Genomic DNA, 72,089 nt, shown 5'->3' with positions numbered 1-72,089 from the left:
ACTGGGAAGCGATTCCCGCCATTTCCAAAGGTTTCCCGCCTTGGAAGAGCGGACGCCATTATGGGCGTGCCAGAGGGTGGCGAGAGGCCACCTCCCATCGTGGGCCAGGACCGAAAATGGCGCCAAAAGTGGAAACCGCCCCCACCAACAGAGACTGTGATGCTAGAGGTGTCTGTCAGCGTGAAAGAACAGCCCCTGGAGCTGACAGTCACCAAGTGGCCCCGGGACCGCCCTCGAGGTGGGAGGAGACGAAAGGAGAGAAAAAAGATGGGTGTCGCCTGGAGCAGTCTAGAGCGAGCGCACCCGGAGGCAAGAAGCCTGGAGAAGAATATCGGAGGAGCTTACCCGGAGATGGCGAGAAAGCAGAGCAGCACCGGCCCGTTGGCCAGGAGCCTGCTAGAAACAGAGGAGGGAGAGCAGAGCAGCACCGGCCCGTTGGCCAGGAGCCTGCTGGAGACAACAGTAGGAGAGCAGAGCAGCACCGACCCGTTGGTCAGGAGCCTGCTGGAAACAACGACCCCACTAGGACTAGTGGAGGTCCTAGCACAGCTCCCCCGAGACCGGGAGTGTGCACAGACCGCTCTGGAGGGCCTCGCAAGGAGGATGGCCCGGGTGCAGCGAGAGACGTTGGCGGAGTGGAGCCGTGAGATGGCCCAGCAGACCGAGACCTGTCAGCGGAGCACGCCACCCGAGACGAGGAGACAGACCGCCTCTGAGGATGGCGCAGGAGGACTGAAGGCCGGAGACGGCGCCGAGAAGGGAGCCGAACGAGTGGAGGCAGGTAAAGGGGACGTCTATACCCCAAACCGGGAAACCGCGTACCTGCCCCAGCTCCCCGTCGCAGAGCCCGAAGTCTATCCTGCCGTGCCCGTCGCTGCAACGTCACCGCCGCAGACTAGGCCTCAAACGGGAGCCGCGACCCCTGTGACGTCACACGCCTCGACCCCGAGCGTGACCAAGCAGGAAGTACCACCAGCCTGGTCGCAAGGCCTAGTACCCCCGGGCGCCGCAATACCAACAGCGCCCCCTACCTCCGCGGAGCCCCCGGCCTGGTCGCAGGGCCAAGTAGCCCAGGGCGCCGCCGTCCTTACGGTGCCCTTCACTTTCCAGGTGCCCCAGGCCTGGCCGCAAGGCCTGGGCAACCCGGGCGCCGCTACCACCACGGCGCCCATAACACCTAAAGTACCGCACCTGGGTGAGGACCTGTTCGCCCAGCATACGTGCCCGGGCGGGTCTGAAACTGAAACTGTCCACAAAGAAAGAGCAGGAGGACGCCGTCATTAAGTACAGCGGAGCCGAAGCTGTATATAGTTGCCCGTCGGGGCACAGTGAACTGTTACAGTTGCTAATGTAGTCCCCGTTGGGACCAGAGAATTGAACTGTTTACCCGTTTAACCCCTAAATCCCACTGACCGAGGACTGAGAGCGGTCATTCCTCCCTAATACCTGGCCGAGGACTGAGAGCGGCCATATCCTTGTAAATAGTTGCGCGTCCTAAAGCGCCCCTACTGGTTTTATAGGAAAGCCACGAGTTCCAAAGAAAGTGACTACGAGAAAGTTTTATATGAAAAGTTTTATTAATATATATATATATATGATGTTTTATATGTTTATGCAAAAATTTGTATGTTTTTGGTGTTTTGTTCTTACAGCCCGAGGACGTGCTGTGATTTACCAGGGGGGAATGTAGCACCCTGAGGATTCGGCTGCTACAGGGGTATTGCACCTCAACCCAGAGGTGTGATATTCCACTCCCAGGTAAGGATGGAGTGTGGAACTGAGCTCGGTAGGCTGCATGCACTACACACATCCCATTTCCGGGGAACAGACCGACGGTACTCCCACTTAGAAATGTGCAGGTACGACCGAGTCTGTTCCTGGCTGGAGTGGGAGGGGGGTGGTACATCCCAAGTAGTGTAGGGGCAGATAGGGGGAGCAGCCTGGGTAAAGATAGGAGCTCATTGGGTGCTGGTCACCTGAGCTCACACATAGAGGGTGTATATAAGGTGGGCACCATCAAAGAACAGGGTCAGTCAGCCACAGTCAGTCAGTCAGCCACAGTCAGTCAGTCTGTGAGTCTTTGCAGAGAAGTCGGAGGAAGAGGAGCAGAGAAGACCCAGAGAGAGAGAGAGGAGAAAGCCAGAAAGACCCAGAGGGGGAAACAGAAAAGGAACTCTGAGAACCCAAAGTCCATCAGCGGGTGAAGAGTTGGCAAAAGGGTACCGGATCCCAAGCTGGTGGGGGCAAAAGCACACCCTAGCCAGAGACCGGAGGCCGTGGGCAGTGTCTGCCACGGCCACCCACCACATCCACCCCGAAGGCATACCACGTGGAGGGTCAGGGAACCCAAGGCCAAGGGTCTCCCAACAGAAGGCCCGAGGGAGCTGGACCTGGGTGGATCACTAGTGGGGACGGCCAGAGGAAAGGACAGAAGGAGAGCTCAGGGTCACGCTCCGGACTTGTTTGGGGGTTTGCTGAATCCAGGACCTGGTGGACGCAGCACGGCTCGGGTGGTCACTTGAAGCTGGAGTGACCGGAACATCAGCAGTGAGTAAATACCCTAAACTGCACAACCCGACTCTGTCTTCATTTAACATCCATGCTGCACCACCACAACCCCCATCCTCTGCACCTGACCCCCTGAGGCTATACCCCACCCGTTGGGGGTTATACTATCAAAAGCTGCACCAACACCATCAGCCTCAGCGGACCCTGCTGCAGCGGCGGCCGTAGTGACCGCAATACAACGGGTGGCGTAGTCGACATTAAGAACTTAATAACATCTGTAGGACTGCCACATACAACTGAGTTTGACACCCTGGGCACGGACCGGGTCACAGCCACTCGGAAGACTACAACTCCCATCTGATCCGGCTCCGGGTATTCCCCTAAAGAATATGGCCCAGGGGGCGCGTCAACATCATTCAGACTGACACACCCTCTTGGCAAAGTCTATAAAAATTAGCTCTAAATAAAAAGTCTCATATCTCTAGAACTGTATGGTGGGCTTAAAAAAGACTTGAATACTATAGAGAGCAGTGGGAATAAAATAAGTGCAAAAACTGTCCACTTTGGACCTGGTGACAGGTCCTCTTTTCGTTCGTTGTTCATTTCTGTTGTAGTCAATCTGTAAATTATAAGCCAAAGCAAACACTCCCTGGTTAATTTGTAGTTACTAGATCTGTTTCATTCTCAACAAGTTAGTTTAATTCCTCTTGGTACCTAAGTTTGGTAATGGGGCATACCCAACAAGGAAAAAAAATGAAACTTGGCAAAGCCAGTGTAATTTCTTGGCCTTTAGGCTAAGATCAAGTGTATTATCATTCGAAAAGGCGGAAAATGAGTTTCATGTGCATGATGTAGTTCAATACATCATGCACACTGGGTACGGTGCGATGGTTAGTACGCCGGGTGGCTTATATAGTCATCCGGTGGAAACCTTGACCATCAATGATCAAGGTCATTAGGTCGAGCAAGTTTGAGAGCCCGAGGTGCGAAGTGCCCTAGGAGTGGTGACTCATTTACTGGACGTGGGAAACACACTTGAGCTTGTGGCACCTTTGCACTGCACTTCACTTTTCAGACTTTTTCAGCAGACACCCTTTTAAGGGCATTTTGGCTAGGATGAGGAGTTTTTTAATTCCCGGTTGAAGGTCTGGCTAGTATTACACTAGGAACACCATCATTATTTAATTGTCTTTCACATGTTTGTCTACTTTTGCATGTGGGCTGTCACTAGGACTTTTCAGGGTACGGTTACTTTACAGGTTCCCTCCTGATCGGTCTGAGGGCAGGGGGGAAGGAGTGGGTGGCCATCATGTTCTGCTCCTCCTGGAGGGGAGCCGACCATCGATGACTCCTAGTTCTTACTTGGGTGGCAGCCCGGACAGATGCTGGGAGCAAGATTGGGTCTCCCATGGCTTCAGCTTGGGGAACTACTAGTCCCTGACCCTAGCTGTGACCTTCTGGCTCGGAAGGACAGGGAACAGTTATTGGGGCCCTTTCTCCTGTTGGAGAGGGCTACAATTGACCGCATCCTAGCTTACTTTTTTGTGACACCATTTAGTCACTTTTTTAGTGCAATTGGATATAGAGCACAATTTTGGGCTCTCAAAAAAATTTCCATTAATGCACAGAGGCCCCAATTCATTAAAACTGGTGCTTTGTGTGCAGTCTTAAAAATGGGCGTGCAGGAATAAGATGCGCCAAATTTAATAGCAGGTGCACATCACTTCATGAAATCGGAGAATTTTATCAGTGTCGTACACTTCTGTGCACTTTTTCAGAAATATTACTTCAGTCACAGACTGGAGTAACATTTCTGACATAGGAAATGCCACCACTATTGCTAAATTTGATGGGCGCGCGTTGCGAGGGTGCCAGCCTGGTTCCTTTGCAGCTCAGCCCATTTTGGTGAGCTGCCTGTAACTGCAGTGTAAATGCCAAAAGTGGCAATATTTTTGCTTAACTCCATGATTTCTCCTTAGCCGCATCCACAATCTGCTCAATTTGTGGGTGTATTTCGATAACATATTTTAAACAGCAGTTTGACTGATATTTCAGATATTTGGCAGGCGTTAAACACAGGGGACAGACAAGCGTATGTGTGGCACCCCAGGGGTCTGGTTTCCACAGTAATAGCAATATTACGTCTGTGAGCAGGTGGGAGGTCTCCTGGGCAGGAATCCTAAGCATGCCACACCTCCTGCCCAGTCCTGGGAGGGGAAGAACTTCCCCTACATAAACTGGGGCTGAGGCAGGGTTAGGAGAGAGGAGTTCTAGACAGAGACGGAGTCTGGTCTGGACACGCAGAAACAGGGACAGATAGACATCAGGAGCTCTGTAGGAGCCAAGGAGAAGCGCCAGGGGCTGGAGCTGTGCAGAGCTCGCCCTGGGAGAAAGTACTAAAACCGGACAAAGGAGTCCGAGGCTGTGGGGACTAAGATATACCCAGCAGCAGAATCCATCCGGCAGGGGATTCCAGGTCCTCTGGCCATAAAAGCCCGGAGGCTCAGTCACAACGAAGGGACCAGCACCGCCATCCTGGAGCGGAGGCTAACAGGAGGCCCCAGGTCACCAGCCATACGGGTGAGCACCACACGGTATACCCAGGGACGTGGGCTACTTGTAACCGCCGAAAGCAGGGTAGCCAGGAAGGGTACAGACTAACGGGAAGGCCTACAACTCCACCTGGCCAGGGGGACTCCGGCTTACTCGCAGACTAACCAGGCCCCAACTACTAGCCAGTACTCCCGGGGGAATTTGCCTTGTACCATCAGTAAAGACCCTGAACTGTACCCTCGCGTCTCCGTGCTTCCTTGTCGCACCATTAGTGCTGGGACCTCCACACCATCACTCCCAACATCAACCTCATCCTCTGCCCTGAGGCCATACCCCTCCCGTTGGGGGGTTATACCATCCACGCTGCACATCCGTACCACCGGCCTCAGCGGACTGCCCTGCAGCGGTGGCTTAATAGCCGCATTCAACGGGTGGCGTAGTCGGACACTAAATACCATCATACTAATAACTGCCACTTAGTTTGACCACCCTGGGCACGGACCGGGTCACCGCCACACGAAGACTACTACCTCCATCGGATCCGGCTCCGGGTATCCCCCGCGCGCACGCGTGCCGCACTACAGCACTGGCCCAGGGGGCGCGTCAACTTTGGCGTAGTCGGCAGGATTTCGTGCCCGCAACCACCGGGTACTGCGTGCCTGAAAAAGAGACTTTTATACTTACCTGTGGTGAAGTTTCCCGCAGTCCGGAGTCGTTTCCCGCCATCCGGAGCCGATTCCCGCCATCAGACGCCATCTTGGACCGTTTCCCGCCGTCTTCTGCCTTCTTCCCGCCATCCGCAGCTGCTTCCCGCCTTCGGACGCCATCTTCGGGACGCCGCACGGGAAGAAGAGGGGCGTGGACTCCGAAAGCCCGCGAGAACTGAAGCCCCGCCTCACGTCCGGACGTTGCGTAAGGTTCTGGAAGGAGCCCAGCAGACGCCGACGTCACAGGAGCGCGACGAAAGGTCCTCAACCCTGACGATCCACTGCGGAGCCGCGGCCTACGGAAGAGGATCATCGCAAGGTAGGCCACGGTCCACTAGGGGGGAGGAGGATGTCGGATACGGAGGAGAGCTTCACCGCCACAGCCGCCGCCAGCGCCACCGCTGCTGCGGTCATGCCTTTCACCATGCCCTATATCCCGGGGGCAGCCTGGCTACCCCAGTACTCAGGGGAGTCACATACCCTAAATGACTTCAGAGAAAGGCTGGATAGCCTCTTCCAGGTGTATCCCCTCACGGAGGCGCAAAAAGTGAGCATCCTGGTGGCCCAATTAATCGGGGCAGCCCAAAGGGAGGTAAAGTCCTGGCCACCTGGGAGGAAGAGGACTGTCAGAGACATACTAACCCGGCTGAAAGACACATTTGACACCCGCACCTCAGCCGAAATAAAACTAAGATTTTATGGGTGCAAACAACGGGCACATGAGAGTATAAGAGACTATGCTCTAAACCTACAAGAGGCCCTGAGAGCCATTAAGCAGGCAGACCCTGACAGCGTGGGAAATGAAGATAAGCTGTTAACTGAACAATTCATTGAGGGTCTACTGTGCAATGCCCACCGAACCCAGTTGCGGGCAATGGCCTTACAGGACCCTGACCTGGACTTTGCACAGTTCAAGGACAGAGCCATCCGGGTGCTCCGAGAACCGGCACCAGGTGGCGCTGTGACCCACAGGCGCCCTGCTATCACTTATCACCAGGAGACGGCGCCCTTGTCTGCAGGGCCTGTGGGAGCTGATGCGCAGGCTTTAAACAATGACCCAGCTACAGACCTGCACCATCAGGTCCAAGAGCTAACTAAAAGCGTTGCCGCGCTAACCCGAACTGTGCAGTCTTTACAGGTCTCTTCTCCAGGAAAGATCCAGCTGGCATCCAGACCGGAGGACGTCCCGTGGCCCGACTGAGGAGGACCCTACCGGCCAGAGGAAGACCCAGCGACAGATACAACGAGGACGGACGACCCATCTGCCGCCGCTGCAATCAACCCGGACATGTGGCAAGGTACTGTCATTTAAACGGGCACAACCTGGGGTAGAGGGCCAACCCCCAGGCACAAGACCATCAGGCCCATCAAACTGGCGTGATAAATACGTAGGGGGACGTCCAATCTTGCCTGTGGTACTGGATGGCATTCCTATGAGTGCCCTACTAGACACTGGGTCACAGGTGACCACCATCCCGTACGTGCTCTTCAAACAGTACTGGAATGACTCGGGCATAACCCGCTACCCAGATGACGACCTGAGTATCGTCGCCAGCAATGGTCAGCCCGTGCCGCAGGTGGGATTCAAGGAGGTGACCATTAAAATCGGTAAAGTCGAACTGGCAGCACAAGGACTGATTATAGTGGACATAGACCGTCATGAGAGTCACCCTAGAATCACCCTGGGAACCAATGTAATTGAAAATTGTCTTGCAGAAGTGATTCTCATTTTACAGCAGGTTGCCAAGAACGCCAGTTCCGGCCAGCAGCGTGTGCTCCAAAAAGAGATCCGGGCACTGATGAAGCGGCAACAGGTGGAACTATCTGGTGGTGAGATAGGTAGCGTGAGAATGTGTGACCCGTTCCCTATTGCCATGCCCCCAAAAAGTGAGATGATGATTTGGTGCCGGGCAGCTATTGGTCTAAGAGGTAGAGACTACCAAGCAATGGTAGAACCCGTCTACTCAGACAGTAGGCCCACCATTTTGACAGCACGGGGGGTGGTCGATGTACGCCATGGGAGGGTGCCCGTTCGCATCATAAATATCGGTGAGAGAGAAGTACACCTGCCCCGGTATGCCACGCTAGCTAAATTGTTCACCATAAACCAGAATTCTGTACAGGCCATGGAACCCTTGCCTCCATCTCAACCAGAGGAAGGTAACGGCTCTAAGAAACCAGTGGGGGACTGGTGTCAGCAACTACATCTGGGTACCGACTCCACTCCCTCACACCAGAAACAAGGAGTCTGTCGGGTGGTTCAAGAGTACGAGAGAGTGTTTAGTAAACACCCGTTAGACTTCGGGCGAGTAAAGGGGGTAGAACACCACATCCCCACGGGAGACCATCCTCCCATAAAGGAGAGATACCGACCCGTACCCCCTGCACACTACCAACACGCCAAGGGGATGCTTAGAGACATGAAGGAGGCTGGGGTAATCAGAGACAGCTGTAGCCCCTGGGCAGCTCCACTAGTCTTAGTGAAAAAGAAGGACAACACTATGAGAATATGTGTAGACTACAGGAAGGTCAACCGTATCACACACAAAGATGCGTACCCGTTACCAAGGATAGAAGAGTCCTTAGCTGCATTAAAATCTGCTAACTTCTTCTCTACTTTGGATCTCACTAGCGGGTACTGGCAGGTTCCTGTAGCAGAGGCAGACCGGGAGAAGACCGCATTCACCACCCCGATGGGTCTCAGCGAATTTAACTGCATGCCGTTCGGGCTCTGCAACGCACCAGGAACCTTCCAACGGTTGATGGAATGCTGTCTGGGACACCGGAACTTCGAGACGGTCCTGTTATACCTGGACGATGTCATCGTCTATTCCAAGACCTACGAGGACCACCTGAAACACCTGGCAGAAGTGTTCGAAGCTCTGGCAAACTACGGCCTAAAGGTGAAACCCTCCAAGTGTCACCTCCTGAAACCAAAGGTGCAATACCTGGGACACGTGGTGAGTGCTGACGGAGTGGCTCCTGACCCTGATAAGATCACCGTGATTAAGGACTGGCCAAGACCCTCCAGCATAAAGGAAGTGCGGCAGTTCCTCGGGTTGGTAGGCTACTACCGAAGATTCATTCCCAGTTTCACCAAAATGGCAGCCCCTATGCAGGACCTCCTGATAGGTCAATCTCGAAAAGCCAAAAACCAGAAGCCGCCCTTCAGGTGGGAAAAGCTGGAAGAGGAGTCCTTTTGCCAGCTGAAGATGGCCCTCATGGGGGATGAAATCCTGGCATATCCAGACTACAGCCAGCCCTTTATCCTCCACACGGATGCAAGCAACATCGGGCTAGGAGCCGTGCTGTCCCAGATCCAGCAAGGAAAAGAACGGGTAATCGCTTACGCTAGCCGAAAGCTACGACCCACCGAGAGGAACCCTGAGAATTATAGCTCATTCAAGCTGGAGTTCCTGGCAGTAGTGTGGGCAGTGACCGAACGTTTCAAGCATTACCTTGCCTCCTCCAAATTCATCGTGTACACGGATAACAACCCGTTGACACACCTGGACACTGCAAGGCTCGGTGCTCTGGAACAGAGATGGATGGCTTGCCTGTCCAACTTTGAATTCACCATCAAATACCGGGCAGGACGCTCCAATGCCAACGCGGATGCCCTGTCTAGAATGCCGAACTTACCGGACGTAGGGGAAGATCCAGAAGATCTGGAAGAAGTTGAGCTCCCTGCGTTCCACCGTCATGGGATTACCCTGTATTCCCACCGTGTGAAGGGCAGGCGCTCCGCGACGTTCAATCCCTTGCCCCACTACAACTGGGCGGAGACGCAAGACAGTGATCCCGCAGTCCGTCTGGTGAAGGAAATGCTGACCCAAGCCGATGCCAGTCTGGACCCAGACACCCCAGAGGAGACTAAGCAACTGTGGAAGGAGAAAAGTAGGCTGTTCCTCTACAGGGAGAAGTTGTGCCGGAGAATGGTTAACTCTCGAACACATGAGTTGACCTGGCAGGTAGTGGTCCCCAGACGAGACGCGGCTATGATTCTGGAGGCGTACCACAACGGAGCAGGACATTTCGGGTGGAAGAAGCTGGAGTTCTTGTTGCGTGAACGGTTCTACTGGGTAGGCATGAGAGCAGCCATCGAGAGGTGGTGCAGAGACTGTGGACCGTGCCACCTAAGAAGGAAGGACCGTGCCAGCCAGAAGACTCCCTTGCAGCCCATCATCACCCGACAGCCACTGGAACTGGTAGCCCTGGACCATGTGAAACTGGCTCCAAGCAGATCTGGGTATGTCTACGCCCTCACAATCGTAGATCATTACTCCCGGTTCCTGGTGGTGGTCCCGGTCAAGGACTTAACGGCTCAAACAGCAGCTAGAGCCTTCCAGCAGCACTTCTGCCGTCCACACGGGTACCCGGACCAAGTGCTGACAGACCAAGGGCCAGCCTTCGAAGCGGAAGTCTTCCAGGAGTTCTGCAACCTGTATGGCTGCACGAAGATAAGAACAACGCCCTATCACCCTCAAACCAATGGACTCTGCGAGAAGATGAACCAGGTGGTGATAGACCTCCTGAAAACATTGCCCCTGGAAGAACGCAGTATGTGGCCTGAGAAGCTGCCTGATCTGGTGGACCTATACAACCACATCCCTGTAGGTTCTACCAACTGTACCCCGGCTTACCTAATGAGAGCGAGACCTGGTAAGCTGCCTATCGACCTGGATATGGGAGTCCTGACGCCCGAGGACACCTCGCCAGAGGCAGACTGGGATACAGAACGGCAGCAGCGGTATCGGAAAGTACAGGAGAGCGTCGAGCGAAGTCTGTCTCAAGCTAGAGAAAGGCAAGAGAGGGCTTATAATCAGTATGCTCCCGCTGTTCCCCAGGTACCTGGAGAGCAGGTCTTGAAGAGGAAAAGACGGCTCCACAAGTTGGACGACCAGTGGGAGAAGGACCCGTACACCGTACTGCCATCAAGCCATGAGAACCCAAAGATTTGCGTGATCAGTAAGGATGGAGGAGAAACCACAGCCGTTGTCTCCAGAGACCACCTGAAGAAGTGTCCCGAGCAGCTGCAAAACCCTGAAGAAGAAGATCAAGAAAACCCTCGACCCGCAGAGGAAAGGGAAGAAATGATCAGGACTGTACTCGGAGACTTCCCCCGGTCTTGGACACAAGTAAACGGTGCTGTCGTGGTACCCGTCCTCACCTTTCTCCAGCCAGCCCCGCAAGTGCCTACAGAAGAACCAGTAGAGCTGGAAGAGCAGCCGGCCCAAGAGGCAGAAGAGTCCACACCAGCAGTACAGGAGGATCAACCCTCTGCTAGTAGTGAGCCTGCCGTGCCCCTAGTGAGCCAAAGAGTGCGCAGAAAGCTGCCCAGCTTGCCCATAACACCTCCTACACCCTGTAGTGCAGGACCAGTGAGTGAGCTCCGTAGGTCCACTAGGGTTACCAGAGGCCAGATGCCCATACGTTGGAGAATCTAAGTTGGCTAGTTGCTTTAACTATTTTATGTTTACCTGTTTTGTTGTAGCCGTTGCTAATTATGTTTTTCAGTTACAGGTTTCTTTATATGGACTGACAGGTTATGGACAGTGAGTAACCGGAACTCTGTTGTAAATATGTTTGGAGCGTAACCCAGGAATGGACTAAAGACTGTTAAAGACTCGGGGCAGGACAGACCCCTACCTGGTTACGGCTCCCTGTTCTTTGGTGAAATGGACACCCTTATTGCTTCCCGGTTACGGACACGCCGTGACCATCTCATGTATTTAATTGTGATTGTTTATACCCTGTTATGTTTTCAAAAATATGTTTAGTCCGGGAGTACTAAATTTCACTAGGGGGGAATGTGGCACCCCAGGGGTCTGGTTTCCACAGTAATAGCAATATTACGTCTGTGAGCAGGTGGGAGGTCTCCTGGGCAGGAATCCTAAGCATGCCACACCTCCTGCCCAGTCCTGGGAGGGGAAGAACTTCCCCTACATAAACTGGGGCTGAGGCAGGGTTAGGAGAGAGGAGTTCCAGACAGAGACGGAGTCTGGTCTGGACACGCAGAAACAGGGACAGATAGACATCAGGAGCTCTGTAGGAGCCAAGGAGAAGCGCCAGGGGCTGGAGCTGTGCAGAGCTCGCCATGGGAGAAAGTACTAAAACCGGACACAGGAGTCCGAGGCTGTGGGGACTAAGATATACCCAGCAGCAGAATCCATCCGGCAGGGGATTCCAGGTCCTCTGGCCATAAAAGCCCGGAGGCTCAGTCACAACGAAGGGACCAGCACCGCCATCCCGGAGCGGAGGCTAACAGGAGGCCCCAGGTCACCAGCCATACGGGTGAGCACCACACGGTATACCCAGGGACGTGGGCTACTTGTAACCGCCGAAAGCAGGGTAGCCAGGAAGGGTACAGACTAACGGGAAGGCCTACAACTCCACCTGGCCAGGGGGACTCCGGCTTACTCGCAGACTAACCAGGCCCCAACTACTAGCCAGTACTCCCGGGGGAATTTGCCTTGTACCATCAGTAAAGACCCTGAACTGTACCCTCGCGTCTCCGTGCTTCCTTGTCGCACCATTAGTGCTGGGACCTCCACACCATCACTCCCAACATCAACCTCATCCTCTGCCCTGAGGCCATACCCCTCCCGTTGGGGGGTTATACAATCCACGCTGCACATCCGTACCACCGGCCTCAGCGGACTGCCCTGCAGCGGTGGCTTAATAGCCGCATTCAACGGGTGGCGTAGTCGGACACTAAATACCATCATACTAATAACTGCCACTTAGTTTGACCACCCTGGGCACGGACCGGGTCACCGCCACACGAAGACTACTACCCCCATCGGATCCGGCTCCGGGTATCCCCCGCGCGCACGCGCGCTGCACTACAGCACTGGCCCAGGGGGCGCGTCATATGTACTGTAAAATCATCTGAGTTTCATCCTGTAACTTTGGACAATTAAATCCGATTTTAATTCAATTCTCATCCTATTTTCATCCATGTGACATCCATGAAGCTTCGTTTTCATATAATCCACATTCTAAAATGTGCATGATCAAATACAGTTCCCTAGGTTGATAATAGAAATCTCAAAAAGCAAAGCCACAATAAGAAGAATTAAAATTCCCCCAAGATTCAAGAAAAAAACACAGGAAAAAAAGCAGTAGTATTTACCTGCTCAGTTCTTCAGACCTAATGCACTACCAGGATGCAGCAAACCCATATAACAAAGATGGCGGCTATACAGGCGCAATATACTGATGAGACAATCACTCACAACCTACCATTTCATGGAGGGGGTGATTGCTTAGTATTAGAATTGCGCACAAAGTGGCTTGTATAGGGCGCTGTTCACACTTGGGTAGTACACGGTATCCAGCTTACAACCTATTAGTTAGGCCCATACTATTAGATAAGGCGGGCTGTCCGGTACTATCTAAGTGCACCCCATGTGAACAGACACCCTAGTTTACAATGCCCGCACTGATGGGCTTAACTGCACCCTGGAATAAAAAAGTGCAAAAGTGCATATATAATACACGGTGTTCCAAATTATTATGCAAATAATATTTTCTCAGATTTTCCCAAATTACCTATATGAATTGCAGTCATTGTAATTTTCCAGTCAAATAACTATTAGAGCACAATTGAAAGGTTTTTGTACAAACTGCCTATGATAACAGTATATTTTTTAAAAAATAAAACACTCAAACTGCACTCAAAATGCATGTTCCAAATTATTATGCACAGCAGAGTTTTCAACCTTTTCATTTTAATAAAGAACAAAAAAATGGTCATTTTTGAAATTATAAGCATTAGCAGGTTATTACAAACTGAAATCAAACAGTTTTCAACTCAAAACTTTATTCTAGGTGATGTTACATTTGCACATAGGACCCCTTGTTCGAAAGGAGCTTCTGAACTCTCTCGTCCATTGAATTTGTCAGGTTTTGGATGGTTTCTGCTTTAATTGTTTTGCATGAGGACAGAATACCCTCCCAGAGCTGTTGCTTAGATGTGAACTGCCTCCCGCCATCATAGACACTCCTTTTGATGATGCTCCAGAGGTTCTCAATGGGGTAGAGGTCAGGGGAGCATGGGTGCCACACCATAAGTTTGTCCCCTTTTATGCCCATATCAGCCAGAGATGCAGATGTGTTATGTGCAGCATGAGACGGTGCATTATCATTCTCTCTGAGTCTCTCTTGGTCATAAATAAATTCTCTATACACTACTGAATAGGCTAGCTACGTGTTACCGCTGTGTCGCACGTTTTTATAGTTGTATTTTTACAGTTTGTATTATTGTCCTCAGCATCATGTTCCTTCACTGTGGACTGCTTGTGTATATATATGAAATTTGCATGGGGGGACGGGTAAAGCAGAAGCTTGAACCAATGATGAGAGCGCGTGCATCTCAGATCACTTCAGACCCCTTTTAGACACAAAGCTGAGCTCACAAATCTAAGCGCTGTCCTAATGGTGCAGAAAACAGCTGCAAGAGCTGAGGAAGATAGGAACAGATCACGTAGACATCCCCTATAGGGAATGACTTGCATATAATTTTTCAGCTCCTGAATAGACACACACTTTAAGGACCCGATGAGCTCGGTAATATGGGATAAATCATAAAGCCATTACGGTTTTCATCACTAGGAATAAAGCACTGGGAACTCTATTAAGCCTGATGAAAAATAATAATAATAATTGAACACTTGCAGATCTGTTAAAACAGGAAGGTTTGCTCATATACAAGAAGTGGAATTTTAGGGAAATCCCACAGCTCAACAATAAGGGGTGGTATTAGCGTTACATCCTACACCAGCCATTTCACGTATCTTTGGGATTTTCCACTATTTTCCATAATGCTTCCACTGGCATCAATGACTGATCCTAACCATGCAAATAATTGGAGCGGGGAGGAAGTTAAAAGGAAGCTATCATCAGCAAATTACCTATTTAATTAAATCAGATTTTTGTGTTACCTTTTATTTATGTTTGGCATTTTCTCTTCATATCATAATCTTTATTAAATAACAAAATTAGTAATCTTGCAATATTCACAGTGGCTTTTTTGTTTTCTTTTAGACATATACTTTCTGTCCTTTTAATGAAAAGTTTTCAGCAGGCTCCTTATCATCAGAGGCAGGATTAAGGGTGACAGGTGACACCTCTATACACAGATGATATCACAAGACCCACTAATCACAACAGGCGATGTCACAGCCGACCTGCTCCCCCTCCCTTTACAATCACGTCTGCAAAGGCTCATTAGATACTTTAATATAAAAGATAGGACTGGGGTCTGTTCATTGCGGCTATGTACACATGTTGTTTCCTGAAACAACAGAAAGTTAATTCCTAAAAAAGTCCCAGTGGCCAGTGTAAGAAATACAAAATTTAGATTTTTAATATACATTGTGATATGAAAAAAAAATACATTGCCAATAGAAAAAAAAAACATTTAACACAAAATCCTGATTTAAACAATGGGTTATTTTTTTGCTGATGGCTTCTCTTTAACAGAAGGCACATAGTAAGTCTTGTTACCTATAATTAGAGAGGATATCCTTTAGTATTTCTTGGTATTTTAGAAAAAAAAAATACCCACAAGAGATATTCACAGGGTCTACATGTTATGACTGACTCTCTACATTTCTACCTAATGTTGACTAGATCACAAGAAGTAACATTTCTTTCTTTCTACTGTCAGGAGTTAACAAGGATTACTATTTAGAACTCCTGCACACAACAGTATTATTATAGAACAGGAATACATATTTATGGTATGGACCGCACCTCCAAAAAATCATACGTTGATCTAATGCCTCTCGGCAAAAATATATAAAACTGAACATGAAGTTCTTCGTTTAACATTCTGATCAGATTGTATGAAGCCCCCCCTGCCACGTCACAGTGAACCTCTTAGTGGGTCCTAACATTTCCTGCCGAAAAGGAGTGGCGCCGTGCGCCAACCACCGCAATGACGGCAATGCACCAGCAGAGTTTTTTGTAAATCAGTTAGTACGCGGTCGCTATAATACTGCAGGACTGGGTGGCTGCATTATACTATGGGGGTCCTGGATTATACTATATGGGGAGCCTGGATTATACTCTGGGGGGGCTACATTATACTATGGGGGGCCTGGATTATACTATATGGGGAGCCTGGATTATACTCTGGGGGGGCTACATTATACTATGGGGGGGCTGGATTATACTATATGGGGCGCCTGCATTATACTACGGAGGGGCTGCATTACACTATGCATGATCTGGGCTTTTTTTTTTTTGGATGTGCACTCCTCCCATTTGGCACAGGCGATTTTAATTAGCAGGAGACTGCAAAGAGGGTCTAGCCTATTTTTGCTCTCACTTGAGAGCTTGAGGAAGGCTAGTTACAATGCTCCTTTCATGTGGTGTTGGTGCAGTGTGTCGGCCATTGTGGCTATGGTTTTGTGCTTGTGGGGCGGCGCGGTCTGGAGTCATGGGGACTCGGTCTTGCAGCATGGGCCGCCCACTCTGCTGGTGCATTGACGCTGCGGCGGTGGTTGGCACACGGCTCCGCTCCTTTTCGGCAGGAAACGTTAGGATCCACTATGAGGTTTGCCGTGACGTGGCAGTGGGCTTCATACAGTCTGATCAGAATGTTAAACTAAGAACCTCATGTTCAGCTTTATATATTTTTGCCGAGAGGCATTAGATCATTGTATGTTTTTGGAGGTGTGGTCTATTCTCTTTTTCAGCGTATACAAGTTTATGGTGCCTTACTCAACTTTCCCTATTATTCAAAATTTGATACAGAGATTTATTTTCTGTTTTATAAATTTGCAAACCTGAACAGAAAAAGAATCACAGCATGCTCCATTTAATTTGATGTGTACGGATGCATTCTAGAGAGCAGACCTGGGCACATTGCGGCCCACAGACCACAACCAGCCATTTAGATGTTCTTGTCTAGCCCATGGACCGGAACAGCCAAAGGGCTGAAAACAGTGATGAGTTTGGAGATCCCAGTGAGTTTGGAGAGCCCAGTGCTAAATGGCACCATGATCCCCCCCATCCAGCCTTTCAATTTTAACAATTGTAGATTAGGGAACCATCAGCCTGTTCCTCTGAGACCCAGTGCAGCAGGTACGACCACATCTCTAGATTACGCCTGCTGCAAGGAGGCTTAGTCCATGCGCTGGCGGAGCCTCAGTCCACATGCTGCACAAATTGGAGCAGCCCATCTGTGGAAAGGTACCAGGTGAGTAGTATTTGTGGGTTTAATGTCTGTGGGGGGCTGTGAGGTTATCAAACTGTTTGTGGTAGGGCTGTGGGGGACATCATACTGTGTGTGTGGAGGCATCATACTGTGTGTGTGGGGGCTGTGGGATACCATAATGTGGAGGCCACCATACTGGGTGAGGAAGCTTTGGGGCATCATACTGTGTGTGAAGTGGCCTGTAGAGACATCATATTGTGTGGAAAGGACTGTGGGGGGGGGGCATCGTATTATATGTGGGGATTATGGGGATATCATAAGTGTGGTGAGAAATGTTGATCAAAGTACAAGGGCTGAATAACAGGAGCATAGGATATATATACACTTTACATAGAAGCTGTGGATGATATGGCTTTGATCAGCCATTACAGGTAAGAATACAAATTACAATAAGCCCTATTGTAACATGTATTAGCAGTAAGAGAGAATCAACAGACTAAATTCTGCTCAATATTAAGCAAAAAAAAAAATATTAAGACAAAATAATAAGCATCTAATAATAATATTGAACAGAATTAATTTCAGCCTATTTGTTTACCCTACACAACAGTCACAATCTCTCATGGAGACCCTCGAGAAAATTATTTACCCACCCCTGCTCCAGAGGATTTACGGCTTGTGAATAATTTCCATATGGATGACACCAGTTGCATTGTAGCTCACTACTCCACCTGGGGAGAAGGGAAAAAACTATGAGGTGGAGGTAGAAAAACATGAAAAGGAGAACTAGCATTTGTGGACATTTATATGAATCTTCTGCCCTTTCTTAACATTTTGTATTGTGTTATAATTAAACCAGATAAATCAAGCATTGTGCCTGATGTCAAAGGTAAAAAGATACCATGGCATGGTGTCAAAATTTTACATGGAGAGAAGGCGGCATTAGTGGGATTTCAGGCACTAGTCAAGCCCGGCTGTGCTTACCCGTCTAGGTGATATAACACTTATGGAGGAAATCTTAGCATGCAGGCTCTAAATGGAAAGCAAATAAGATTTTGAAGGATTTGCTACTTCCATTAATCTCATTCAGACAGAAGAGGGCGTTCTACTGCCCTTACTTATTTCAACCCATGTATTAAAAAGGGTGGTCCGAAATATATATTTATTTTAATCCAGAATGTCTGTCTATTTAATGTCATTTCTAGTATGCTTTAATTAAAAATTCCTTATCGATCCCTCGCTACTCAAACTGCTTTATTTTTTTTTCTACCTTCTTCCTGTTTGTTGACACTTTGTTTGAGGACCCCCAAACAAGAACTCAAATGAGCAGTCATCAGGGGTCATAGACTGCAGTCACTGCTGTCCGGGCCAGCAATAAGGGCAGGACGACTGGGCATCTGCCTAGGGCCCCCACTCCTCCAGGGGCCCCCAACCAGTGGCACTCTGCTCGTGAGTTAGGGGGGACGCCAGCGCCACCCCCTATCCTCCTTCCGCATCATGCATTCAACTGTATCGGCATCTATGATGCCATTACAGTTGAAAGCAATGATGGAGCAGAGTGCGTTATGTGACACTCCCTCTCCCAGCATTCCCCCTCTGCCTGCAGCGGGCGCGATGACGTCATTTCATTGCGAGCCACGCTGTGCCGGCAGTGGAGCTGCTGAGACACGTTGCGGACACCGGGGCAGCGGGGGATCGAGGAGAGGTGAGTATGTATTTAGTTTTTTGTAAATCAGTGAGTACGCGCTCGCCATAATACTGCAGGGCTGGGTGGCTACATTATACTATGAAGGGGCTGCATTACACTATGGGGGGACTACATTATACTATGGAGGGCTTGTAATATACTCTATGGGGTGGTTGCATTATACTCTGGGGTGGTTGGCTGCATTATACTCTGGGGGGGGTGGCTGCATTATACTCTGGGGGGGTGGCTGCATTATACTCTGGGGGGGGTGGCTGCATTATACTGTGGGGGGGGTGGCTGCATTATACTCTATCAAGGACTATGAGGTGCATTATACTATGTGCCGCACTATGGCGAGTGTATTATACAATATTGAGGACTATGGGGTGTGCATCATGCCATATGGAGGACTATGGGGTGTGCATTATAAATACAACTGAAATGTTTCTGTGCGAGATGGTGCAATATGTGAGCATTTGGTGTCCCACTTTAAACTTTTGCCTAGGGCCCCATGTTTCTAAAATCGGCCCTGACTGCCGTAGCCACTGCCCCACCCTGAAATAAAGTGTCATCAATGATGTCTGTTTCAGGGGCTGGGCTAGTCCCTGCTCTACTGAACATGCGGAGGTTGTGAATTCCAATGTATGCTCAGTACAAGCTGTCACTGTACAATACTCACAGTGACAGTGCACTTGCTGGCTCTGATGAGAAGTGATGAGCTGGCAAGAGAGCGCACTGTCAGTGCGCACTGTAAAGAGAAAACCCAGCATGCAGGAAAAGCAAAGACCAGCGCCACCCCTGCAAGTGACATTAGAATTTGCAGTCTACGCTCAGTAGAGCAGTGACTAGCCCATTCGCTGAAACTGATGTCACTGGTGACACCTCATTTCAGGGTGGGGACGGAGACTGCGGCAGCATCTCAATTCTTTCAGCGTTTTTCTGCCCATCAAGATCAATGAGGCTGAGGAGCAGAAAGGACAAAAACAAAAAACCCATAGAAAATACATTGCAACGCTGATTTTAATGGGGAATTGCTGCCAGTTTATCCTTGTGGTTCTTCAACCACCCTTCCTGACTGACACCTGCAGCTTGTGTTGTGCAGTGAGATCTCAGCAGGGAGGAGGAACACTGAGGGAATGTTAATCAGGCAAGGTGGTCAGAGATTAAGATAATCTTTCTTAAAGGATTAAACAGCCATTCCGGTTTACAAGAGCCAATTAATATTATGGGTAGTTTGTATAATAAGATCTGGTGATAGATCTGCTTTAAGATCTACAGTAAACCTTTATTTTTTTTTTGCAAAAATTTGCAAGCAGTATGCCACATGTGAACATGGACCAATGCATTCAATAGCAAGCTACATTTCTCAGCTATAACATAGAATATGGTGCAGATTTTGTTTCTCTGCCGTTGGTTATTCAGTTATATAGGTGTCCTACTTGCATACACTTGTCTGTACATGAGAGAAATATTCTTTGGTAATACCCAAATTATACACCCATGTAAAAAGAGAATTGAGAAACCTTGTGGTGGTTAAAGAAAAATACCCACCTTTACGTAGTAAAATGCTTCAAAATGTAGGCCATAGTTTCATTTCTCTCATTACAGGATGAAGGGTTCTCTTTTACTACCAAAATACAGCCAGAAAACTCCTTACCACTAATTATGTACAATTTAGAATATAATTTTACACAACAACAATTTTCTAATATTCTATAGACCAACAATGTGGAAGTCAAAGGAATGCGGTGTCAAAGTTAACGTGGTGCAAAGTCTCAGAAGGGGTTGTTTAATTCTTTTATATTCAACGTGATGTACCGCTCCGCAACTCATCACATCCAGCCACCGCCAGTGCCAAGAACAGCCGATCGGCAAGGGTGATGGGTGTCACTCATTATATATAATTATATATTCTCTCCGGGCTCGTAGGGGATGAGACGTGACCATAACCCTTGGTCAGAAGTCTTCTATTGTTCCTTGTATACTTATGATTTTATACGAAGCATTTTGCGGTGCCAAATTCCATAGAAATGTAGCAGAAAGGAAGAAAAGATTACATTGGACTTGGAATGTAAGAAGAAAGTACAAAGGTGTCCAATACAAGGCGCACGGAGGTGGACTATGTACAGGGCTGTTTAACGTACATTAACCCTTACTAAATAAGAGCCAAGCTGTTAGGAAACATGTCCGATTCCCATAGATCACATCATCAAGTTAGACATGATCACATAATCCCATCATCAAGAGACATAATCTAAAGTTCTTGGGCCCCTATGCAAAATTTTAATTTGGGCAAAGCCTTATTCAGATGTCAATAGAACATGTACCTATTATAGTCCAGAAAAAGAAAAAAATGGAGACATGTCAGATTTTGAGCAGAGTCACGGATTAAAATTGCACATTCAAGTTTATGGTTCTGTCAAAAACTCGGACAGCACATGGACATCATCCTACTGCCATCATTTTTCTTTTCATTCAAGAAAAACTAATAAAAACATTGATGATAAAAAGTGACAGACTGACCAACCCCTAAGGCCTCATTCACACATCATGTACGAGAAAAACAGACCAATTATTTTGATAAGACTTTGATCAGAGTGTGGTCCAAGTGTCATCACGTGCGTGGAGAAAAAAATAAATTCTCCAACTTCTTTTTTTTTGACAGTCTGAAAATCAGACCGCATGCAAATGGCATCAGAGTGTGGTCCGATTTTTTTCAGGGACCCATAGACTTGCATTGAAGATTTTGATCCAACCCTAGTATCAAAATCGAACATGTCTCTGTTTTTTTTTTTCTAAAAACACTCCACTCTGGCCAAAGGGAAAAAAAAATGAGACATGTGAATGGCCCCATAGACTATGGTAGGTAAAAGTGCTATCTGTGAAAAACATGGATTACACTCACATGAGAAAAACTGAAGCCTGAATTACCCCTAAAGAAAATCTGTCCATATTTTTTTACGTAAGAGAAAAAAACACAAAAAAAGTTAACTTTATTCCTCCCGGCAGCCTTGGGCTTTCAATCATAGGGGTGGGCCGGCACGGTTTCAGTCACCGCTCACTATCACGCTCACTGAGCATTGACTGAAACAGTGCTGGCCCACCCCTATGACTTGCTCTGGCAAGGGGACGTCAGACTCTGGGAACTCACCGGAGGACCCAGTGAGCTCGGGCTTATCCAGCGTCCGTTAGGAATATTTCTAATATTGGATTAGAAGGGAATCACCCATGACTCAGGACTTTACTGGTCTATATTGGGGCGTGTAGACAACTGCACGGTGCCTATATCTGCCATTGAGGGTAATAAAATTGATCGCTCACTCATGGACACAGTGACCCAGCAGAATAATTTAGAGATAATCAATGTGTGTGTCCTGACATGTTACTGCCAATTTAACTAATTTTTAGAGTTTAATAAATTAGTGACAATAAGTTTAAACAAAACAAAACCTCGAGTTCTCACTGTTTCTCTGGCTTCTGTAGGATGTGCTGCCAACAGAAGTAGAAACTGGTTTATTCCCATTCCTTTCTGGAGGACCCAGATCAGACATGCACTGGTGAAGACCCAGATGAACACTCATCAGCGTCTTTCGTTGGTTATAACCGCTAATGGGACTTCCCACAATCCCTGGGAGACCTATAAAATAAATATTACACCCCCTTTAAATATAGCGGTCACTTCCTGGGGCAGGATTGTTCCTGCCTAATATAGGATTGTATCACTGAATCTTGTACATTTGCTTAGGGTTGGGAAATGAGCAAATGCAAGGACGGATGTACAACACCTTTAAAGAGTAACCATCATTTTAGTTTTTATTTAATAAATTAATAGTCCACATGAAAATAAGAAACTTTGTAATATATGTTATCAGAGAAATCTGCTTCTTCCTCCTCCTGGATTGATCTACATTATTAATTGGTACCATTTTAGGATACATCATGCATAGGTCTTCTAAACTTTTTTTAGTTGTAGCTCAACGGGTATATGCACTCAGAGTAAGGAAGGAAACGCTTGTTCTTTGAGTTTTTCTTTTCCTGAAGTAATTTTAAAGAGTTTTTTAGGGTATGTGCACACTGAAATTTTTGAGGAGTTTTTGGAGCAGAAACAGAGCAGGACTGTCCTCAGACCAAACAGTCAGAAGAGGGCTTCAGAAGTGAAAACAACTTTACCACAATCCCAGCAAACTCCACCATCTTTTTGTGCAGATGGGGCATGGCCAATAGTACCTGACAAATTGCTGTACATTGCAGGTGGTGAAAGATGCTCTAAATTCATTAAAAAGAGGTGCACTCCTCGTAAAGAATTCTGTGCATCTTACTCCAGCGTTCCCTTTAATAAGGCTGGTGGTGTACAAAACACCCGTATTAATAAATTGGGCTCAAATTGGAAACAAAAGAAAGAAGGCGATTTAGCAAAATAGAGAGAAGAATTAGAAATTTACCAAGCAACTAAATTAAGACAGACTTTCTATGTAGCACTTGGAGTGCGAAGGCTAACCTATCATCTAAGTCCGCTGTCAGAAGTATAGATCTGACCAAAGGCTTCAGCTTATGGATGTGTCAACCCCAGGGGCTTTACCAGATAATACGCGGATCGTGGTATACAGCGTGTACAGAGTGCATAAGTATCACACTATCTGTGCTCTCTACTGGTTTCTCTGCTGGAAATGGTGATGAAATGACTTTACCCTGACCTATATATCAAGTCTATTAAAAGACTAGTCGTGGGAGGTCAAGATACTGAGCTTTCCATGGGCCCTTCTGCTGCAGGATCAGCTCTGGTGGTAGATGTAGGGTAACTGTCTGGCCATTAAACCTCTGGCCCAGACATTTATTACACTTGGAGGCCAGAAAAAGTCAAAGATTTTTACTAGTAATAAAAACTGTCAGTAGGTTTTGCATTATGAAGCAGTGCGTGCACAGTAAAGTTATTCGACTTGTATTTGTATACTACTGCTTGGGGTATGACTGCAAAGAGCCAGAGATAGTAGCACACCGCCTGAATACGCCGCCCTGTGAATCAAAAACAGACGCGTGTACTCACTTAAAGACCTTTCACCAAATTTTTCACGTTGAACTGGACACACAATGTAACAGGTTCTGCAGACTCCACCTGAAAAAGACATACCCAAAGGTTGCACACCACGTTTTTTTTTCAGGGGGATCTGCTCTAAAACCTGCCTGAAAAAGCATTTAAAAAATATTGAAAATAATTTATTATTATTATTAGTGATGAGTGAGCATGCTCGCTACTGCTCGGTGCTCGCCCAAGCATCTCACTGCTCGAGATGCTCGGTGCTCGCGAGTATTTCCGGGGTTGCTCGGCGGGAGCTCGGGTCCCCTCCCTGCACGTTTGCTGCTCTTTAGAGAGCCAATGAACATGCTGGGATTGTCTGCCACACACTGTAATGCCGCAGCCATGTTGGTTGTGGCATTACAGTGATTGGCTGGCCGCACAGCGTCATCAGGTCTATATCAGACCTGGCGCCGCCGTGCTCGTCACAGTCACTCTGGAATCAGGCAGTGTAGGGAGAGCTGCTGCTGAGCGAGGGAGAGATTTGCTTGTTTCTTAGTTAGTGTAGGTAGAACAGAAGTATATTACACATATCCATCTCAACTAACAGTCCTTCTGAGGACTAATCCAGCTGCAGAGGTATCAGTGCTAGGCAGGCAGGCAGGGTATAAAGCAGACTACAGTGCACATAGCAAGAGGCTCCATTCCAGTTCTGTCTGCTGGTGCTTTTATAGATATTTGTAGAAATAGCCCCAGGTATAAGGGGCCAGGAATATTTTTTTTTTATCTTAATCCTGATTATTTGCTTAAAAAGCTATCCAGAGAACACCATTTTTCTGCACCATTTGCTTGTTGGCACTGCAGAATACAGCCAGGTCCTTTCCATATTACAGCGCTAAATATCCAGCTATTTAAAACTGTGGTTTGTCTGTCACACGGATCACATATAAGTGCGCTGAAAATTCTGCCAATTCTGGCCTCCATTGAAATTTTGTTGCAGTGTGTCAGTGAAGTTATTGACACGAGGTCGCTGTTAAAAATAGTTACCTACAGGCCAGCTATTTAAAACTGTGGTTTTCCGTCACACATATCACATATGACTGCGGTTCAAATCCAGCCATTTGTAGTGAATGTGGAAAATATTGTCCTCCATTTAAAATGGGCTAGGCGCAAGGCAAGGGACAGGGAAGTGGACGTGATGGTGATGATGGTGCATGCAGAGGACAAGGCCGAGGCCTTGGGGTAGCTGAAATTGTGCCACAACAAACACCCACATCTTCTCACTTGACCTTCCTGTCCCAATTAATAGGGGACCGCAGAACACCACTATTGAACACAGAGCAGTGTGAAAAGGTTATTGATTGGATAGCAGATAATGCTTCCAGTCACTTAGCCACTGCCACCACCACCCTGTCTTCAACACGGTCAAGTCTCAGTAGCCAGGAGTCTGGACTGCATATTCCTCACCCTGATCCTCCTTCCTCCCACCATGCCGAGTGCCCAGAGACAACTGATCCCACACTTGGACACTCTGAAGAGCTGTTCACTTTTCCATTTATAGATTCGAGCCTCTCACCCAGTCCACTTGAAGCGGGGCTAGAGGAGATCGCATGTAGCGATGCCCAAATATTTGAGCAGCCACGGTCACACGAAGGTGACGGTGGGAAACTGTCACAAGAGGTGGACGATGATGAGACACAATTGCCAGAAAGTCAGGAGGAGGACCAGGGTGCGGAAGTGGAAGACGAGGTGGTGGATGATATAGTAACTGACCCAACCTGGCAGGAGGACATGCAGAGCGAGGACAGCAGCACTCAGGGGGAGGGAGGCAAAGCACCCCAACAGGCAGTAAGCAGCAGTGTGGTGGCCGCAGACAGAAGGCGGCAACCATTCCCTGTATCAACACGACGGAAGTTGCCAGTGCAACTGTTAGGTCTTCCCGAGTCTGGTTGTTTTTTAAAGACTCTGCCGATAACCCCAAAAAGGCCGTTTGCACCACCTGCAAGGCCAGCATCAGCAGGGGTAGCAAAACTACCAGCCTGACCACCACCAGCATGATCAGGCACATGGCAGCTATGCACCTGACTAAGTAGGCCGAATCCCAGGGTCCAAGAACAGTGTCTACGGGTGGCACCAATGCTTCTTCCGCTGTTGTGCGTGCAAGCCAATCCTCTGTCCATGGCGCATGCAAAGATGCCTCCTGCCCTGCACCTGTCGTTGCACACGCTCAACTAGCACGATCAGCAAGCACATCCACTTCCTTGTCCCAGTGCAGTGTTCAGTTGTCCCTACCCCAGTCCTTGGAATGCAAGCGCAAATACGCAGCCAATGCCCCACAGGCCACACTACTAAATTCACATAATTTGCGACAGCTTGCGCTCGAAATGTTGCCTTTTAAGCTCGTGGAGACGAAAGCTTTCCGCAACCTGATGGCGGCGGCCATCCTTCGGTCCCCAGCCGCCACTATTTCTCCCTGTGTGCCATCCCCGCATTACGCGAGCACGTGTCCCACAACATTAACCGTGCCCTCAACAACGCAGTTAGTGGGAAAGTCAACCTAAACACGGACAAGTGCTTGTAGGCAGGGACGGTACATCTCGCTGACAGCACACTGGGTTAACATAGTGGAAGCCGGGACCCAGTCGGAATTTGGGACGGAACACGTCCTCCCGACGCCAAGGATTGCGGGCCCTGGATCAATCAGGGTTGCCCCTACATTCTACAGCTCCTGCACCTCCTCCTCTTCAGCATCCATTTCCGAAATGACCAAATCAGTCGCAAGCTGGAAGCACTGCAGCACTGACTCGGCCAAGCAGCAACCGGCTGTGTTGCAGCTAATACGCTTAGGTGACAAACCACACAACGTTGAAAAGTTGTGGACAGCTCTGAAAGAGCAGGCAGATCTGTGGCTGACACCGCTGAACCTACAGCCAGGCATGGTCGTGTGTGACAATGGCTGGAACCTGGTGTCGGCTCTGAGGTGAGGCAAGCTCACACATGTACCATGCCTGGCCCATGTGCTTAACCTCGTGGTTCAGCGGTTTCCCAAAACCTACCCATAGCTGCCAGATCTGCTTGTCAAAGTACGCCACCTGTGTGCCCATTTTAGAAAGTCACCTACAGCTTCCGCCGCCCTTGCCGTGTTTCAGCAGCATTTGCAGCTTCCAGCTCACTGAATGGTGTGTGATGTCCCCACGCATTGGAACTCTACATTGCAGATGTTCGGAAGGATTTGTGAGCAGAAGAGGGCAGTTGTTGACTACCAGCATCAACAAGGCCGCGGTATTCAGTTCAGACCTCAGGAGTGGACATGGATGTCAGACATATGTACCATCCTCCAAAACTTTGATGAATCCACCAAGATGGTGAGCGGTGATGATGCCATAATTAGCGTCGCCATCCTGCTTCTCTGTCTTCTGAAAGGCTCTCTGCTCACAATCAATCAAGGATGCATTGTAGGTGGAGCACGATGAGATGGAGCAAGGAACTATACAGGGTGATTACACACAGCCCAGCCTCATCTCATCCCAACGTGGATTGGGTGACAATGAGGAAGAGGAGGAGGAGCTAGTTTCATTCGCTATAGACGGTACTACCTGCACAACTGTCATACCGTCTGTTCAGCGTGGATGGCCAGAGGACAGGGAGAAGGAGGAGAGCATGGTCAGTCGTCCTCTTGGTGAGGACACGGAAGTCTTGCCTGTTAGCAGTCTGGCACGCATGGCTGAGTTTATGTTACGCTGCCTTTCCTGTGACCCTTGCATTCTCCAAATTTTGGGTGACAGTCATTAGTGGTTGATGACACTTCTAGACCCATGCTACAAGGAGAACTTTCTATCTCTTATTCCCGAGGCAGACTGGTCTACTAAAATGGGGCAGTACCAGAAGGCCCCATTTTTAGTGGTGGACACGTGGAATGATCTGGCTCTCTACGTCTTGGAGGTGCTGGCCTGCCCTGCCGCTAGCGTTTTATGAGAGCAGGTTTTTAGTGCCTCCGGTGGAATTATAACAGATAGGCACATCTGTCTGTCAACTGAAAATGCTGACAGGCTGACTCTTATAAAAATGAACAAGGGCTGGATTGGGCCAGACTTCTCAACACCACCGAATGATAGCAGTGTAACCTAAACTCAAAAACAGTGGTTTTTTTTGGGAGGTCTAATTCTACTCCCATGCACCTCTGTCTTTACATCCAGACATGGGTATACGCTTCCTGATTTTGTCTATTTTCTCTTGACCTCCTCCTTCTCCTTCTCCTCCATCACCATATCTACCATATCACCTCCTCTACGTGTCTTCCTCAAAATTTTTGGCAGCTTTTGCATTCACTGCATAGGCAAACACTATGGGAGACCCATTTCCTAATAATGGGAACATTGTTTTTAGGAGGCTCTCCGACCTCTACGTCTCTTCCAAGGGGCATTGGAGTGCCTCCAAATTTTTGGCAGCCCTTGCAGGCACTGCATACGCAATAACAGTATAGGAGACCCACTCGTTAATAATGGGAACAATAAAGCATAGCCGGCTGATGGCTCTCTAACAATAGCGAGGGCTGACTGCTTGCCATTTAAGAATAGTAAGGGCCGCCTGATGGCCCTATAAAAATAGGCTTTGTGACTTTCAGAGTCCCTCCATCATAAATGAAACAGGATGTGTCTGATGATGTGTCACACACCACATGGCCAGATAAGGTTGTAAAATGTTAAAATGACATTTACCAGTGAATGCATTTGTCTTGGTTGAAAGCAATGCAAAAGTGCAAAAACGCATCAAAAACGCTATGTGTGAACATAGCCCAAGGTGTGGAGGAGCATTTTTGTTTTTGTATATTTATTTTATCTTATATACAAGTCATTACCCTGGAAAGGATGTTCCTTAACATATTTCCCAGGAAAATCCATTTTGGTTTCGTTTTTGTATGTTTTATTGTGAGTCCTTAAAAGTGGCATAACACCTCTGACAACGTTGTTGACAGAAGTGACCTGGGAGTCAGAAATGCTTCCAGGGGTCTTCCCCATGCTTTTCCCATGTCATTTGAGCACTGTTCCCATCGATTTGGGCAATTTTTAGGCTTTCTGCCGACTGCCGGGGGGAGCCGCCGGAAAAATGCTCGAGTTTCCCATAGACTTACATTGGGCTCATTACTCGGTCCGAGCACTCGAGCATTCCAATTTGCTCGACCCGAGCATTTTAGTGCTCGCCCATCACTAATTATTATGCTTTGTTTATATATAGCTTTCATATTCCGCAGCACTTTACAGACATCATCATCGCTGTCCCCAATTCCCTATCAGTAAGTCTTTGTAGTGTGGGAGGAAACAGGATTACCCGGAGGAAACCCACGCAAACACGGGGAGAACGTACAAACTCCTTGCAGATGTTGTCCTTGGTGGGATTTGAACCCAGGACCCCAGCATATGAACAGCAATGTAAAAATGGTTTGCTGTGCATAAGTTCAGTGTTCATGAGATTCTTTTATCCGCTTCAGGCTTAGAAATCCACAAAGCGGTTAAAAGAAATGACCTGGCCATTCTTCAGGCGGCTCAGAAGTTGCTTAATATTGTATTGAAAATGTAAAAAAAGAAAAGAAAAAATATGGCAAAAGATGCCAGAAAAGACGCTTAAGGTAAAACAAAGACAGTGTGTCGCTGGTGCGTTCCTGAAGGGTCTTCTTCTTGAATGACTCGATGGGTACGGACAGGGCCGCCATCAGGGCATTACTGCCCTTACTGCGGTCATTATGCTCATGGCGCCCCCCCTGTTGTGCTTCTGCTCACGGGGCCCCATGCTGTAACAAAGCACCGAGCGCCAGGACGTCGCCTTTGGTGGCGCACACCTCGGCGCTCGATGCCTTGGGCATGCCTTGAGCTCCAGCAGCTCCCTCATACTTCTCCTGACTTCTGGTCAGGTGACATTGCGTATGTGCCGTCACCTGACCAGAAGTCAGGAGAACCCGTCGTCGTACATCTCCTCAGTGCAGGGACCCTAGGAGCGCTCACAGCCTTCAAGACTGAACAGTCGTGCAGCAGATCCAAGGGAGTCCCTCCTCACCTTCAGTGATGCGCTGGTGAAGGCGTGTATACAATGACTCATCGCGTACGCGCCTGCAGAGAGCGCCAGGATGCCAGTACAGCTTCAGGGATCGTATGAGAGGAAAGTATGAAAACTTTATTTTTTTAAATAGAATTAAACGGTCTTGGGGATGAGTACATGATGCATTGGGTGTGGGGGGGATGAGCACATGGAGAATTGGGAGTGGGGGGGATGAGCACATGAAGTGTAGGAAGAGCACATGGAGGATTGGGAGTGGAGGGTTGGAAGAGCACATGGGGAATTGGGAGTGGAAGGTGGGAAGAGCGCATGATGAATTGGGAGTGGAGGGTGAGAAGAGACATGGGAAATTGTGAGCGGAGGGTGGGAAGAGAACATGGACAATTGGGGGCGGAGGATGAGAAGAGCACATGGTGAATTGGGAACGGAGGGTGGGAAGAGAACATGGACAATTGGGAGCGGAGGATGAGAAGAGCACATGGTGAATTGGGAGCGGAGAGTGGGAAGAGAACATGGTGAATTGTGAGTGGAGGGTGGGAAGAGAACATGGGGGATTGGGAGTGGAGGGTGGGGAGAGCACATGGTGAATTGGGAATGATTACAACAGATGATGAACTGGGAGTGGTTGGTGGAGAGAGCACATGATGAATTGCCAGTGGGGGGTTGGGGAGAGCAAATGGTGAATGGAGATGTGGAGAGCAAATGATGAATTGAGAGTTGGGAGGAGAGCAAATGATGATCAATAGAGGGTGGGGGTGGGGAGAGCAAGGACATGACAATGAATTGGGGCAGAGGGTGCATCTAAATATAATGAATCGGGGGGAGCAGGAGGTACAAAGTAGGGGGCGTTGAGGATGCAGGAGTGTGACTGGTAATAAATTGGGGAAAAGAATGCAGGTGCTAATTAATTTATATATATTATTAGGTGGGGAAAGTGGCTATTTACATTTAGTGGGGGCACAGTGGTGGATTACAATTTATATTTGGAATGGTGGGTTGCATAATAACTAATTATATATTAATGGTGGGTGCATGTCTGTATTCAGCTGTGTAATGTAGAAGTTGAGGAATGTGCTCTAGATAACTTATTTTATGCAGAGACGAATCCTGGCTGGAAAAAGTGATGGCGGTCTGTGCTAGATGAAGGAGAAAAGCGAAGATGAAGGACTTCAACTAGAGACGTCACCGGTGAGTCAGTGTGTTATCTGTACACTGACACTATACACTATATACTATACACAGGGCTCCTATGTATAATGTCACTGGAGATCAATGTATTACCTGTACACTGACACTATATACAGAGCTCCTGTGTATAATGTCACTGGTGATCCTTGTATTACCTGTACATTGACACTATTGTAAGGCGGCGGTGTTCACACCGTGCAGTAACTGAGGCAGTGACCCAAGCAAGTCCAACATAAACAGCTTTTATTTCAGCAACTCACGGGTAAACAGAAAAGTCCTCTGGTTCACAGCCGGGTTAACAGAAGTCCATACACAACGGTTGCCGTGGGCAACGGCCGCGCCGGGCCGCTCCGAGCCTGACGGGTGCAGAGTCTTCCCAGACGTGGGTTCAGCTATACACAGTCCTGCCAAGTTTTCCTGCTATCCTCCTAGCAGGTCCCAACACTGAACAACACTAAGTCTTAGTGCAGGGTTTTTAAAGGACCTGTGGCCACGAGCCACTGGAAAACCCAGGTTGGAGGGAGGAGGCCACCCCACTGCCTTCCTGTCGCCTACTCCAAGAAATGAAGGCCCTGCCGGGTTTTACTAATCTGCCTTAGCCAGATAACCTGACCAGGTCAATGTTCACCTTCATTCCTGCATTGCAGCCGCAGGTGAGTTTGTGACTGCAATGCACTCCAATGGATTTAATAGGTCTCTATACACATTCTGGGGAATATATAACGCCCCTCGTATACGATCCGGTCACTGCCTCACACTATATACAGAGCTCCTGTGTATAATGTCACTGGTGATCACTATATTACCTGTACACTTACATTATACACTATATACCATGTACAGAGCTCCCGTGTATAATGGCACTTATGGTAATATTGTGGTTTTTTTTTTTTATTAATGATCAGTATTGAATTATTCGATTACCATATGGTGCTAATATGTGGTCTGGTCATGGTTTGGCGGTTTTTGTCCCTTGTATGCATAGGCGGATTATAATCAGGGCAATCTGGGCTACCGCCCGGGGCCCCGGGGCTCCAGGGGCCTCGGGGGTCCATGGCCAGATTGCCCTCATTATAATATGTGCGGCGCCATGGCACATACCGGCAGTCAGAGGCGGGGGGCCCCCGGACCGCTCCCCCAGCAGCGGCGCACGGCCGCTACTTCTTCGGCCGGGTCAGCACTGCACCTGTTAACTTCCCTGTGTGCTGGCATGGCCGCGTCACAGCTAGGAGACACGGCCCTGTGCGCGGCCGTGTCTGCTAGTGTGACGTCACACAGTGCGCGCCCTGCACTGCTGCACCGGAGAGGAGCTGGAGGACTGGAGCCGAGCCGGGGGATGGTGAGTGTGTGTGAGAGTGTGTGAGAGTGCAGGCAGATATCATTGTGTGATGTCTGTTTATATGTATTTTTGTGTTTCAAATGTGTTTATGCGTGTATGTATGTGTCTGTATATGTTTGCGTGTGTGCGTGACTGCGTGCGGCCTCCCGCTGTGTATAGATGGTGCCGTGCGGCCTCCCGCTGTGTATAGATGGCTACGTGCGGCCTCCCGCTGTGTATAGATGGCTACGTGCGGCCTCCCGCTGTGTATAGATGGCTACGTGCGGCCTCCTGCTGTGTATAGATGGCTACGTGCGGCCTCCCGCTGTGTATAGATGGCTACGTGCGGCCTCCCGCTGTGTATAGATGGCTACGTGCGGCCTCCCGCTGTGTATAGATGGCTACGTGCGGCCTCCCTCTGTGTATAGATGGCTACGTGCGGCCTCCCTCTGTGTATAGATGGCTACCTGCGGCCTCCCGCTGTGTATAGATGGCTACCTGCGGCCTCCTGCTGTGTATAGATGGCTACGTGTGCTCAATATTAAGCCATACAATTAATGTAAGGCTATGTGCCCACGATGCAGAAATGGTCGGGATTTTTCCTGAGCGTTTCTGCATCTCCCTGGCAGAAAAAACGCATGCGGATTGTACATGCGGATTGTACATGCGGATTGTACATGCGTTTTTCCTGCCAGGGACAAGCGGAAGTGAAGCGTTCTTCACATGCATTTCCGCATGCGGGTTGTCAAGCGTTTGCCAAGCGATTTTAGCATCACTTGGAAAAGTACTTGACAACTTGGTCATACTATATAAATCCATGCAACCGGCATGGATTTATATAGTGTGACCATAAAAGAATGGTAAAAAATAAAAAATAAATACAGTACAGACCTTCTCATTTAAAGATTTTTCTGTATTTTCATGACTATGAAAATTGTACATTCACACTGAAGGCATCAAAACTATGAATTAACACATGTGGAATTATATACTTAACAAAAAAGTGTGAAACAACTGAAAATATGTCTTATATTCTAGGTTCTTCAAAGTAGCCACCTTTTGCTTTGATGACTGCTTTGCACACTCTTGGCATTCTCTTGATGAGCTTCAAGAGGTAGTCACCGGAAATGGTTTTCACTTCACAGGTGTGCACTGTCAGGTTTAATAAGTGGGATTTCTTGCCTTTTAAATGGGGTTGGGAGCTTCAGTTGTGTTTGTGCAGAAGTCTGGTGGATACACAGCTAATAGTCCTACTGAATAGACTGTTAGAATTTGTATTATGGCAAGAAAAAAGCAGCTAAGTAAAGAAAAACGAGTGGCCATCATTACTTTAAGAAATCAAGGTCAGTCAGTGGGAAAACTTTGAAAGTGTCCCCAAGTGCAGTTGCAAAAACCATCAAGCGCTACAAAGAAACTGGCTCACATGAGGACCGCCCCAGGAAAGGAAGACCAAGAGTCACCTCTGCTTCTGAGGATAAGTATATCCGAGTCACCAGCCTCAGAAATCGCAGGTTAACAGTAGCTCAGATTAAAGACCAGGTCAATGCCACACAGAGTTCTAGCAGCAAACACATCTCTACAACTGTTAAGGCCTGCTGCACAAAGTCTCCTCTTCATGGTAAAATAGCTGCTAGGAAACCACTGCTAAGGACAGGCAACAAGCAGAAGATACTTGTTTGGGCTAAAGAACACAAGGAATGGACATTAGACCAGTGGAAATCTGTGCTTTGGTCTGATGAGTCCAAATTTGGGATCTTTGGTTCCAACCACCGTGTCTTTGAGCGACGCAGAAAAGGTGAACGGATGGACTCTACATGCCTGGTTCCCACCGTGAAGCATGGAGGAGGAGGTGTGATTGTGTGGGGGTGCTTTGCTGGTGACACTGTTGGGGATTTATTCAAAATTGAAGGCATACTGAACCAGCATGGCTACCACAGCATCTTGCAGCGGCATGCTATTCCATCCGGTTTGCGTTTAGTTGGACCATCATTTATTTTTCAACAGGACAATTACCCCAAACACACCTCCAGGCTGTGTAAGGGCTATTTGACCAAGAAGGAGAGTGATGGGGTGCTACGCCAGATGACCTGGCCTCCACAGTCACCAGACCTGAACCCAATTGAGATGGTTTGGGGTGAGCTGGACCGCAGAGTGAAGGCAAAAGGGCCAACAAGTGCTAAGCAACTCTGGGAACTCCTTCAAGATTGTTGGAAGACCATTTCCAGTGACTACCTCTTGAAGCTCATCAAGAGAATGCCAAGAGTGTGCAAAGCAGTCATCAAAGCAAAAGGTGGCTACTTTGAAGAACCTAGAATATAAGACATATTTTCAGTTGTTTCACACTTTTTTGTTAAGTATATAATTCCACATGTGTTAATTCATAGTTTTGATGCCTTCAGTGTGAATGTACTATTTTCATAGTCATGAAAATACAGAGAAATCTTTAAATGAGGTGTGTCCAAACTTTTGGTCTGTACTGTATATACTTACCTTCTGATGGCGTGCCGATGTCAGCGGTCGTGTGACCCGTCACATGACTAAATGACGTCACCACAGATCCTTTAGTCTACCGCGAGCTGCCGGCAAGCCAGGACGCATCGGATAAAGACACCGGGGGCCATCAGAAGGCAAGTATAATATTTATTTTTTATTTTATTCTTTTTTTTTTACAGGTTCTATGGTACCCGGGTCGGGGGAGGAGAGTCTCCTCTTCTCCAGACCCGGGTACCATCCGCACATTGAAACGCATGGATTCTGCATGTACAGATGCAATGATGCGGATTCCATGCGTTCCAATGCAAGTCAATGGCGGCGAAAACGCAGTGCTTCCGCAAAATAATTGGTAGTGCTGCAGATTTTTCCTCAATGATAATCCGCAGCGGAAATTTCCGCAGCATGTGCACAGCACATGCGAATTATCATTGGGGAACATGGCAGACCTACCAAGCGTTTAAGGGTTTCTGCCACTGCGGAAACGCTTAAAAAACGCATAATGGGCACACAGCCTTAAAAAAAATTATTATAATTAATATATTAATATTGTGCCAAATTAATTTCACATGAACTATCACATGATCTATTACAGGGGATCATGTGACATGTGATACATCAGGTGTGTGTGTGTGGGGGGGGGGGGGGGGGGGCGCCTTCTAAACTGCCTGGGGCCCTTGCTACTCTTAATCCACCCCTGCTTGTATGTGGTATTATTCGGTCATTATGTGGTGGTAATATGTGGTCTGATCATGGTGTGGTGGTATTTGTCCCTTGTATGTGGTATTATTGGTCATTTTAAAAAATGTATATGACACATTCCCTTAAAGAAAAATAAATAAAAATATATCTAAAAAGAGTATTGGATATTTTAAGAAATTTTTAATAGGTTAGAGTAGAGTAGGGCCCAGCCAGAAGAGTCTACCTTATCGTGGTGACAGCTTTAAAAATCTTTTGGCCAAACAAAAGCTGATGGCTATGTGTGTGATCTGGTGTTCACTGGGTACTGTTAATGTGTGATTGGTTCAGGACGTGGTGCAGAAGTGGAGTATTTCCATGAGTGGGCAGTGGGACTGTAGAAGGTTCGAGAGATGGAGGCGAAGCTGGGGTGGAGCCTGGGCGGAGTCTCAAGGGGGCCGGAAAATTTTGCCAGTATGGGACCCTGAAATTCCTGGTGGCAGCCTTGGGTATGGAGGTGTCTACAAGATGTTGTGTCCACATGCCCTTAGTTACTTGGGTTCACACTACATTTTGGACTGCCCAATTGCTGTACACATCTATTTCTTTGCCGCTGTCTTAGTTTTATTCTAAATCCCAGAAACTAGGAAAATGTTTTGCTTATCTCTTCTCTCAGGTGATAGCGTGGCTGCCTGTCCTGAATTCTTGTGTATTTTTGTACCTTCCCTCTCGGTGTTTTTTCCTTCTTCCTGTACGAGCATTTAGTACCAAAGTATGCAAATAATTGAAGTATTTCCTGATTCCCGTCCATTCTTACCATATATGTCACTTTAAAAGCAGCAGCTTTTGGCTTTGTACATATTTCCTGACTAGATGGTGGCCCGATTCGAACGCATCGGGTATTCTAGAATAGGTATGCGGCCGACGGGGCGCAATTAGCAGAGCGGCGTTTAAATTTGGCGCCCAAATCGCTGATTGGTCGTGTTCGGCAACCGAGACCAATCAGCAAAGCGGTGTTTAAATTTGGCCGACCGCGACCAATCAGCAGAGCGATGCAGAGCGGGGTTTAAATTTGGCCCCAAAGTCGCTGATTGGTCGCGTCTGACGGCCGCGACCAATCAGCGATTTTGGCGCAAAATTTAAACAACGCTCTGTTGATTGGTCGCGGCCGTCAGACGCGACTAATCAGCGTCTTTGGGGCCAAATTTAAACCAAGCTCTGCATTGCTCTGCTGATTGGTCGCGGTCGCCGGCCGCGACCAATCAGCAGTATTGTCGCCAAATTTAAACACCTCTTTGCTGATTGATCGCGGTCGCGACTAATCAGCGATTTTGGTGCCAAATTTAAACACGCTCTCCATTCCTCACTAACACGGTTCGCTGATTGGTCGCGGCCGCCGCCCGCGACCAATCAGCGATTTTGGCGCCAAATTTAAAGTTCTACTGATTGGTCGCAGCCGCCATCTGCGACCAATCAGCAGAACTTTAAATTTGGCACCAAAATCGCTGATTAGTCGCGACCGCGATCAATCAGCAAAGAGGTGTTTAAATTTGGCGACAATACTGCTGATTGGTCGCGGCCGGCGACCGCAACCAATCAGCAGAGCAATGCAGAGCGGTGTTTAAATTTGGCGCCAAAATCGCTGATTAGTCACGGCTGAAGGCCGCGACCAATCAGCAGAGAGTTGTTTAAATTTTGCGCCAATACTGCTGATTGATCTCCGCCAGCGACCACGATCAATTAGCAGAGCGTTGTTTAAATTTGGCGCCAGTCTCGCTGATTGGACGCGTCTGGCGTCCGCGACCAATCAGCAGAGCGTTGTTTAAATTTGGCGCCAAGCTCACTGATTGGTCGCGGCTGGCGTCCGCGGCCAATTAGCACAGCAGTGTTTAAATGTGGTGGCAAGATCGGTGATTGGTCGCGGGCAGCGGCCGCGACCAATCAGCAGAGCGGTGTTTAACTTTAGCGCCAAGATCACAGATTGGTCGCGCTCTCCGCACGCGACCAATCAGCGAATCATATTGGTGAGGAGCGGGGAGCGGAATCGTATTAGTGAGGACCGGGGAGCGCCGCTGCTTGTGCGGCTACTTCCGCTGCGAGAACCCGGGACATGAGCGGGCGCTCGCAGCAGAAGTATCCGGACCCGCAGCGCCGCTCCCCGGTCCTCCCTTCACGCCCTAGCCGCTGATGTCCCCACAGTATCCGCATGGTGTTACAAAGGTCCGGACATTTGTGTTAAAAATCGCTGATTGGTTGCTGGCGCTGCCCGCGACCAATCACAGATTTGGGCGCCAAATTTAAATATCGGCCCAAAACGGTGATTGGTCGCGGGCACCGCCAGCGACCAATCAGCGATTTTTAACACAAATGTCCGGATCTTTGTAACACCATGCAGATACTGTGGGGACATCAGCGGCTAGGGTGTGAAGGGAGGACCGGGGAGCGGCGCTGCGGGTCGGGATACTTTTGCTGCGAGCGCCCGCTCATGTCCCGGGTTCTCGGAGTGGAAGTATCCGCACAGGCAGCGCCGCTGACATCCATGCGGTTAGGGTGTGAAGGGAGGACCGGGGAGCGGCGCTGACATCCAATTGGTCGCGGCCGCTATTTAAATGTGCCGCACAAATCGGTGATTGGTCGCGGTCTTGGCCCGCGACCAATCACTGATCTTGTGGCTAAAGTTAACCACTACTATGCTGATTGGTCGCGGACGCTGGCCGCGACCAATCACCGATTTTGGCGCCAAATTTAAATATCGGCCGCGACCAATCACCGATCTTGGCTCCAGATTTAAACACCGCTGTGCTGATTGGTCGCGGCCGATATTTAAATGTGGCGCCCAAATCGGTGATTGGTCGCGGGCAGCGTCGGCGACCAATCAGCACAGCGGTGTTTAACTTTTGCGCTAAGATCAGTGATTGGTCGGGTCCGAAGACCGCGACCAATCATCGAATCGTCTTGGTGAGGACCGGGGAGCGCCGCTGCCTGTGTGGGTACTTCCGCTGCGAGAACCCGGGACATGAGCGGGCGCTCGCAGGAGAAGTATCCCGACCTGCAGAGCCGCTCCCCGGTCCTCCCTTCCGCATGGAGGTCAGCGGTCCATCCGCTGCTACCGGCCGGGAGATGAGCGCCTCGCGCCGCTCATCTCCCGGCTGCATCTCTGTCCCGCAGATGGGTCCGGCGGTCGGGTTCCTTCTGCTGTTGCCGGCCGGGAGATGAGCGCCTCGCGGCGCTCATCTCCCGGCTGCATCGCCGCTCAGCTCCGTCCCGCAGATGAGCCGCTAAAGGCCGCCATCTTTTTTTCAGAAATCCCGCGGCGCTGATTGGCTGCTGCCGGACCAATGAGCGACGCGGGATTTCCTGGACAGACAGACAGACGGGATAAGACGATTATATATATAGATTTTGCAGCATTAATTTTATTGGCAGGTGATGACAAGGAAAAGCTAGAAATTACTCCCTCCTCACAGTAGATATGATAGAAATTCCCTTTACCTTTCCATTCAGCAGACTCCTGGGCAAAATTGTGGACGTAATAGTGATAATGTTTTACAACTTTTATTTTTGGCAGAATGACTGCTGGCGAGTGAAGCTGGGTTACCGCCTAAGATAGTCATTGACCTGGAAAAATCATGAAATATCATGCCATTGAGTTCACCCTGATTGTGACCTGTAGGTGGTGCTATAGTGGCTTCCTCCCGCATCAAAAAAGTTCCCCGATGATCCCTGCAGTCACTGACTCCGTAATTAAAGTCATATAATTTTCACTTTCAGCTTGATATGAGCCTGTTAAGATGAATAAACCTTTGCCATACACAAAGGACTGTGGATTGCATCACAGTTACGATGACACTGTATTTTGTCACAGAAGAAAAAAAATGGCTCTCTAGAGCATTGCTTCAAGAATTAATATGTTGCTTCTTTTTATATATGGAAGCACCATATTTTCAGCTTTTCTGATATTTTTCTACAGTGTATCTAACACCCCCATACACTTTAGGAAGCTGTCAGGCAAACGATGGTTAGGCCTAATCGTTCAGCTGGTCAGTGGCCACCACCTTACCCGGATCACCCATACACATGAGCACTCACTCTCTGAGCGCTTCTGTGTTCTCAATGAGAGAGACGCTGCCAGGCATCTCTGGCAGAGGCTTGCCTGTTAGACAACAGAAGGGTCAGTAGTCACTAAATTGGGCATATCATATCCTTATCTCCCCTGACAATCATCTGTCAAAGCCTCCAAACACATTAGATTGCGTCCGAATCCGTAGATTTTGTCTGGTTGAGCCAACGTAAGTCAAATGTGTTTAGGGGGAGCTTTACAATCTGCTCAGAAATGTTACGTGGCATGTGAACAGGGTTACAGTACCCAGGTTTAGATCCAAGGGATTTGGATCGTTTGCAGATTTCAGCTCACAATTAATGCCGAAATCTGGAATTTGTGAATGAGGCTTTAGTGGCAACAAACAAAAGCAGTGACTTTGTTGATAGATGGGTTTTTGTGGAAAAATGGTAAAAAGTGGAGAAGTAGCGTCTTAGGAAAACGGAGGTCCATAAATTGGTACAGCAAGGTCTCCACATTGCAAAAAAAGTGAGCAAAACAAAACAGTGCAAATGCAAATCTAAATGGAGTTGTAAAATAGGGCAATAAGTTGGATAAAAATGTTTGTGTTGACTTGTAAAAGGTATGTGTATTTCTGTGGCTGGTCAAGAAGGACATACTATTTGTATAGCCCTGATTGTTGTCTTCTCTTGGTTCTGAAACAATGATGTTTGTTACTATGCTAGTGGCATATTACACTAAAGCGAGCTAGATGTTTATGTACAAGAGCCTCCTGCTATATCAACTATGTAAATTGACTAAAGGCTCAAACAATGGGACCTGAACCCTGTGGAATAATACCCTCCCTAACCCTTGCCCTGTGGATGTGTACTTGAAATAACAAATGTGAACTATTTAAGTAACATATGCCTCTGTAGTAGTGAGATTTGAAACAGAGAATTGAAAGACCCTTTACAAGGAGAATCAGAGATCAGACTCTCTTTAGACCATTCAGCTTGGTAGCAAGGCTTTACCCAAAGAGACACAGATTTGGATTCTACATGATTCCAGCCTAAGGGTATATGGCCCTGACTGGAAAGATACGGATCTGCTCCATTGACAATCAGAGAACCCATGCATACATTTGGGGAGACTAGGTTGGGACGATGAAGGTTGGGCCTCATGGATATGCTGTTTGGGGTTGTCAGGTGGGACACTCCGGTCGCCTGGAACCCATGGAAACTTTCAGAGTGGCCAGGGTGGGACCCTCGGATTTCCTGGCCTTGTACCCCGATGCACTGCTAGCTTCCTAAGTTTGCCGCTACCTTCTCTCTGTGGGGGCCTGCCAGAAGCGGGGGGCCACTGGTTGAGGTAGTTGGCTCGGGAAGTCCCAAAGTCACAGCTGTTCTGTCCCAGGCGGGCCAGCGGAAGGGTGGAACTGTGTAATGTTGTACCATCTTGGGTATTTGCTGAGACTGTTCTATTTATTGCCCCGTTGTCTGCTTTATTGTTCTGTTTATTGTCCATGTGGCACCCCTGCGGGTTCAGTCGCTACAGAGGTACTGCATCTCACCCAGAGGTGTGGTATCTCACTCTCAGGTAAGGAAGGAGTACTGCCCGGGACCCTAACACCTGCATCCAACACTACACTACTCCAGACCAGCAGGAGGGGCAAGATGCGTTGCTTTCCTGCTGAGCCCTGTCCCTGGCTGGAGTGGGGGGGAACCAGAGTAGGGGGACCATGTAGTGGGTGTGGGTGGAGGAAGAAGATCAGGGGAGCACTTGTTAGGGATAGTATAAAGAGAGAAGCCATCTTGGGAGGTCAGGTCAGTCAGGGGAGTCAGAGGAGGACAGTGAGAGGAGCAGGAGCTGAGCAGGAGCTCTGTAGGAGCTCTGCTCAGGAGGAGGGCCTAGCCAGAGAGGCCCAAGACTGAAGAGAGAGAGAGGGGAGCAGGAAAGGCTCCAGGAACGTGGAAGGGACCCCAGGGGTACGGGTAGTGCTGGAGGCCACCCGTACGCCCGAATCTACCAGGAAGTGGAGGAGTCAGGTCGCACAGAGGGGACCGGTCCCTAAACTAGCAAAGTTCTTAAGCCTCAACTAGGAAACCGGAGGCTGCAGTATTTCAGGTACTGCAGCCACAAGCCACATCTAATCACCAGAAAGGTGGCCATAGAGGACCCAGGAGACAGAGAAGACGTCGCCCGGCATGGTCCGCGACCACTGGCCTGAGATACTGGGTGTGAGGTGCAGGGAGACGACCAGAGGGAATACACAGAAGGGGGTCCCGTTACGTACTCCGGAGAGACCTGGGCGTTTGCAGAACCCCTCCCTGAGTAAGCACAGGATGCCGTGGGAAGTTACTCTAGTACTGGTAACTGGAAGTCTAAGAAACCGTGAGTAAACCCTGAGGACTGCACCTTACTGTCTCTGTGATCTTTATCCGCGCCATATTGCCCAGCATTATCTACAACAACCACAACATCTACACTGCCCTGGAGCTAAGCTCTACCTGTGGAGAGCTTAACCAACTCTGCTGCATTCACACCAGCTCCAGAGGTCCTGCTCCGCAGCGGCGGCTCCCTTTAGCTGCATACCACAGGTGGCGTCACGAACTGTACATAAAAACTATAAATCCCCTGTAAATAATATTCCCTTTTGGATTGACCGCCCTGGGTCACGGACTGGGTCACCGCCACTGTGACATCTCCCCTAGCAACGACCGGCCCGGCACCGAGTACCCCACGGCCCAGGGGGAGCATCATCCACTTTGTGGTTCAATAAAGTATTGCCACACTGTTTTACCCTCATCCTGTGTTGTCTGAGTGGTGTTCTGCCCATGGAAGACCCCGTGTCTTCACACGAGCAATGTACACATTTTATATATTTCATCAAACGACTACTTCCAGGAGGGATTTGATTTGGAAAAGTGAACGTATGGGGGCTCAAGTCACACTGTCATCTTATTTTCCGCAGATACAAGGAGGTAGAATCGCGGTCAAAATAAATGCAGAGCTTTTATTGACAACGATTATCCTTACTTAAGGACTGGCATTGGTCTGGATCTCCAGTGTCATGGCCATGGCCATTTACTAAAGTTGTGTCTCATTTGCACAATTTAGTTTTCCACTGAATTGATACTGATTATCTATTCTTCAGATAGGTCACCAATGTCAGATCAGTGAGGAGAGCAATGGAGGAAGTCCTACATCTGGTACACTGAACCACTATTAACCCACTGGCATGTCAGCTCCTATTAATGAATAGCTGATCTGCCCTATATGGCAGCAGCCACTAAATAGTGTAATGGAGAAGTTTCGCACACGGTTTACAGACAGGTCGCTGCCTCAGGTGATAACAAATGATCAATGGAGGATCCGGGAGTCGACCCCCCCAACTGATCTGATATTGATGCCCTATCCTGTGGAAAAACCCTTTTAGTGGGCGAGTGTATACTGCATAGTTTTTAAACTATGACTCTCCTGGGGACATCGCCCTGTAGTACACTCTGTGGAACCTTTCATATTTTCCACACAAACAGACAAAAGTACTATACATAGCTTAAATTCCACTGCCCTACATGACCTGCTATGTCTGAACCCAGAAAACTTAATAAACCACCCACTATAAAATCTACAAGACTTCTACATTATATCATAGCCTGGTGTGCTGAAGTATTATACACCATACTACTGTTAGACTATAAAGACGACATGTTACATATACATGACATGTAATGGATGCAAATAACATGAAGGCAGCAGCTGGTTAGACAATAGATTACTTCATTATAAAAAGGAGATATTCATATTAATCTGATTTTTGTTCATATTTTTTTTTGCATTGACTTCAGGAGGAAATTGTATGATACATGTATTGCATCTGTATATTAATTACATATACATATATAATCGATATTGATTGTCTGGTATTAGGTCAATGTGAAATGGAATAAGTCATTAGTAGAACTATGTATTATATAGAGGTTTATGTTCTTAGAAATAACTGCAGTTAAAGGATCCTCTCAATGAAGCCCCTGTTCATGTGCTCCATTATATGGATACCATAGGTGGTTATCCCACAAAGGACATTTATCTCCCACCCTGTGGTGTACCGCTGGGCCCCCTTCTAAACCGGGGTCTCAACCTCTCCGCTCCTTCTTAATGCTTGACCAAAGTTAGTAGTAGGAAATTGGGATGACACAAAAGGTAAAAATAAAAAATGATTGTCGTGTAAGGTCCAACCATCAATATTATAGGGGCATTCAAATAACGCTGCATGAACCGCTCACCAGCTAGTAGGAATACAAGTACAGATACTAAATGCTATCGCGTGCGTGGAAGAGAGAACAGGGGATAGTTACTTAGATTACTGAAGTGACAGGCCAATCTAAAGAAATGTGTTTGTGTTTTTAGGGCACATTTGAAACTGTGGATACTGAGAGTTAACTGTATTATCTGGGGTAGTGCATTCCAGAAAACTGGTGCAGCATGAAAGAAGTTCTAGAGACAAGAGTGGGAGGTTCGGATTATGGAGTATGTTAGTCTTAAGTCATTAGTGGAATGGAGAGAACAGGTAGGGTGGTAGACAGAGATGAGGGAGAAGATGTAGGGTGGTGCAGAACTGAGGAGAGTTTTGTGTAGAAGGTCGTTCACACAATCATACTTTCAAAAATGGACAGCACTAGAACTAATGTTATTCAATGGGGCAGTGCAGAGGAGCGATTTTTTTCACTGGCCAAATCTGTGTGTGAAAAAAAATAAAAATCATAGCGTGCACTAGTATCTTCTGTAATTTGGATGAGACTCACCATTCACGACTATGGGTGCGTTAAAAAAAATAATAATCTAAATGGTCTGGTTTATATTAAAACCAGTCTGACTCAATCCAGAATTTCCCAATAGTCTGGAATTACATGATTCAGAAGCAGCATAGATAAAAACCAGAAACATTGGAGCAAGCAGCAAGAAGGAAAGAGAACTAGTAACAGTGCCAGACATGTTAAAAAAAGGTTTTCCTACGTTAATAACGGCAATGTATCCGCAAAAATCAAATGCTATAGCGATGATCCGTATGGGATCCAGTTTTTTGGTGCACCCTTACACTAAAACAGTAGAGCCTCATCCAAAATGCGGAAGAGATTAGTGCGTTGCTACGATTTTTCATTTATTCATGTAGACATACGGTTCGTGTGAAAAACACGGTCATCTGAACAGCTCTATTGAATAACAAGTCCAAGTGCTGTCCATCTGAGGTCAGCTTTCTTTCATGGACAACACTCGGATTAAAAATGTGGCCATGTGAACGTTCCCCTACGCTGCATTCACTAATCCATGAAAAGGTAACCAGCCAAGAGAAAGGCTCCGATTCTTTTCTCAGGTGTCATCCCAGTTGCTTCCATTTTTTTCTCATCCCTTTCTACCCCTGAAGCAGGTGGACCATCTCAACTTTATTCATTGACTTAATTTGTCAGCTAAAAACAGATGGCCCCATAGACTTTAATGGCGGAGTTGGATCTGCAAACCGGATGATAATAGAACCTGCTCTGGGTTTTACGGATCCGTTTTTATACCCGATGTGTGTATGGATCAATGTCACACGGATGTGCCAACGTAGTCGTGCTCGAATGTTTCTAAACTCTGCCAGGAAATTTCTTGCATGCAACCAATAAGCAGCTGTCACTTCAAACTCCAGGACCAACTTCCAGAAAACATATGGCCTCTCAACTGCCTTAGGCCTCATTCACACATCAGTATTTAATCAGTATTTGTATGCAAAAAACAAGAATTTCTCCAAAATACAGAACAGGTGTCAGTCTTTCAATTATAGTTTTTCTCTAAGTTCTACTCCTGGTTTTGGCATACAAATACTGATGCAAAATACTGACCAAATACTGATGTGTGAACGAGGCCTTAGGTTGAGAGCCCAATGACGGATAGACACTGATGGACAGACTCTCTGCTCTGGAGGAGGATTAATATTTTGTTTTATATAAGGAAGGCTTTAAAACAATTTTGCCTCCACATTTGGCACGCAGCGAAATTCTCTCAACATACACATGTAACATGCCTATAGGATACCATTAAAGGGGTTGTCCAGGACTTTAACATTAATAGCCCATCCTTAGGATAGGTCAATGTGTGATTGGTGAGGGTGCGACACTCGGCACCCCCGCCGATCAGCTGTTCCCGGTATCCGCCGGAACGGCTCAGCTATGAAGCTGCACAGCACAGCTCGATAGATGGAATGGTGGTCGCAGCTGGATACTGTACATCCTCCCCGTATTGATTTGAATAGGGGGTGGATGTGCAGTAACTGGACGCAACCACTATACAGTTGATGGAGCTGTGCAACTCCGCAACAGAGCGATTGTGGTCAGCACTGAGAACAGCTGACCGGCGGGGATGCCAAGTGTCGTACCCTCACCGATCAGACATTGCTGAGATATCCTAAGGAAGGGTCATCAACGTGAAAGTCCTGGACAACCCCTTTAAACAGAGTGTCGTTTTGGCATACACTTGGCTGCGGTCTTCAACTGTTCCTTTCAGCTCCAATACAGAGGAGAAATGATCACTTTGTCCTAAAGACGTCTTGAGTTTAGCTAAAAATAGAATAATAACTGAACACATTTTTTGCATTATTTTAACATTTTCCTCCTTGTCACTTCATATGACATGGTTTTTTTTTACACTATGTATTTTCCTGTTATTTCTAGTTCTCACTAGAATCTCTTCTTCCTTTGGGGCAGTTTAGGGTATGTTCAGAAGTTGCAATATTGGTATTTTCCACCCTGAAAAAAAATCTTCCAATCAAGTGAATAGGATTTTTCGACATCTCATTCACTGTTTATCAGAACAAATACTGCTCATTTTTTCTTCTTCATTTTGACGATTTTACTCATTTCACGGGGAAATCTAAATATAAATCTGCATGGAAAGACTGACATTTTTCCACAGACATCTGCCACATGTGATCATAACCATACTGGACAAACATGATGCAAACGGATATTATTAAAGATTTAGGAATCTGTCTCAGGCAAATGTAGTATGGGCGCATTGTGCACCCATACTGCGGAAACAAGTCCTGGCCCGACTATGGTTCTAGTTCTTAGTTGAGCGGCCGGACCACAATGTACATCTACTTAAAGAGAATCTGTCACCAGGTTTTTGTCATCTGAGAGCAGTGTAATGTAGGGGCAGTGCCCTTGATTCCAGCGATGTGTCACTTACTGGGCTGCTTGCTGTAGCTTTGATAAAATCAGTTTTAATCTGCAGGAGATTAACACTAGAGGACTAGTGAACATGCAGCCATGTAGTCCAACCCTGCCCCCACCACTGATTGGGAGCTTTCTGCCTATGCACAGTGTACACAGAAAGCTGCCAATCAGTGATATGGGCAGGGTTATACAGGGATACAGCATTCAGAGAATTGCTAGATCTGCAGCAGAGAAAACACTGATTTTATCAAAAGTGCAGCAACCAGTAAAGCAAGTGATATATCACTGGAATCAGAGACTCTGTCTCTACATCAGATGGGGTAGCAAAAAACCTGGTGATATATTCCCTTTAAAAGAGAATCTGTAATGTCCCTAAATTCTATTAACCTGCAGATATAGGGTTAATCTGCAGGTTAATAGTTTTACTATTATATCCGGCCTCCTTACTGAACGCACAGCCACCTGGAGAAAAAGAAGTTTATTCCTCCCTGGAGACACCGGCTTTCAGTCATGGTGGCTGCTTGGAGCCACTACAGTCATCGTTCAGTACACAGTGAGCAGTGGCTGTAAGCGCACCGACACTGACAGCTCAGTCTGGTGCACAACTTTTTTTTTTTTCCCCATTTAGTTTCTGCCATATTGTGTGGACTCAGGACATCAATAAATCACTGTAGCTGTAACAATATTTAATTCATATGCAAATGAGGCTTTGGTATACGCCTCCTTATTTGCAGATTTGGGCCCTTCTTCCACTTCTGATTGACCGTGCTCGCTTCTCAGAGCGAGCGCTGTCTGAATGCTGCCGATGTGTGTGTGAACGTGCGCGTTCTCCTCTCCGTTTCCTTTCTTCTGACGCCGCTCACTGCACTTCTGGGTATAGCGAGCGGCGTCAGCAGAAAGGAGACAAGGAGGAGAACCCGTGCGGCCACTGCATGCACCCACTCCCACACACATGCTGGCAGCATTCACTCTGAGAAGCGAGCACAGTCAATCAGAAGAAAGGGAAGGGCCTCATTATGCAAATTAGGAGGCGTACTGAAGCACCAAATTCTTGGCCACACCGAGGGTGCACCTGAGCCTCCTCATTTGTATATGAATTAAAAGTAATTTTCTCAGGTTCTGTACCAGTAGCAGGTACAGTGCTAGTATGGTTGTTATAGGGACTAAGTCCCCTACAGAACTGTAGAGCTTATTTAAAAATGTATTTTGTGGTGATAGACTTCCTTTATTATATTTTTGTAGTTGGCAGCAGGCTTTTTTCTATATTACCTTCTGTGCAACCATTGGGGCATGGGAATTGTGTCTGTACCCCGCAGCTGTTGCACAACTCCCAGCTTGCCCCGACAGCGCACGCAAGCAAAACAACTGTGTGGTTAACGGTCCGCAGACAAAAAAAAAAAAATAAGACGTCAATTTAAACATCTTAGCAACAACCCAACTTAGGAAGTGAGCACAGTCCTGAGCTGTGTGGCAAAATGGGTATTTTTAACCTCAGCAATTCTATAAATGTCCAGCAGGGAGTTTTAGTTGGGGATCTCACAGCAGGGGGATCTCCAGCTATCACAAACCCACCAAATTTCTGGGTTATCTCCAGGATTCTTCACAGTGGGTCAGTTATGTTCACATTCCCATGAATCACTGGACAACTGGTAACTCATCAGATATTAAATCATCAATGTATTGTTCATGGATTAACTAAAAGAACCAACGTGCTAGATCCTGTGATGGACATTATTGCCACATATGGGTTGTTTAGAGCATATTTTGGAATTTTAGGGACTATTTTAGTTTCCCTTTGTCCTTCAGTCTTGCAACTATTTTTGCAAAAACAAAAAAATTGTGCAAAAGTGTATACACACATACATACATACATACATGCACAGTATATATATGAACTGAACTGCCCATTGCCAGGATTAGAGCGGCTATAATTAACATTTTGCATGCACATAACATGCCAGAGATGCATTCTGAAAGCACAGCGCCCCTAGTGTCCAACCTGTCACTAGACTAGAAGCTACACCTGCTGCATTTCGAGAATATTTAGGTGAAATACATTCCTAATGTAAATATTTACACATTATGCCAGCATACAACATGGCCAACAGTTGAAACACCTTACTATACTGTAAACTTGGTTAAAATAAAATAATAATAAATGATAACATTATATAGTAACTTGATACATACAGGGAGTTGTGTGCCAGTCTCTTCTCTGCAGCAGTGTGTGAAATGTTTTAAATACTTTAATTTATTACAAATTATGACCACTTCTCTGACACAATCAGATATATTGGGAAAAAAATGCCCCAGGTATTACCTAAATACAACATTTGTCTGAACCCCTTATTTTTTCAATGCTAAAAATTGGTGGCTCTGCATAAATAAATCTAAATACTTAGATTAATTAGATTCCTTTGGCGTCTTATACCCATTCTTTAGAAAAAAGAAACTGCCCTGACATGGGAAACCGTTCTGGTTCCGCTTTTGATTTTCTGTTTCTAGATGCAGGTTTTGTGGATGAGGAGTTGTTCATCTGTTCTGTTCACACATACACACAGAAAAAAAAAATAATTCACCATTGTACTAGTCTAAAAAAATGCCACCAAAAACCCATGTGGATTTTACAATGGATTTGACTATGGATTTTAACTGAAAACTGCAGTAAAATTCAGCAGGACATTATAGGGTATATTGCATAATCTGTCTGTGCCTACAATTCACAAAAACTTTTAGGCTCAGCCAGTGGTGTACATAGACAGAAGAAGGCATCTGTGCAGTGGTATAACTAGAGTCTGATGGGACCGGGGGGAAATTTGAACCTGGGCCCCCACCTACATGTTGGTCTGATGTATGGGCCCTTCTGAATTCTATATAGATATACATGTTGTAGCCTCTCTCCCATAATGTAATAATATCCCCCATCCTGAATCAATGTCACTTAGGCCCCTTCCTGGTATAATGTACTCCATCCTGGGTTGCTTCTGGTAATAATGTCCCCCATCCTGTACCTCTTCCAGTAGTAATGTCCCCCATCATGGTGTAATGTCCCCATCCTGGCCTCTTCCAGTTATGTATGTACCCCATGCTGGGCCCCTTTTTGATATAATGTCCTAGCTCCTGGGCCCATCCTGTAATAATGCTCCACGTTCTGTTGCTGTACTCTAACCCATGTAAAAGAAATAAACATTTCTTCTAATCTTCCCCCGCTCCCACGACGCGCATCACCCTCTTCTACACTGTGTGCAGAATTATTAGGAAAATGAGTATTTTGATCACATGATACTTTTTATACATGTTGTCCTACTCCAAGCTGCATAGGCTTGAGAGCCAACTACCAATTAAGTAAATCTGGTGATGTGCATCTCTGTAATGAGGAGGGGTGTTGTCTAATGACATCAATACCCTATATAAGGTGTGCTTACTTATTAGGCAACTTCCTTTCCTTTGGCAAAATGGGTCAGAAGAGAGATTTGATGGGCTCTGAAACGTCCAAAATTGTGAGATGTCTTACAGAGGGATGCAGCAGTCTTGAAATTTCCAAACTTTTGAAGCGTGATCACCAAACAATCAAGCGTTTCATGGCAAATAGCCAACAGGGTCGCAAGAAGCGTGTTGGCAAAAAAAGGCACAAAATAGCTGCCCATGAATTGAGGAAAATCAAGCGTGAAGCTGCCAAGATGCCATTCGTCACTAGTTTTGCCATATTTCAGAGCTGCAACGTTACTGGAGTATCAAAAAGCACAAGGTGTGCGATACTCAGGGACATGGCCAAGGCAAAGAAGGCTGAAAAACGACCACCTTTGAACAAGAAACATAAGATAAAACGTCAAGAATGGGCCAAGAAATATCTTAAGACTGATTTTTCAAAGGTTTTATGGACTGATGAAATGAGAGTGACTCTTGATGGGCCAGATGGATGGGCCAGAGGCTGGATCAGTAAAGGGCAGAGAGCGCCACTCCGACTCAGACCACATCAAGGTGGAGGTGGGGTACTGGTATGGGCTGGTATCATCAAAGATGAACTTGTGGGACCTTTTCGGGTTGAGGATGGAGTGAAGCTCAACTCCCAGACCTACTGACAGTTTCTGGAAGACAACTTCTTCAAGCAGTGGTACAGGAAGAAGTCGGTATCGTTCAAGAAAAACATGATTTTCATGCAGGACAATGCTCCATCACATGCATCCAACTACTCCACAGCGTGGCTGGCCAGTAAAGGTCTAAAAGAAGAAAAAATAATGACATGGCCCCCTTATTCACCTGATCTGAACCCCATAGAGAACCTGTGGTCCATCATAAAATGTGAGATCTACAGGGAGGGAAAACAGTACACCTCTCGGAACAGTGTCTGGGAGGCTGTGGTGGCTGCTGCACGCAATGTTGATTGAAAACTGATCAAGAAACTGACAGAATCTATGGATGGAAGGCTGTTGAGTGCCATCATAAAGAAAGATGGCTATATTGATCACTAATTTTTTTGTTTTTGCATGTCAGAAATGTTTATTTCTAAATTTTGTGCACTGATATTGGTTTACCTGGTGAAAATAAACAAGTGAGATGGGATTATATTTGGTTTTTATTAAGTTGCCTAATAATTCTGCACAGTAATAGTTACCTGCACAAACAGATATCCTCCTAAGATAGCCAAATCTAAAAAAAAACCACTCCAACTTCCAAAAATATTAAGCTTGGATATTTATGAGTCTTTTGGGTTGATTGAGAACATAGTTGTTGATCAATAATAAAAATAATCCTCTAAAATACAACTTGCCTAATAATTCTGCACACAGTGTATAGCCAATGCAGAAGACGGCAGCTGACTTTGGTGTGCCTGTTATGGGTGACGCATGATGTCACTGTTATGCGCTGCTTGTGACAGGACGTCAGCTGCAGGTCTCTGATTGGCCGGTAGCATCTGGGTCTCTGCCTCACAATACATTTAATTTGAAAGTGCGTCTCGGGATGCATTTCCAGCTGAAATAGGCACTGGCTTCAGCTTCCCAGTCCCCGACCAGGGCCGGTCGCACCATCTGCAACCACGATCATTATGCTCCTGCCCCTGTGCAAGAACAATATATGGGCCCTTGCAGTCTGATAGCTCATCATAATGCACAAGTCCACCTGCTTTGGAGGTAGCAGTGACCCACTCACCTCTCAGGTCCCTGTGCGGCCCAAGAGGTCAGGGTCCCACTTACACCTCCAAATCCACCTCCTTCCACCATCCCCCTGGATTCAGCTGTGACAACAATATCCTGTACCCAGTCATAGGTTGCAGTAGTCACCTTTGGAGAACGTGGCAAGAGTCACCATGGAAGCATCGGAGGAATTTTTACTTTTTGCAAATCTGCACGATTTGGTATGGATTTGCCATTACCGGTTTTCCCATGCATTTTGTCTGCGGCAAATTCAATTTGTGCAAATGTACTTTTTTCATACAGCCGCCTGTAGATATAACACCCGGACACCCAAGACTCTACAGAACATCAAAAATTCCTCGAACTTCAGGGGAATCCAAGTATATAAATCGTAGCGAGATCAGAACGCAAAGCTCCGACTGGCCGGCGGCTCTCTCAAACCAAGCATGACAACTTTTCATGTATTTCTATGCAGGGAGAGCCACCGGCCAGTCCGTGCATTGCGTTCCGATCTCGCTTCGATTTATACAGCCGTATGACAGCGCCCTATCCTGCAGAATATGGACGGCTAAACACAAGTGCAAAACATTTTGTAAATTTACTTTCTTATTGCAATAAATTGTAATAAATTATTTGAGTACAAACTAAAAAAGGTACCAAATGTAGCATGCACTAAAAGTACAGTAAAAAAAAATCCAAACAGTGTAAAATTACACTTGCTATTAGTAAAATCAAAGCCTCTAAAAAAAAAAACTAAAAAAAAATCATAAATCTGCAGCAGATTCTTAGGGATTGTACAGGTCGTTAAAGTCACCTTCATAAGAATGCTGTGCTGTGCGTTTGAGAAATAAAGAACATTCCGCACAAAAGGGAATTTCTCTGTGTAACAGGTCTGGAAGTTTTCTGATTTAACTTTTTTTTTTTTTTTTTCAAACCCCAGAACAGGATAAGTCTGGTTCAATGTGTACTGCACTTGCTGTGTGACTACTTGGAATTTCCCAGCCCTGTGCACACAGAGAACAGACAGGAGGGAACCTGAATCCCCGCCTACCAAAAATCCCCATATGTGCAATCACTATGTTAAAAAGCTGAGCACACACAGAAAGCACTCACATCTCTCACTGCTCAGCCCATTACACTTGGGCGCTAGCTGGATTATTGTTTTTTTTTCTGCAAAACCCAAAACTAAAGACGACTGAATTCCTATTGCTTTTTGCAGGTCAATCCATTAGATTGCTTTGGAACCTTTATTTTTAGGGGTAAGGTTCTGAGAAGCAAAGGGGTTTTTTTGTAAGGTTTTTTTTTACAACCGTATAGGAAATATACTCAAGATGACTACGAGATACATGGATTATTCTGGAAATATGATGGCGGATGGCGATATCAGGATGCCTGGGAAAGACAAGCTGTTGCAGGCCACCGAAGACAGAACTGACAGCGGACTGGACTCTTTGAGAGAAGAGGACTATAAGAATATGGTCAGAGAAACACAAAATTTGTCCATCCATTCGGAACAAAACATCCAGGATTATGAACCGGAGCCATGGAAAATGCAATCAAACGAGGACGGAGATACGTAAGTGATCCTGAAATGCAATTTTTTTTTTTATGCTAAAAATAAAAGTAATTTCTATATAAAGAATGGACGTTCTTAATATGTTTTCTGAAGCCTTTATATGGCCAGGCCAGCAACCTCATCCTCTAATAAAGCACAGGAATCCTTTTTATTTTTAATTGCAAAAAATAATGTAAATGCAGATACATATATTTTTAGAAACTGCCTGTTACGCAACAGAATGAGGGCGGCACAAGAAAAGCAGAAATATTTAAGATAATGCGTTGCTTTTTAATATATTTTTTTACATTGTGGTCTAAAAATTATATTTCAGTTAAAATGTGAATTTTGTTATGTTAATGTATCAAAAAGGAAGGAAAGTCATTTTGTAACTAGAGCGCTAGTGGGTTGTTTTTTTTTTTATGGCGTCGCTGTATCTTTTTCTGGATTTTCCCTTCCTCTCTTTGTAGGCTTGAGAGGGGTGGAGGAGGGGAGGAAGGACATGGGGGGAGGGTAGACCAGGCCATCTTGTTCTGTGATCTGACTTGCTAGCTTGGAGAGGTGGAGCTCTGAAGCTATTCGGAAAGTACCTGGCTTGTGGCCAGGAAAAAAAAAATGCAAACTGCTCATATGAGAAAGCGGAAAACAACAGACATATCTAGAGAGACAACACATAGCAAAAAAAAACCCAGCTTACACAATACTGGACTTATTGCTGGGGGAGGGGAAATAACTCGGGGTTGACACAGAGCAATGACTACTTATTACAACCATATGATGATATTGTGACACGTTACTTATTTCCTTTTTAGCTTTTATCAGTTTTGTTTAATTCCGTTTCATTATTTTTAACAGTTTTATTCATTTTTTTTATTTTTTTTTTACAGACTTCTTCATTTGGCAATTATTTGTGAAATAAAAGAAGTGGCAGTGGGTGCGATCAAAAGATCCTACAGAGATACTTTCTACCTGAACCGACAGAATAATCTTCTCCAGGTAAAGAGACATTAAACAATCCAACTGAGTAATTAACTTATTTTTGGATTTTTTTTTTATTTCTTTTTTTAAATATTTGAAAAGAATGGAATTTAGAATGTTGTGAAACATAATGATCTAACTAATTATTATTGTTCTTTCCCTTCCTATTTACAGACTCCTCTTCATCTGGCCATCATAACCGATCAGTATGAAATAGCTGCAAATCTCTTAGAAGCCGGTTGTGATCCAGAAGTTAGAGACCATAATGGAAATACGGCTCTACACATCGCCTGTGAGAAGGGATCTCTGCAAGGGGTTGGAGTTATTGTCCAGAACTGCAAATCCCACCTGAAACCACTTCTACAGTACACAAACTATAATGGTAGGCATCGGTGAAATTTTTTTTCATATTAAAAGCATGAAATAAAAAGTAAAAAAAATATACAAAATTACAGAATTCTCATGGTGCGGTAATTTCTTTCCATAGGTCAATCATGCCTACACTTGGCATCCATTAATGGCTTCCTTGCTATAGTGGAGAACCTGATCATGCTGGGAGCAGATGTCAATGCACAGGTGAGGTTCTCTCTTTAAGGACGTTGGCTACACACAGTTTTTTGAGCCGTCTTGCATAATACCTGAGATCATGTTTGGCTTTGTACTTTAACATCCATTTTTAATTTCTATCTTTTAGGAACCATCCAATGGCCGCACAGCTCTGCATTTGGCCGTGGACAAACAAAATGCCGACCTAATGTTTTTGCTGCTGAAGCATGATGCAGATGTGAATAGAGTCACCTATGAAGGCCACTCACCTTGCCAGCTCACCTGGGGGAGAAGTAACCTCCAAATTCAACAGCACCTGCTCAGTGTGACAGAGGAGAACCTGCAGCACCTGCCACACGAAGAAGAAGACAGTTCAGAGTCAGAATCGGAACATTCAGACGATGAGGTAAATATTATCACTTGGATAATTCTTTATGATTGGACTAAAGTTCAGAAATTCTATTGAGGCAGAACTTGCAGATACTGCGGGTGAGATAGGAAGACTATAAGAGGAGAGAGTGCAACCTCCTTCGTCGGTGGGCTTTAAGAACCTCTGCAGCCCTCCCCTTTTTTTAGATACTTGCAATAGATGGGTCCCGTGAGCACTTGGTGCAACCCTCCACAAGGTTGTAGCAATACAACGAAATCCAGGACCCAAGGCTCCAGACGTTCCCCTCTGGTAGCTTTTACTAGGACAGAAAAATCAATGTTTTGGCCTTGCAGGACCTTTATCAAGCCATAAAAAAAGAACATATTATGGCTTGATAAAGACCCATTGCAGCCCAAACATTGTGATTTTTCTGTACTAATAAAGTTACCAAAGGAGAACGTCTGGAGCTTTGGGTCCTGGATTTCTCCCTTTTACTAGAGACACTGCAAATAAGGGTCATGAGGCCCTTTACCCTTTGAGAAGGTGAGAAAGCCCGCAATTCCAGACATGTATTACACGCTGGGCTGCTTGCTGCAGTTTTGATAAAATCTCTGATTTGTTGGAGATCTACCAGTTATCTGAATCCCACCCACACCACAGATTGGCAGCTTTCTGCCTACTATGCACAGTGCACACTGAAAGCAGCCAATCAGTGGTGGGGGTGGGGTTATACAGAGCTCTTGAATATGGAAGACTACCTAGCAGTAGATTTACTAGTCCTTCAAACCTGGTGACAGATTCCCTTTAAAAAGACATGGGCTACTTTTGTACAAATAATAGTTATAGACTTCTGTCCAGTATCTAATCATAGATTTTATAGATTTTTATGTACTAAATTCCATGTTTTTCTTTTTACAGTGCATGTATGACGACCTTTGCATATCTGCATGCTCAAGGATGCTGTAGACCAGTGCAGCATTAATCAAGAAGCATGATGTGTATATGGACAGAATTTTGCCACGTACAAGATCTGACAGCACTGGGACCACTGATGCCTCCCACCGAATCTCGAACATGGACGCGTCTCCAGTGTAGAGGTTGTGAGCCTGAGGTGCTTGTGCTGTTCTGAAGCCTCAGATGTTCTACACGAGTCATGAAGTGGATGTGTCTAGAAGAGCCCAGATCTAACACATGGTCTCAGAATTCAAGAATCTGACCGGAGAAAAGACAAGGGCCTGACACCAGAATGACTAGTTCCCGGAGAGGACAAACATCTTTATAGCTTAGCTAGTGGTGAAGAACAGAATATTAACATTTTAACTTGTATGGGTGTAGCTAGTAAATAACAGCTGGTAATACTGCTAAAGAAAAAAGGACTCGTACAGATAAAGATTAGACCTCTTATAAAGTGGTCAGAACAATAAACTACAGAATGTATAAAATGTAAATGATGTACATGATTTATTTTTATATGAAAGATATTTATTAAAAACAACTCAAATGCAAAATGAACTTTTTCTCTTCTTAAACTTTTTAAACACACAACACATCCTTATACTTTTCCTAAAAGGTACCGATCCAGAAAAATGTCAGCACAAGATCGCCTGGTCAAGGTCATTGAAATTTGTGGTTTTCTGCATAACCTCTGCCGAATAAAAGACAAAAATAAAGACTGTTTTGGGCAACACGGTCGTTCAGTGGTTAGAGCTGCAGCCTTGCAGCGCTGGGGTACTGGATTCAAATCCCACCAAGGACAACATCTGCAAGGAGTTTGTATGTTCTCCCCGTGTTTGTGTGGGTTTCCTCGGGGTTCTCCGGTTTCCTCCCACACTCCAAAGACATACTGATAGGGAATCTAGATTGTGAGCCCCAATGGGGACAGTGGCCCAAGTGTCTGTAAATTGTGAATTAATGGTGCTATATAAGTGAGTAAAATTAATAAATAAAATAAAAAATAGCCCCCTAACAAGATCATATCAGGCCCCTAAAAATTCAAAGGTAAAATGTAACACTGGTTCCTCGTTAATGTAGCATTAAAAAAATGTTATAAAGCCTCACACACAGGAAGGATAATGAAATTAAAAAAAAAAATCAAGCAATTTGCTGCCTCCTATATAGATTTTCACATGAACATTTTAGCTACAATGCAGGAAGTTCAAACAATGCGTTTTCATGACTAGTTAGTAAATTTCTGTAGTAATTCGGCTGGTGAGCACGAGGCCCACTTCACATACAACTTATGCCAAGTGTCGGTGTGATGTCCAATTTTTTTTAAACTTTTAATAGAACAGCACACAGATCCACTGAACAAGTCATATTCTGATTCTAAAAATGGGATAATAGGTCATACTCTGAATCTCACACTCAAATCCGTGCTTTTTACATGTGTGAATGGATCCTTGAAACGCTATGAGTCCATGATCACTCTTCTTTTCTCCAAAATGCCCACTGCAGAGGCAATGGAAGCGCCGAACCAATCCTCCCCTGCCATGATATGGACACGTGTAGGGGTCAGCTGTGGGGTCAACACTACTGCCAATCATTTCCCTTGTTGGCTATTGTAATATAGCCATTCAGATCTATTGGCTCTCCACCTAGTGCAATCACCAACTGTGCTTATTAAAAAGTCCACTGAGTTTTCAATGGGCAAAACATTTGACTACAGTCCATTCTCGAGATTTTAGCATCTGGTTGATGAAGAAAGGAAAACCAAGAGCAAACTCAATACACGTGAGATGGTCAGTTGGTTTTGCTAGAATCAACAAATTCGGACAACTTTCATGCGTACAAGCACTTTTTCATCCTGCCCTAGATGCAGTGTCGGACCAGGGTTCCAGGAGCCCACCAGTAACCAACTCCAGGGCCCCACTTTTCAACTACATGCAAATGTGACATTATCCTCACTCACAAAATGTATATAACAATGAACTGGGTAGATTGTTAAATGAATAAGATGCTGTCTTTGTCTGTACAAGTGATTCATGTATATAGGGCCAAATACTGATTATATAAGAGGATGGTGGCCCAGTCCTGCATGGGGGCCCACCGGAGGATTCTCCTGTCCTGCTGTGGGCCAGTCCAAGCCTGCCTAGATGGATATCTAAGTAATCTAACCAATACAGTAGAGCTTGTTGGTGAACCGTGGCAAATTCTGTGCAACCACTCCCACCCCATCTACACTGAAGCCCAATTGGTGGACTAGAACAGCTAGTGGTAATGCTCTGCGTCTGGATAGTGGTATTTGTATCAAAATGGGGTTCACTTGTAAAATCTAGGGAGGATGGAGAATTAGTAACTAGATTCTGGTCATTTTTTTGCCCTATACTAAAACTGCAGAGGAAAAATGTAGGCAAAAAGGAAAATCATGGCTTTAAAGAACCATATTTTTGGACCAAGTGCTGTCTATGAAAAAACAAAAAAAAAACGGCGCTCGCGCGGACAGCCCTCCGATCATCGCTATTCAATAGGGCTGTTCAGAGATTTTTTGCATGGACTGAATTTCCATGTTAGAAAAGAAAAACGCATCATGCACTAGTCTCTTCTGTATTTAGGATGAGGCTCGACCATTCAAGTCTATATATCAGAAATTACAAGTTTTTGAGTGGAAATGCTTCTTTTTTTGGGAAGTTTTGGTTTCCTGAAGCGGGTTTGAAGAGGTTTTTTTTCCTGAATCGTTTTTTTTGCAGCCTTCTGAATGAACTGTACCTAGTTTGGAGCGTTTTCCATCAGAAGATGGTTCAAATTCATGACATACACGTTTCTCAAACCTACCTATGTAAATACTTCTATGTCAAAAAAAAGTATTCTGATACCTGAGGCAGAAGAAAAATACTCAAAAAGCAAAATGGTTTTAAAATATCAATGAATATGAAGAGTCATTTGTATTTTGAGCGATTTTTATGGTGTTTTTTTGGAACAGACCCAGTCCGGAAGTCTGTGTGTGCACCAAGCGTTACACATGGCAGTTTTGTATGGAGCCATGGTCAATGGCTCTCTTTGATAATTCATTATGCTTCTCAATTCATACAAATGTGTACGAGTACGTGCCCACGATCCGGATCCGCTGCGGGTTTATGCAGCGTCAAACCCACAGCGGCCATATGTTACAGCATAGTGGATGGGATTTGTAGAAATCCAATGTCCACTATGCATCTTCATGCACTTGCGGCTCACCCGCGAACACGGACATGCGGCGTGTCTTTCAGACCCACAGCATGTCAATGTCTCTTGCGGGTCCACTAGTGGACTTTTGCCATAGACTAACATCAATGAGAAAAGTCTGCATGTGAAAAAAAAAATTGCGGCTGCTCATTTGCATAATGAGGACGGAAGTGCGACTGTTCTGCAGCGATGGGGCTCCTGATCGTGGGCATATACCCAAAGAGCTTTTGTGGCATGCTCCATGGGACTCCTTACGGAAAAGCACCTCTTCTGGGGGATCAAATCTGCAGAGCCCCCTTTTGATGCCTGCTTTACTGCAGTATGTGTTACGGACATGTTTGTGCTCGCTCTTGGGGAGAGAAGTCAGGGAAAATCCCTAATCTTTATTTCCTTATTTAGAGCACTTGGTTCTATGTATAGAGTCCATAAAGAAATCCAAAGTACACTCAGACTTTTCTGTACACAGTGGGGGAGATTTATTATATGGTCTTAAATTTAGGCCTATAAAACTCCACCAGAGGCTGGACAGACAGGCGCCGAGTGTATCACAGAGGTGCAGGTTGTGTCATCAATTCGGGGCATGTTTCTAGATATGTTACACTCTGCTTTTACTTACGCCGCCTCCTGTTTAGTTTACTTTAGACCAAAATTTGGTCATATTTTAAGACAAATCCAAAGCTACTTTCACACCAAGGGCTCTGATTCTGATAGCACTCGGGCCAGTGTTCTACCATGGGGTGTGCAGATCTGCGCCATTTCTCTCTCATGCCCATTCGGCAGGTGGCGAGTGCATCCGATGATCGGATCACGTGCACCCCAGGCTCCGAGAACAAGGGCAGCAATGCCAGAAACGCGGCTGAGCGTTCCTCATCCACCATCATAGACTTTTTAACCTTGTATAATATGAAATAAAGCATAAATGAGGCCTTACGTTTACAAAGTTTTTTTTTTATTTTAGGGTAGTTTTATTTCCCCCTATTAACGTTCTGCTTGCTCTACTAGACTAGAATTTCCCCAGAATTACCCGAAAAACAGGCCCCGTGCCTCAGCTTTCTGTGCGCCTATTGTATGTATAGTTCTGGGAATTTCCCTTCCATTGAAAACTTTATCCGTTCTGTTTTCATGTACAAGTAAGGATAATATAGGCGCAGCATTGGGTGTTGCCTCCCTGTGTCACATCACATTCCCAGGCTTTTAGCATGAATCACAGAAGGAGTCCGGCTCGTAATCAGACACTCAGAGAAGAAATAGGTATTTTACTGCGGCCACGTGAGCGGACGCCATATCGGAATTTCTCTTCTATGAGCTTCAGCTGGATTTGCAGTGTAACATTTGTTATGTGTCACAGTCATACGACATAGTGACACCGGGATGGAGTGGAAAGATTGATAGGGTGGAAGCACCCTACATTTCCACCCTACAGGCCATTTCATAAAAAAAAAAACACGGGATAAAAACACAAGTAACCATAATTAGCTAATTGGTGCACTGCACTAATCTGCAGCATCATAAATGCACCAAATACTAATTTTTGGGAACTTCACGCTTACTATTATTTTTTTCTACTGCAATAATATTATCCCCAAACTAAATGAGATTTCTAAAATCGAATTCACACGGTGCATTTTCTTCCTTGCATTTTTTTTGAGCTGCTCTGTATTATTATTATTATATTTTTAAAATCTGCAGCATTGTCAATTATTTCAGTGCTTTTGCAGAGTTATTTTTCTACCCATTTAATTGACTGCATCAAAAACGCGCATAATGTACACAGTGCTTTTTATGCCAACACTGCATTTTTCACGTGAAAAAAAAAAAAAGCAGCAAAAACTCTCAGAGTGAACGTAGCATTTGCCTAAGTTCCCACAATGAATATGTAGCACCCCGAGGGTTCGGTTGCTACAGAGGTATTGCATCTCACCCAGATGTGCGATATCTCACTTCCAGGTAAGGATGGAGTGTGGCTCAGGACCCTAACACCCACATGCACTACACCACATTTCCGGGGGACAGCTCGACGGTGCTCCCATTAGTTATGCAGGCACGAGTGAGCATGTCCCTGGCTGGAGTGGGGGGAGGGAACACCTAGAGAAGGGAACCCGGTAGTGTGTGCGTGGGGGAAGTAGATCCTGGGTGCACTCTGTACAGGAGTATAAAGGGAGGCGCCATCTTGGAAAGGGAGTGAGTTGAGAGAGGAGAAGACAGGGAGCAGAGCTGCTTTATGGGCTCTGCTCCACAGGCAGGCCCTGTCAGGAGGCCTGAGCCTGGAGGAGGGAAGAAGGAGGAAGAGGAGCAGACTGGGCTCCAGGAAGGACAGAGGGGACCCCAGGGGTGTGGACTGGCTGGTAGCCACCACACGCCCGCCGCTACCTGAGTAGGGGGGTCAGGTTAAGAAGATGGGTACCGGATCCCAAATTAGTGGAGGAGAGAAACTACCCTCAACTAAGAACCGGAGGCTGCGACATTACATGTGGAGCAGCCCCTCACCACACCCGCTAGAAAGGCACCACATAGGACCTGGGAAACGCAGGCCAACGTTTGCCCACCAAGAAGGTCCGAGGCAGCTGGACATAAGCGTGGTCACTAGTGGGGTTGAAGACCAGAGACAGGGGACATAAAGGGGGTCCTGCAAAACACTCCAGAAAGACCTGGGAGTTAACCGAGCCCCTCACCTGGTGAGCACAGCGCGACACAGGCGGCCACCTCTGCAGCGGTGGCCTGGAGCAGTAACCGAGTAACCGTGAGTAAAGACCCTGAACTGCACCACCAAGACTCCGAGTTGTCTTTGTTGCGCTCGTGTACCACCATCACCCCCATCATTTATCCCTGCTGCCCTGAGGCCATACCCCTCCCGTTGGGGGTTATACCACCACGCTGCACATCCTTATACCCCTGGCCTCAGTGGACTGTTCTGCAGCGGCGGCTTCAAAGCCGCACTCAACGGGTGGCGTAGTCGATCAAGTTAACATCTACTGCCATAGACTGCCACTTAGTTTGACACCCTGGGCACGGACCGGGTCACCGCCACAAGGACTACTACCCCTATCCAGCTCCGGCTCCGGGTATCCCCTGAATATGGCCCAGGGGGCGCGTCAAATACTTAGTGCACTTTTTTTTTCCAACTGTGTATTTTTGTTCTAAAAAAAAAAAAAACGCAACGTCTTCGGTTATGTTCCCACAATGAGTTTTTTTGCTGCATATTTTAGAAAAAATTCAAGTGACCTACTATACTTAATGGATGCAGAACATCTGCAACATCAAAAGCTCATTGTGGGAATGTAGCTTTAGTTCCAGCAAAGTATATTGGTTTTATCAAAGCCAAGTAACAGAAAATATCCAAAACAATGTGGGTTTTATTGACATAGCAAAAAAAAAGAAAAAAAAATTGCAGCTAAAAAATAAAAAAAGTGCTAAAACATGTTAAAAAAAAAGAAGAAAATACTGAAAAACACAAGTGACCTAATTTAGCTAATTGATGCAGAAATGCTGCAGCATCAACAACGCACCAAGTACTCATTGTGGGAATGCAATGATTAATAATGGCCAAGTTATTTTGCAGGTAAATAACCGTTCTTCTCTTAAAATCATGTAGTTATTAATAATAAACTTGAAAGCCACGCCGAACAACATGCAAGTGTGATCTGGCATTATGTAAGGCCTCATTCAGACTTCATTTTTTTGATGTTTGAGAAAAACGGATCGAGTTTCATCAGTGATATTCATCAGTTTCATCAACTTTTAACATGGATGAGAAAAAAAAAAAAAAAAAAAGTTTCTCCACCTTCTCCTATCCATCAGTGAAAACCAGAGCACACAGCTGGCATCCAAATTGCTTGTTCACGGACCCATAGACCTGCATTGCCGATATTCGTCAGACACTCCGATCAATATCAGACATGTCTCTGTGATTTTGCCCCCACTGCTCGGTCTGTGAAAAATCAAACATGTGAATGACCCCCATGCTCTCTTCTAGGTACAGGACCGATCCGTGAAAAACACAGATATCACTAGGACGCAAAAAACGGTGAATGAGCCCCAAGATCTGTGACAAAGCACACGCCGCTTGTCAGACTCTCCTAGTTCTTTAAAAGGCGTGCTCCTCTTAGTAAATCAGTAGCATCTGACTCCACCCTCATCAAGACCAACATGAAAAATCACCGGACTGGTTTTGCGAAAAATCACTAAGAGCACAAGGGTACTGTCTGTTTTTAACACTAATGCAGAGGTGACTTTGCTCCTAACCAGGTAACCCCGATTACAACTATGGTTGCACACCCTAAGCAGTAGGGTATAGGGAACCTCAGCAGATGACTGTGCTGTTACTGAAAATAAATCACTATACAAAGACCAACGCTGATATTACCGCCATATGGTGACATATAGTGGTAGATATTAGTCCTGTAGAACATACAAGAGGTCACAGTACAGTTACAGATATTGACTTACAGCTGATGTTCTTTCTGATGGAATCGTTCACTTTTTCCTTCTTTTCCATCTGGCCCAGACCGTCATGATGACTTCTTCCAGCCACATCTGCAGAGTTTACAAAAAGACACATTTGACTTCTCACACTTCCAGCATCTATTTTCAACAAGCACAAAATCCTCACCCTACTGTCTCCCCAATGCTGAACCGCTGCTTCAGTATGTGACCCTATTACTCCACCTGCTGTGTGGCACAAAAACAGTGTTACTCTTAGTGCCCCACATAATAATGCCTACCACTGTGCCCTTTTACAAAGTAATAATGCCTCATTTGTTCCCTGTAGATGGTAGAATTGCCCCCTAGAAGATATGAATATCCTGTGCAAGTGCCCTAGAAAACAGTGCCTACATTTTGCCCCTTAGAAAGTAATAATGCCCCATGTGCCCCTTTGACAGTCACAATACTCTGAGTGACCCTACAGTATAACAATAATGATTCTTCAGTGCCCAATTAACATTTAATAATGTCCCCTTTACACAGTATGAGTCTACAGCTCCCCTATAAACAATATAATGGACCCACAGCTACCCTATATATAGAATGATGAGCCCACAGCTCCCCTTAACACAGTATGATGTACTCATAGCTCCCCTATACATCGAATAATGGGCTCACAGCTCCCCTATACACAGTATAATGCCTCTACAGCTCCCCTATACACAATATGATGTCCCCACAGCTCATATATTCACAGTTTGATGTCCCCACAGGTCTCTAATATACAGTATGAAGAGTCCACAGCTCCACTGTGCAAAGCATGAGACCCCCACAGCCCCCGTATACACGTGTATTGTCCCTCAAACTTTGATGGCCTCCGTAGTAGCCCCTATGCTGTATATGGGCCTCCTTAGTAGTCCCCACACTGTATAAGGTCCCCCTTTGTAGACTCCACTCTGTATGAGGGCCCCCACTGTATGATGCGTACGCTGATACAGTTAAGGGTGGCGGTCGCTCCATGTGGACCGCTGTGAGTCAGGTGCCCAGGGCAGCCACATTACTGCCCTAATTTATAGGAGAATCTTTGTAATTTATTTATTAAATAATAAAAATCACTGATAAAACACTGATGGTAAAACCTGACACACTGACCAAATACTGAGGAAACGAAAAACTTTTTATTTCATAGCAGAAAAACCATCACAGATGTCTGACATCAGCAGTCAGGGAGAAGGAAACCTGCTCCTTAATGTGGTCCCCCACTGGAATCACGACTGGTCTCAGGATCAGTCACAATGCTTGGCAGATCATTAGCACCAGATTTTATAAGTCCTTGTATGACAAGCGCCATTTATAACCCAGTCATACAATACACTTGAAAGAAGATGAGGCCCTAAAGATGCTCATAATGGCTGCAGAAAACGTATTCTCAATTGGCGCCTACGACTACAGAAGCCACGATGTTAGGCTGAGGCCACGTTCAGTATTTGGTCAGTATTTTACCTCAGTATTTGTAAGCCAAAACCAGGAGTGGAACAATCAGAGGAAAAGTATAATAGAAACACGTCACCACTTCTACATTTATCACCCGCTCCTGGTTTTGTCTTACAAATACGGAGGTAAAATACTGACCAAATACTGAACATGTGAACATGGCCAAAGGCTATGTGCCCACGTTGCGGACCTGAAGCATATTTTTTACGCTTCTCCCTGGCGGGAAAATCGCATGCGGATATTACATGCGGTTTTCCCGCCAGGTAGAAGCGTTTGTGAGGCGTCTTTGCATGCATTTCCGCATGCGGGTTATCAAGCACTTCTCCAAGCATCACTTGGAAAAGTGCTTGACAACTTGTTCAGAATGGTAAAAAATAAAAAAATAAACTTTATACTCACCTTCTGATGCATTCTCTGCCCCGTCCGGAGGCTTGAGCGGCTCACGCTGTTGTGTGCAGGACCTGCGGTGACGTCATTGAGTCATGTGGTGGGTCACATGACTCAATGACGTGGCAGGTCCTTCAGACAACAGCGCGACGGAGGGAAAACATCAGAAGATAAGTATAAACTTTATTTTTTCTTTTTTTTTACAGTTTCTTTGGTACCCAGGTCTGGATGAGAGTCTCCTCTCATCCAGACTTGGGTACCATCCGCACATTGATTCCGCTGCGCTTCCGCAAAATTAATGAACATGCTGCGGATTTTTGACCGCAGCATATACGCTGCGGAAAAATCCGCAGCATGGGCATTGACATTGCGGAATGCCATTGGGGACCATGGGGTGCGGATATACATGCGTTTTTCAAGCGTTTACGCTGCGGAAATTCCGCAGCATATACGCTTGAAAAACGCTACGTGGGCACACAGCCTAAGGCTATGTGCCCACGATGCAGAAATGAAGCAGAAAATTTCCGCTTCATTTCTGCATGTCCTTGCCCGGAAAAACGCGTGCGGAATTTGACACGCGTTTTTCGAAGCGTTTTGCACATGCGGAATTGCCATGCGTTTTCTAATACATTGTAGAAGGCAATTCCGCATGCGTAAACGCACAAGTAATGGACATGCTGCCGAATTTTCCGCACATCAAAAACGCTGCTGAAAATTGCGGATTTACATTGGGGACCATGGGGGATGGATTACCAAGCGTTTCCCAAGCGTTTACGCTGCAAAAATTCCGCAGCAAAAATGCTTGAAAAACGCATCGTGGGCACGGACCCTAAGAGTGAAAATGACATTAATTGCTAATAACATTAGCAATAGCAAAACTCCTCATTGTAATCTTTGCAGAAGGTTTTAATTTTAAATTAATGGGACTCAATCCAGAAATTGCAACACATAAAGCATAATATAATAAAGTGCTTACTAACGCACAATTGACTTCCATGTAACAACAGGACTGTGGTTGTCAGGGTGCAAAGTCTGACCGCTGCCTAATAATGGCTATAATAATGGCTGGAATTCCCCATTTCTAAGGGCTTTACAAAAGGAGTGTCCCTCAGCCGGACTTCTCACCATCCCTGGTGCTCTAGTGTCCTCACATAGCAGCTCAGAACAATATGGCGGCTCCCTCCTGAGAAGTTCAGCAAGACCCCTCAAATAGCGGAGGTACCAGAAATGCAGCAGCTCTTTGTGCTCACGGCTGCCGACTTGTCACAGGACCTCGTATACACTGCCCAATAACCATGAATGTGATTGGCCAAGGACTACAAGCTCCAGCAGTAAATGTATAAACCCAATTTACACTTTGGATTCTTTTACAGATATATGGCACATAAATAGGGACATGACTTGGGTTAAAAAAAACACGCAAATGTTAATTAAACTTAGGCCTCATGCACCCGGTCGGACTATGGATCCATGTTGTGTAGATATGCAAGGGAATATTCACAACGCATTCCAATAACAACTGTTAGGCCTCATTCACACCACCTGTAGAGTCTCGGCCTGACAGGCCTCTTTCACACATCCGGATATTTCCGGTACTGAAAAAAACAGTACCAGAGATATCCAAGTCCGTGTGCACTCACTGAGCTCAGCACAGCTACGGGGCCGCTTGCTGCAGGAGTCATTCTCCCCGGCTCCTCTGGGTGAGTGGTCAGGTGGATTAAAGAGGGGGACACTTAACACTAGGACTACTGGACTCGTGACCCCGCCTAGAACTACTGAAAGGAGTCATTTTGACTCCTTGCTTGTTTTCGTTTATTTTTAGAGTTTCATTTGTGGTTATGTATTAATAATTATATTTTTTGTAATGTATTATTATTGTGAGATCCAACAGTAATGCTTTTGATTGTATTTTTTTCTGCTTTTCTTATTTTTCTACAGAAAATAACAATAATTATAATAGACGTTTTTCAAACATTTTTTTTTATTCAAGTGCACACATATAAACAACAACTGAAGAACAAAAAGCAGAGAAAATGTAGGTGGAGGAGCATAAAAATGAAAATATGGCGCAGAATTCACCTTCTAAACATTTGGTGTTTCGCATTTTAGGCATTGCCTTTGATTTATGGCAGTACATTGCCCACACAAAGACTTACCACAAGTCTTACAATTTCCGACAGATCTATTTTTCTTACACTTTTCTTTGATCTGGCAAAATTTTGTTTGAACCATCACTTCTGAGCATGTAGAAACTTGGGACGTGGAACCCTTTTCCCTATCTGTGACATAAGGACCACTCAACTCTCTCACAAGCGTTTGCAAAAATGCCTTGCGTGACATTTTTTGGTGGGTAATCTCCTTGAATATTATCCATGCATTTATACCCGCAAAGTCTAAGGCATTTTCAAATGCATGAACAGGCCATCTCCTTGTGCATGTTCGTGTGGTATATTTTCGTGCCATCTGATCCACTACATCTACTCCATATTTTGTTTCATTGTAAAACTTTACCGTTTCTGGAGTTTTTTTAGCGGAATCAGACGCAACAACAACATCTGGATGGACGGAACTCAAAATGACAACATTTTTGTTGGGCTTTCCTTGATATACTGTAAGTGTAAAATTGTCTTCATTTCTAAACACTTTAGTGTTGTACAATTCCTCTTTCATGGATTTTATTTCTTTAGGCACTTCTCGCCTTAACTTGTTCAGTGTTCCCACGATGGTTGTTCCTTTGCTTTTTAGCTGTTTAGCTAATTTTACTGAAGTAAAATAATTATCGGTTGTAACATTGCGACCTTTTTTCAAAAACGGGTCCAATAACTTCATTACCACATGGTCAGCTAAACGGTCCTCAGCACGGCGTGTGTCATCTTTGCCTAGATAAGGGAAGCCATTTGCCAGATATTTGCTCCTCTTATCAACAGCTAGCCAATATTTGTGGCCATATTTATCTGGTTTGGAAGGCATGTACTGCGTGAATGGACACCTAGTTTTGCTTGGGAAAAGTTGCTCATCCACCGTTATGTATGGGCCAGGTTTGTAACACGCAATACAATTTTCAATAAACCTGTTCCACACAGTAGAAAATAGAGCAAACTTGTCCGTTTGCAGTCTCTCCGATCGAGTAGATTTCTCATCAAATCTGAGAAACCTCATAATTTCAACAAAGCGGTCCCTAGACATTGTCGCTTTGCAAAACGGTATTCCCCAGTCATTACACCAAATACTGCTAATCGAGTGACGGTTCGTGCCAGATATTCCACGAGCATAGAATATCGCAATGAATGCATCTAGCTCCTCATCAGATAGAGTTTGTTCAGCATTACACAGTAATACAAGCAGGTAAAACACAAGGAAAATGTGAAAAGTTGACATGTAAATTGAACTACATCTATATGAACATCAGGGTAAATAAGACAGAGTGAAAAAATTATGCACAAAACTTTATAGCAACATTTAGTGACAAAAGGACCTCAAAATATAGTAGGGAGTCAAAATGACTCCCTTCAGTAGTTCTTGGTAAATTTTGAAAAAAACGCGCAAATTTTTCACCAAAATTATTTATTCTCACAAAATCTTTTTTCACATCATATTTGAGGAAAAGTCACCGAGTTTCAAGCCAGAATTCTGAAAAATGTAGTCACAGAAGAGAAATAAAAAACGAAAGGAGTCAAAATGACTCCATCAGTAGTTCTAGTGTTAAACAGGATATTTTTAATTGTATTCTTATTTTTACAGTTGGAGACAGCTGGAGCAGACCCTACCACTCTCATCATGGTCCCTACTGGTGCTGATCGCAGCTCCGACAGCTTTTCAGCACCCGATGCTTGGGAATAGTAGCGCTGATTCATATCACACAGATGACACATGGATATCATTCATGTGTGATGTTTTGCGGCCCGTGCAGTGGGTAAAAAACGTTCATGTCAGCATGTTTTGCCCACTCTGTGTGTCAGTGTCTCCAGTATGTGTGGAAACTGTCACCACACGTACCAGACCTACTGATGTCTGAAAGAGCCCACGATGAGTTTTTGGCCCTGCGTATTTTCGCGGCATCAAAAACACAGCGTCTTACAGTCCCAGCAAAGTGGATGGGATCTATAGAAAACTCCTGCCCATCGGACTTCTTTTTTACTCAGTGTGAACGGACCTACGGTACGTGTTTCACATCCACAACATGTCAATTTCTCTTGTGGGTACGATGAGTTTTATGTGCAGATTTTTCTCATAGACTTTCATTGATGCGGAAAATTCGCAGGTAAAAAAATGGCTGCTCAAACGCCCCAAAATGCATGTAATCCGTACATGATTGTCAATAAAGTTTTGTCAAAGTCAAATACCAGGAAGTATCAAAAACAAAGCAGCTTTATTTAAAACATGACATACCAAAAAAAAGAAAGACAAAAGCACACTAAAAAAAAAAAAACTCCTGCAAGGAGCTATCTGTGCAAAGCATGAATGGCGCTCGTATGGGAACATCGGACGTCTGAATGAGGCCTTACAATGTTTTGGAATCACTACTAATTTTGGTTCGGAAATAATTAGGGTGAGCAAATAAATGATCAGGTTCCTGGTAGAGCGGCCAGGTGAGGAGCCCTGCCTCTTTTGATTAGCTTCTCCACCTCTTTTGATTCGCCGGCCTGGCGCGATATTGTGATGACTTCATGCCAGGCTGGCTAATCGAGAGCAGAGCCGTGGATGTCGGCAGGAAGGAGGTGCTCTGAAGGGCTTTAATCCAGTGCCCATGGAATACAGACTGGGCTGCTGGAGCAGGGTCCTGCAGAACAATCTGCTCATTTCTACAAATAATTTCTAAAATCTATCCAAGTAAGACCCCTTTCACCCGTCCATATAATACAGATACTGGAAAAAACTGTACCGGCGTCAGTGTTTTGGATCAATTCCAAAGCTTCTCCTATACTTTGCAATGTTAAACACATATGGCACACGGACATAGATTATAATAGCTGCACGTGGTATCTGTGAAAAAAATACGGACATGTGAAGTGAAGGGGACCTAAAGTTGCGTTTCCATGAGTTTTTGATGCAACGTCTTACAATTCTAAAGTGGATTGGATTAATAGTGATCTCATGCCTACTGCGCTTTTTTTTTATTTTTTTTTTAACTCCGCATAAACTGACCTGCGGTGCGAGTCTCAAATCCACCCCCTTTCAATTTCTCTTGCGGGTTCGGTGAGTTTTATGTGCACATTTTCCCCATAGAATTGCATTGGATGCGGAAAATCCAAATACCAGTATGTATCAAAAACAAAGCACCTGAATATAATACAGGACATAGAAGAAAAGAGACAAAAATTGCAGCATCAAAAACACGATAAAAACATAAAAAAAACCCTCTCAAGTAACCTAATTTACTTAATAGGTACAGAAATCTGCAACATCAAAAGCTCATCATAGGAACGTAGACTAAAGTGGTAAATTCTCTACTCTGCCCCTCCATAGTAAAGACAAGTGACCAGTGATGATCGAGCAGTGCAGAGCACGCGTACCCATCACTACAAGTAACACATAATATACTCACCATGGCAGTGACTAAGTCAGCCTTGATGAATCGCTCCACTGCAGCCATCATCCAAGGTGCAATATTAGAAGAAACTCCTCCAATCTCTTTAAATGGGAGAATTTTAAAGCCCTTCATGATGGCTCCTATAAAAGCAACTTTCTGTTCCTGTTCCCTATTTTTAAGATGCTGCTATAATAAGAGGATTGTGGAGAGGCTCCATGTGGCTGTAGACTCCATAGGAAGAGATTATCCAAAATATTCAGGTTGCTGTTTTTTCAAAAACTATTCAGCAGAAATGAGCAACAGCTGAGCCAAGAAGATCAGCTGCGTGTATATATATATATATATGAGAAAAAGAGCAGCACAAGCAAACAACTAGTAAATGGGTGGGTGCCCGTCCTCCTGGTAAATACCAAACCTTCTTACATATGAAAAAAAAAACAAACAAAAAAAAACCTGAAGGTCTGAACTGAAACGTAAGTTGATGTGCATGCAAAATGTAAATGCATGTTCACACAAGACCATTAAACAGAGAGAAACCAAAGACAAAAAAAATACCCAAATAACTGAAAGTAAATGTATAAATCGCACAGTGCAAAAATAATAATAAATAATAAATATTATTATTTTTGCACTGTGCGATTTATACATTTACTTTCAGTTATTTGGGTATTTTTCTTGTCTTTGGTTTCTCCATATGAAAAAAATTGTAGAAACAGCACTCCAATAATAGATGATTTATTAGCTCAGCAAGAGCTGTGGCAACGTTTCGGCTGAATACAGCCTTTTTCAAGCAAAGTGCAGAGTATACAGGTGAGGTATATATCAGGTCATCCATTTAAAGGACAATTACATTATAAAGTGCAAAGTGCATAAAAACATACAGTATATATGCAC

The 72,089-nt window shown here is 45.8% G+C and overlaps 1 protein-coding gene across 1 annotated transcript; it reads left to right on the top strand.

The window, feature by feature from the left end:
* Positions 1 to 52,811: 52,811 nt before the first annotated feature.
* On the top strand, positions 52,812 to 56,713 carry NFKBIA (NFKB inhibitor alpha). The gene is made up of 6 exons (XM_073638968.1): positions 52,812 to 53,328; positions 54,195 to 54,303; positions 54,460 to 54,667; positions 54,773 to 54,861; positions 54,980 to 55,237; positions 56,120 to 56,713. Exons 1-6 carry the CDS (start codon positions 53,084 to 53,086, stop codon positions 56,165 to 56,167), a joined length of 957 nt encoding a protein of 318 aa, XP_073495069.1. The 5' UTR covers positions 52,812 to 53,083; the 3' UTR covers positions 56,168 to 56,713.
* The last annotated feature ends 15,376 nt before the right edge of the window (positions 56,714 to 72,089 follow it).

The sequence above is a fragment of the Phyllobates terribilis genome, unplaced genomic scaffold, assembly GCF_046119375.1.
Source record: "Phyllobates terribilis strain yellow unplaced genomic scaffold, ASM4611937v1 Scaffold_7__3_contigs__length_470593459, whole genome shotgun sequence".
In the NCBI taxonomy this organism is placed as follows: domain Eukaryota; kingdom Metazoa; phylum Chordata; class Amphibia; order Anura; family Dendrobatidae; genus Phyllobates; species Phyllobates terribilis.
Note: the sequence above shows the minus strand (reverse complement) of the source record. Positions and strands in the feature narration are given on the sequence as shown.

Bases quoted from the DNA above. Each gene is read 5' to 3' on its own strand.
- NFKBIA (XM_073638968.1), top strand. From the start codon at position 53,084: ATGACTACGAGATACATGGATTATTCTGGAAATATGATGGCGGATGGC. The intron at 53,329-54,194 runs GTAAGTGATCCT...TTTTTTTTACAG, and splicing joins TCAAACGAGGACGGAGATAC to ACTTCTTCATTTGGCAATTA. The intron at 54,862-54,979 runs GTGAGGTTCTCT...TCTATCTTTTAG, and splicing joins GAGCAGATGTCAATGCACAG to GAACCATCCAATGGCCGCAC.